Source organism: Salmo trutta, chromosome 38, assembly GCF_901001165.1.
Source record: "Salmo trutta chromosome 38, fSalTru1.1, whole genome shotgun sequence".
Lineage (NCBI taxonomy): Eukaryota > Metazoa > Chordata > Actinopteri > Salmoniformes > Salmonidae > Salmo > Salmo trutta.
This window is the reverse complement of record NC_042994.1, coordinates 24,426,547-24,498,635: the sequence shown is the minus strand read 5'-3', so window position 1 is coordinate 24,498,635 and position 72,089 is coordinate 24,426,547. Positions and strand designations below refer to the sequence as shown.

Sequence of the window (72,089 nt, the reverse complement as noted above, 5' to 3'; positions counted from 1 at the left end):
GTGTTGTGTACCTCTATCCAAGTTGATTGGCAAAGTTTCATCCAAATTGTTGTCAATTTGGCTTAGATGTGATGGTAGAATGATTTGAATTTAACACTGAACACTGATCTGTGCCTAAGAAGCCAGTGGCCGCATACAACATTATTGAGATGATTGCAATTTTAAAGTTGACTGTTATTAGGACTGTTTGATATATTATGACTTGTTGGTACATGGCCCTGTTTGTGGGATAAATTGCAGGACTATAAAACAGAGGCTCCTATCATCAAGTCTTCAGTCATCCCAGATGTAACAGCTGCTATAGACGTCAAGGCTATTACCGAATCAGCAGTTAAAGGTCGACTGCCCTTTAAAACCAACTTCTCCTTTGGGAAACGGCCTATGTGGCATGAAATGAGTCAGAAACATTTACTCTAGTGTCAAAATTGACTACAAAGTGTAACTAGGATCATTTTGTTCATAAAGTCAGTCTCGTCCAAAACAGAGTTTAGTAAATGACTGCGTAACAACGGGTAAATGAAGGTTGGGTTTGATTTATAATTACTGTATGTCAACAATTCATCGCTCCCTTTGCATATTAACTAGCGGTGTGCTGATCTCGTATTAGTAATGGTATCCTTTTATCCCACTTCATACTCCGTAATCGGAATTGATCGGAAAACCTGGAAGTGCGTTTAAAATGCCGGCGTGATGCGGTGGAATACGACGATACGAGCACTTACGCTTCAAACACACCGACAGTGTTATGCGCAAAATAGAACGCAGCATTATCTAGATATGTATGCAACATAAATTCAACATTCACCCATACAGTTTGACGCATACGTTCGATAAATCCAACGTATGCACCACACCGAACGCACTGCAACTGCCTCTGCAGCGCAATGTTCCAAGGCAAACGTAGCGTTTAATTGGAAATTAATGTAATTCTGGTGTACCAAAATGCCAAACAGCGCAGTCAGTGTGTTCAAAGCAGTTCAGAGAACGCTCCGTAAGCCACGCGCCAGTGGGCAGAGCTAGCCATGTTGGACATGGACAGGGGTTTTAATACCATAAAAAGCCTCTAATTTTACAGTGGGTCCGTAATGGTTCTGTGTAGCCTAGTTATGCTAATATATTTGAGACCAGTGTATTGCAGTTAATTCGGTCTTTGACTTAAACAGCACAATATATTTTAAAAGTTAACAGGGAAACAGCAACGATTCCCAGACAGTTCTCAATAAAACATACCAGAGGGGGGCATTGTTTACTAGGCTACCTAAATTATTGGGAACATCTGGTCGCCACAAGTGTTTGGAATACATGGAGCTCATTGACAAAACAGACCATGGAGCGTCTTTTTACGCAAAGGTGGGTCTGTGTTAGTTATGCGATTATACACTGCTCAAAAAAATAAAGGGAACACTTAAACAACACAATGTAACTCCAAGTCAATCACACTTCTGTGAAATCAAACTGGCCATTTAGGAAGCAACACTGATTGACAATAAATTTCACATGCTGTTGTGCAAATGGAATAGACAACAGGTGGAAATTATAGGCAATTAGCAAGACACCCCCAATAAAGGAGTGGTTCTGCAGGTGGGGACCACAGACCACTTCTCAGTTCCTATGCTTCCTGGCTGATGTTTTGGTCACTTTTGAATGCTGGCGGTGCTTTCACTCTAGTGGTAGCATGAGACGGAGTCTACAACCCACACAAGTGGCTCAGGTAGTGCAGCTCATCCAGGATGGCACATCATTGCGAGCTGTGGCAAGAAGGTTTGCTGTGTCTGTCAGCGTAGTGTCCAGAGCATGGAGGCGCTACCAGGAGACAGGCCAGTCATCAGGAGACGTGGAGGAGGCCGTAGGAGGGCAACAACCCAGCAGCAGGACCGCTACCTCCACCTTTGTGCAAGGAGGAGCAGGAGAACCTCTGCCAGAGCCCTGCAAAATGACCTCCAGCAGGCCACACATGTGCATGTCTCTGCTCAAACGGTCAGAAACAGACTCCATGAGGGTGGTATGAGGGCCCGACGTCCACAGGTGGGGGTTGTGCTTACAGCCCAACACCGTGCAGGATGTTTGACATTTGCCAGAGATCACCAAGATTGGCAAATTCGGCACTGGCACCCTGTGCTCTTCACAGATGAAAGCAGGTTCACACTGAGCATGTGACAGACGTGACAGAGTCTGGAGACGCCGTGGAGAACGTTCTGCTGCCTGCAACATCCTCCAGCATGGCCGGTTTGGCGGTGGGTCAGTCATGGTGTGGGGTGGCATTTCTTTGAGGGGCCGCACAGCCCTCCATGTGCTCGCCAGAGGTAGCCTGACTGCCATTAGGTACCGAGATGAGATCCTCAGACCCCTTGTGAGACCATATGCTGGTGCGGTTGGCCCTGGGTTCCTCCTAATGCAAAACAATGCTAGACCTCATGTGGCTGGAGTGTGTCAGCAGTTCTTGCAAGAGGAAGGCATTGATGCTATGGACTGGCCCACCCGTTCCCCAGACCTGAATCCAATTGAGCACATCTGGGACATCATGTCTCGCTCCATCCACCAACGCCACGTTGCATCACAGACTGTCCAGGAGTTGGCGGATGCTTTAGTCCAGGTCTGGGAGGAGATCCGTCAGGAGACCATCCGCCACCTCATCAGGAGCATGCCCAGGCGTTGTAGGGAGGTCATACAGGCACATGGAGGCCACACACACTATTGAGCCTCATTTTGACTTGTTTTAAGGACATTACATAAAAGTTGGAACAGCCTGTAGTGTGGTTTTCCACTTTAATTTTGAGTGTGACTCCAAATCCAGACCTCCATGGGTTGATAAATTGGATTTCCATTGATTATTTTTGTGTGATTTTGTTGTCAGCACATTCAACTATGTAAAGAAAAAAGTATTTAATAAGATTATTTCATTCATTCAGATCTAGGATGTGATGTTTAAGTGTTCCCTTTATTTTTTTGAGCAGTATATTTGAGACAGTTTTATAGCAGTGAATGTCGTCTTTAAATTTATTCATATTATTTCTAAGTAGAAGCCATATAAGCCAGGGAAACTAATTGTTCTGACTTTATGATATAACATTCAGGGGGGCTCTTTACCTGAATTATTCGGATTTTCTTGTGATCCCATCAAAACTACTTATTTTGCTCAAATAGAGATATAATTAATTGTGCCTGGCTGAGAATAGAACATTCCGTTCTCTGCCTGCGTGTGGCGCTGTTTATGCACCGTGACTGAGTACACCCTGGCCTGACACCTGGATATGCCTGGCCCAATCATATCTGGCCCCACTCTACCTGCTACCTGCCTGTTACTGCATGCACTGGTTCTGTCTCCCCCTCAAGTCCTTCCTTTTCTGAATTCACTCTGGTATGGACTTAATAGACCCCTGTGTTCCAGATAATACATCAATCTACCTACAATCAACGTTTCCATTCATTTACAGAGATTTGATCAAAGAGCATTAGGACTATACCGAGCAGGACTGGATGGATCTTTACCAGGCTTCACAAAAGGCAACAACACAGCACGTTTCCATCCTGATAGTAGCACTCCTGTCCTCCATATTGTGTTAAATAAAACTGAAAATCTTTCCCAAAACTTCTGTTTAAACACTGTGTATGTAGTATAATCTCTCCTCACCCGGAGCAGTGCGACCACACCCCTCCAAAGCCCTTGTTATTTCAAACATGGTGAATTCAGCATCAAGTGATTCTCCAGAATCACACTTCTTACGGCATTCATCTTCATGCATTCTTAGCTTTTCTTCCTAATGTCTTTTACATTCATCACTCTTCCTAGAGTGTCTGCTTTTTCTTTGTTTGGAACAGTCATAACATCTTCCTCAGCTAACACAGGTATCTCTACTGTCTTTCCCCGTCATCCTCTTTAACATTTTCCACACATTCCCCAGTTGTGTTTCCCTTCCTGACGAAGAACATAATTCCCGCCATGCACCTTTCTTTGCGTTTTTAATGACTTTCCTAGCCAACACTTTCTTTCTCTGAAAGACTATCATGCTATTAAATGTCAAATTATTCTTCAAAGTTTTAAAAGCATGATGATGATCTATGATGTCCTTATTACATGCTTCAGTCCACCAAGGAACTATCTTTAGTCAACCATCTCACCCTCTTATTGGAATAGTCAATAAGGAAGCATCCATTATGGCTCTTGCTATCTTGCCATAACTGATTTGACAGAGAAATATCAGGTAGATAGGATAGCCAACTGCAGTTACAGTATCACCAAGCTATGCTAGCTAGTTGCTATCAACTTGACTAAACACAAGGTCAGTGCAGGCTTTAGCCTACACATAGAACTGAATTAGCTGACCATCTTGAGATGCCGAGTCAGTCAGGAGGGGACAAGTCCTCAACATCAACACTTTGTTCTCTCCATAGCAAAGCTAACTTAGCTTATCTCACTGTACTCACCACTGCATTTGTTTGTTGTGATTGAATGGCAAAGACACAGCCAAGAACACCCACATCAAACTACACCCCCAAAACAACTCCTTTGCCTTCAGTTATGGCCGCTAGCATTTCTTAATGGGCATTGATGAAAAAGAGACCAAATCAGGAAGTGCAGTCACCCTTTAATAAAACAGTAGAACTGCTCATTAATTAAATAATTTGTATTACTCTGCCATTTATTAAGTCATGCCCCCCTGCGTCCTTGACGTTTCCTAAATAAGTCTATATGACACACTGCCATTGTTAGAATCTTAGTATCACCAACAGAACTGGAGTTATAACCCGTTTTAGAAGAGCAAAAAAAGCAACAACAAAAAAGACAGAATGGGAGGAAGGGCTGGCAACGTTTGAATAGATCAAGCTAAAGGCAATGCTACGGGCCGATTATCAGCACAAACTGTCATCACTGCGAGAGCTTTCACCAACTTCAGGGAATGTACTGTGGCTGAGGTGCACAGAGAACGAGACTGCCTGGGATCTGTCTGTTGATGAGCGCTTCAGAGAGATCATGCGTTACCTCCGTTTTGATGACAAAACAATGAGAACGCGACGCCTGGAAACAGACAAATTCGTCATGGTATCCGACATATAAATAATTGACTCCCGTCATATTGACACTTATATTCATGATAATGCCTATATTGCTTTTGTGCTGTTTTTCACTATTTATCAAGTTCACTTAGCACTTATAACCATGTTTAGGCTACTGATGTTTTCTTAATTTCCCTGTGTGTCTTGGTGGTTGGGGTATTTTGGGGTATTCATGTAATTTTGTCATTAGAAAAGGAAGCTGTTTCCGTGTTCCAACACACATGATGTCTGCTTCATAGTTGGAATAAAGGCTCTCCACCAATAAAATTGATTGAATAGAAGGTGTTGAATAGAAGATGTTGAATATGAATAGAAGGTGTTGAATAGAAGGTGTTGAATAGAAGGTGTAGAATAGAAGGTGTAGAATAGAAGGTGTAGAATAGAAGGTGTAGAATACCTATTCCACACCTATTCATCACCTTCTATTCAACTCATTCACCGGCAGACAGGAACACTTCCCATTTTCCGCATGATTTAAATCAGTCTTCCAATTGTGCGACTGGATGTGAAGGGTTTAACTTTTAAACATTGATCGTTGGTGGGGTCATCTAGTGGATTGGGCTGTCACGTGTCTTTTCTGTTCCAAAAGCCTTGGCTAGGACGAGTCCCTGCTCCCCCAGAGACACTTGTGTTCCAACAGCTGCAGCTGAAAGGAGGTTGTGGGATTCCCAGTTTATTTATGTTCTCTGTTATGGACTTTGCTTTTTTTATATCCTAGACTGTGTCTTCCTGCAATCTCTGTTGTTTTTACATTTGAAAGTCTAAAAATAAAGCTGTCCAAAAAGAAGCAGGTATTTGACTGGTCCGTTTAATGGCTATATCAGTTATAAGTCTGTTTCATATATGGTCCTATCCTCTGGTGCACAGCTCAAATGGCATCAGATCTACCAATAAACCAATGACAATTGACCTGAGATATATTGCTGTGGAAGCTGGATGTATTTCTGACACACTCACTTCTGAACATGGACATATTGGGCATGTAAATGATTTGTTGCTTTGGTACACTTGTGACTCTGTCATCAACTGTATGGGATCAAATTTGAGTTTCACAAACAGCTCAGCGATGCGGTCTGCTACCATCTTTATGACGGGTCATATAGCAATCCTAAACGACTTCAGGCTGCATTTATTTCTGACTGCCAGTTTGGATGGTTGGAGAAGGTTACTAACAGGGGGTAATAATTTGGACTACTTGTTTGTCCAGATATAAAGCTTGCTACAAACACAACAGCTCCCCTGATACAAGATTTTAATCCCTGTACAGTTTTTTAAAATTAATATTACATTTATCCCTCCATTGACCTCATACCTTTACTGTGGAACACAGAGATCTGATACAGGCCAGCACATTATTTTGACCTTATTAGTCAACCATGAGGTCCTCACATTGCTGACACCATAATAGATTTACAGCAAGATATGTGACCTGGAAAATAAGTTCTGAATTCACCTAGCCAAACTTGGTTGTTTTGTGGATCCATACCACAGCATGTGACATTTCAAATCCAGTTATAGATTTTTATTGGCTTTGACATTTTAATGGATTGAACCATGTAAAAAAAATGCTAACGTGAGCCAAGGTACTGGGGTGTCTCAGGCCAACTACTTTTACACAACAAAATATATTGGATCAAGAGTTACTATCCGATCCTCCCAAGGCCCTGCTAAAATAAGTCAAATATGTACAATAACAGTTTTATAATGACAGTTTAAAACGATTAAACAGCATGATCATTACACAGGTGCACCTTGTGCCGGGGACAATAAAAGGCCACACTAAAATGTGCTGTTTCGTCACACAACACAATGCCACAGATGTATCAAGTTTTGATGGAGCGTGCAATTGGCATGCTGACTGCAGGTATGTCCACCAGAGCTGTTGCCAGATAATTGAATGTTCATTTCTCTACCATAAGCCGCCTCCAACATTGTTTTAGAGAATCTGGCAGTTTGTCCAACCAGCCAGACCACGTGTATGGCGTTGTATGTGTGAACGGTTTGCTGCTGTCAATGTTGTGAACAGAGTGCCCTATGGTGGAGGTCGGGTTATGGTATGGGCAGGCATAAGCTACGGACAACAAATACAAATGGATTTTATCAATGGCAATTTTAATGCACAGAGATACTGTGACGAGAACCTGAGACCCATTGTCGTGCCTTTCATACGCCGCCATCACCTCACAAGACATGTCACTCTTTGAGCATGTTTGGGATGCTCTGGATCAACGTGTACGACAGTATGTTCCAGTTCCCACCAATATCCAGCAACTTCGCACAGCCATTGAAGAGGAGTGGGACAACATTCCACAGGCCACAGTCAGCAGCCTGATCAACTCTATGTGAAGGAGATGTGTCGCATACACAAGGCAAATGGTGGTCACACCAGATACTGACTGGTTTCCTGATCCACGCGCCTCCCTTTTTTTAACCGTTGTGATGTCCATAGATTAAGGCCTAAGGAATTTATTTCAATTGACTGATATTCCTTATATATTAACTGTAACTCTGTAAAATCTTTGAAATTGTTGCATGTTGCATTTACATTTTTGTTCAGTATATAAACACATTACAAAGAACAGTGGCTGGCTTATATATATATACAACAAAAACATACGCCGAGAGAGGGAGCTTTTCTGGTTGTATATATATCAACTAACCAGATTACAACCAGGTAAAGGTGATAAAACAAGGAATAGTATACAATGTTCAAGTCGTCTGGTAAACAATCAGAAACATTGTGGAGATGGGATAAAGTCAGCAGGCTGAGAATTCATTAGCAGATCTCTGGGATCAAAAAAGGTACATAGGGATTATTTTTCCATGATGTTGCATAACTTTCAGATATTATATTGACAAGGGCTAACCATACATTTTTGTTTTCCTTTGCAAAATGTTTGAAGATGTTTTTCATTGCGTGCTCTAATGCAGGGTTTCCCAACCGTCTCCTCGGGGACCACCTGACGTTTCATATATTTGTTGTAACCTCAAACTGGTACAGCTGATTCCAATAGCCAACTACAGTGCCTTGCGAAAGTATTCGTCCCCCTTGAACTTTTCGACCTTTTGCCACATTTCAGGCTTCAAACATAAAGATATAAAACTGTAATTTTTTGTGAAGAATCAACAACAAGTGGGACACAATTATAAAGTGGAACGAAATTTATTGGATATTTCAAACTTTTTTAACAAATAAAAAACTGAAAAATTGGCCGTGCAAAATTATTCAGCCCCTTTACTTTCAGTGCAGCAAACTCTCTCCAGAAGTTCAGTGAGGATCTCTGAATGATCCAATGTTGACCTAAATGACTAATGATGATAAATAGAATCCACCTGTGTGTAATCAAGTCTCCGTATAAATGCACCTGCTCTGTGATAGTCTCAGAGGTCTGTTTAAAGCGCAGAGAGCATCATGAAGAACAAGGAACACACCAGGCAGGTCTGAGATACTGTTGTGGAGAAGTTTAAAGCTGGATTTGGATACAAAAAGATTTCCCAAGCTTTAAACATCCCAAGGAGCACTGTGCAAGCGATAATATTGAAATGGAAGGAGTATCAGACCACTGCAAATCTACGAAGACCCGGCCGTCCCTCTAAACTTTCAGCTCATACAAGGAGAAGACTGATCAGAGATGCAGCCAAGAGGCCCATGATCACTCTGGATGAACTGCCGAGATCTACAGCTGAGGTGGGAGACTCTGTCCATAGGACAACAATCAGTCGTATACTGCACAAATCTGGCCTTTATGGAAGAGTGGCAAGAAGAAAGCCATTTCTTAAATATATCCATAAAAAGTGTTGTTTAAAGTTTGCCACTAGCCACCTGGGAGACACACCAAACATGCGGAAGAAGGTGCACTGGTCAGATGAAATCAAAATCGAACTTTTTGGCAACAATGCAAAACGTTATGTTTGGCGTAAAAGCAACACAGCTCATCACCCTGAACACCCTATCCCCACTGTCAAACATGGTGGTGGCAGCATCATGGTTTGGGCCTGCTTTTCTTCAGCAGGGGCAGGGAAGATGGTTAAAATTGATGGGAAGATGGATGGAGCCAAATACAGGACCATTCTGGAAGAAAACCTGATGGAGTCTGCAAAAGACCTGAGACTGGGACGGAGATTTGTCTTCCAACAAGACATTGATCCAAAACATAAAGCAAAATATACAATGGAATGGTTCACAAATAAACATATCCAGGTGTTAGAATGGCCAAGTCAAAGTCCAGACCTGAATCCAATCGAGAATCTGTGGAAAGAACTGAAAACTGCTGTTCACAAACGCTCTCCATCCAACCTCACTGAGCTCGAGCTGTTTTGCAAGGAGGAATGGGCAAAAATTTCAGTCTCTCGATGTGCAAAACTGATAGAGACATACCCCAAGCGACTTACAGCTGTAATCGCAGCAAAAGGTGGCGCTACAAAGTATTAACTTAAGGGGGCTGAATAATTTTGCACGCCCAATTTTTCTGTTTTTTATTTGTTAAAAAAGTTTGAAATATCCAATAAATTTCGTTCCACTTCATGATTGTGTCCCACTTGTTGTTGATTCTTCACAAAAAAATACAGTTTTATATCTTTATGTTTGAAGCCTGAAATGTGGCAAAAGGTCAAAGTTCAAGGGGGCCAAATACTTTTGCAAGGCACTGTATCTCCAAGTCCTTGACTAATGGAATTAAGCCTGCCAGTTCAGGGCTACAACACATTTGTGAAACATCTGGTTGTCCCCGAGGAGAGGGTTGGGAAGTATTAATAAACATGACCCACCTCAAGAGCCTTGCTATTTATTGCAAATCTCCAAACAACACCCTTGGGTGTAAAACAAGGATGATTTGGAAAAAGAAATTAAACAGTTAAATATTGGAGTAAGATATGATGATGAAATGCTAAGTATTCTTTTATATGCTGATGATGTTATTTTGATGGCAGAAACTGAACAAGACCTACAGAACATGTTATTATGTGCAGTCACTTGGTGTAAAAGACGGAGACTCATGATCAACCAGACAAAAACACAGATAATGACTTGGTGTAAAAGATGGAGACTCATGATCAACCAGACAAAAACACAGATCATGACTTGGTGTAAAAGATGGAGACTCATGATCAACCAGACTAAAACACAGATAATGACTTGGTGTAAAAGATGGAGACTCATGATCAACCAGACAAAAACATAGATAATGACTTGGTGTAAAAGATGGAGACTCATGATCAACCAGACAAAAACACAGATCATGACTTGGTGTAAAAGATGGAGACTCATGATCAACCAGACTAAAACACAGATAATGACTTGGTGTAAAAGATGGAGACTCATGATCAACCAGACTAAAACACAGATAATGACTTTCAGAAAACCAGCTACTAAGAAAAGTGCTTTTCAGTTTTGTTTTGGTGAAGACATTCTGGAGTTTACTAGCATTTATAAATATATTATTTTATTTTGTTGACGGAAAAAGTAGAAGGAAAAAAGGAAAACACTCAAAGATCTTGGCTATGCCACGTATTCCAAACTGTATCATGCGTGTGGCCTGTTCTGGACTATTCAGCAGGAGTGTGGGGTGCTACGAGGTATTTTAAAAACCAACATGTTCATAACAGAGCTGTACGTAACTTTTTAGGCGTCCACAAGTTTGCACCTAAACTTGCAATAACTGGGGACATGGGCTGGGAACCCTGTGAGGTGAGATGGAAGGCGTGTATGGTGAGACTTTAGAATAGACTGTTGGATATGGGCTGGGAACCCTGTGAGGTGAAATGGAAGGCGTGTATGGTGAGACTTTAGAATAGACTGTTGGATATGGGCTGGGAACCCTGTGAGGTGAGATGGAAGGCGTGTATGGTGAGACTTTAGAATAGACTGTTGGAAATGGGCTGGGAACCCTGTGAGGTGAGATGGAAGGTGTGTATGGTGAGACTTTAGAATAGACTGCTGGATATGGGCTGGGAACCCTGTGAGGTGAGATGGAAGGTGTGTATGGTGAGACTTTAGAATAGACTGTTGGATATGGGCTGGGAACCCTGTGAGGTGAGATGGAAGGTGTGTATGGTGAGACTTTAGAATAGACTGTTGGATATGCCAACTGACAGAATAGCTAGTAACGTTTTTCAATGGGATCTATCCATAGTGGGAGCCTGGGCAACTGAAATGTCTGACCTTTTTCAACAGTCTGACTGTGAACATCTGTATGAAAACCAAGTTAAGGGAGACATAGATATGATTAAAAACAACTGTTGATGCAATATGAAAAAAATAGGTGAAGGAGATGAATCATAAACCCAAATTGAAAACCTTTTGTTTGATTAATCTCATAAGGGATGGGTTGTCAATTGGCGATTTGACACAAAAACAAAATTTCATTCATTCATTCATTCATTCATTCATGTAGTAACTACTCATCAATAGGGGGCAATAAAGGGTGTTTTTATGCCTGCCACTGCAAATGTTTTTGGAGGTGCCTGAAAGAGATCCTAGAGGGGAGTCAGAGGAGCCTAAAGCATTGGAGAATCGGAGGAGCCTGAAGCATTGGGGAATCGGAGGAGCCTAAAGTATTGCGGAATCGGAGGAGCCTAAAGCATTGGGGAATCGCAGGAGCCTAAAGCATTGCCAAAACAAACAGTTAATAATAACCACAGTTAACCTCTCCACCCTGACTGTTGTTAAGTTGGCATGTAGTGAGGGTTTCCCTGACAGTTGTTTGGCTAGCTTAAATAGACAATGTGTGTGAGAGTTTTAGGAAACTGGGGATCACTGCAGTACTCAAGAAGTGCTTCCCCTGGGCTAGCTGGCAGTATGTATGGAATACCATGGTGTGTGTTATCTTTAGGAAACAGGCAGGGGATCACTACAGTAGAACCAAGAAACTGGTACTGTGTCCAGATGCGTCATTCAAACAAAAACGGAAGCTAGCTAGCTAGCCAAGCAATAAAGAGCTAACCTGCCAGACAATCTGCAAACCTGTAAATCTGTGGGAACAAATCACCAGATATATGCAATAAAAACTCAATGTTATCAAAAAAAAATAAAAATACTTAAAAAATAACCAGCATGCAATTAAAATGCAATTAAAATAAATTATATATATATTTAAAGATATTCATAACTCAGAGTTTAAATGAATTAACCAATTTTAAATGTATTTGCATGATATTGATTCTTGACAAAATCATTCACCCCAGATGAATAGGGGAAAGCATTGTCTTCCCAGATGAATAAAGGAAACCGTCTCAGTATCTTTGCTAACACCCTGCAGTCACCAGTAGACTAGCTAGCTATCTAAACAATGCCGTCTGCAAACATGGTGATGATGGTTACAAGACGGTGCATATTTACATTTGGTAAGATAATATTTTTAATACATTACCATGGTGTACTAAAAGGAGCAGAGAGAGAGAGAGTGTGACGCAGTGGCGGCCACAGGAATATTTCCCTGAGGGGTGGCTATGTTGTGTAGGTGGGGTGATTCCTCACCAAACTACAACGGAAAAAAATACCATTGTTTTGTGGATTATTAGAGGCGGCCATTGGAACATTCAGTAACGGCTGAACGGAACATGACGAGAGGCGGAGAGTGTGTTTTGTATCTACGTCCAAGTTGATTGGCAAAGTCACATCGTAATTGTTATCATATTGGCTTAGATGTGTTTTTATTTTATTTTATATTGAGCATTGATCAATACCTTCTTAAGAATCTGGTGGCCATCAACTTCTTAATGTTTTGCTACACTGTGCCTAATGAACACAACCCTGATTCTGATCCAACAAGTTGAGTACAACATTATTTAGATGACTGCGATATTAAAGTTGACTGTTATTATGACTGTTTGATATATTATGACTTTTTGGTACACGGCCCTGTTTGTGGGATAAATTGCAGGACTATAAAACAGAGGCTCCTATCATCAGGTCTTCAGTCATCCCAGATATAACAGCTGCCATAGAGGTCAAGGATATTACCAAAGCAGCAGTTAAACTGGACAACCTTCTATTCAACACCTTCTGTTCAACTCATTCACAGGCAGACAGAATAATTTCACATATTTTCATGATTTAAGTCAGTCGTCCAAATAATCGACTGGATGCAAAGTGTTTCACTTCTAAACATTGATTATTGGTTGGGTCATCTAGTGGAGTTTATATGGTCATATCCTCTGGTGCAAATGGCAGCAAATCTGCCAGTAAAGCAAAGCCAAATTACCTGAGATATACTGTGCATTCATAAAGTATTCAGACCCATTCCCTTTTTCTTCATTTTTTATGTTAGAGCCTTATTCTAAAATTGAGATGTTTCTACAACTTGGAGTCCACCTGTGGTAAATTAAATTGATTGGACATGATTTGGAAAGGCACACGCCTGTCTATATAAGGTTCCACAGTTGACAGTGCATCTCAGAGCAAAAAAACAAGTCATGAGGTTGAAGGAATTGTCTGTAGTGCTCCGAGACAGGATTGTGTCGAGACTCAGATCTGGGGAAGGGTACCAAAAAATGTCTGCAGCGTTGAAGGTCCCCAAGAACACAGTGGCCTCCATCATTTTTGAACCACTAAAACTCTTCCTAGAGCTGGCTGCCCGGCCAAACTGAGCGATCGGGGGAGAAGGACCTTGGTCAGGGAGGTGACTAAGAACCCAAAGGTCACTCTGAAAGAGCTCCAGAGTTCCTCTGTGGAGATGGGAGAACCTTCCAGAAGGACAACCATCTCTGCAGCACTCCACCAATCAGGCCTTTATTGTAGAGTGGCCAGATGGAAGACACTCCTTAGTAAAAGGAACATGACAGCCTGCCTGGAGTTTGCCAAAAGGCAACTAAAGACTCTTAGACAATGAGAAACAACATTATCTGGTCCGATGAAACCAAAATTGAACTCTTTGGCTTGAATGCCAAGTGTCACGTCTGGAGGAAACCTGGCACCATCCCTACGGTAAAGCATGGTGGTGGCAGCATCATGCTGTGGGGATATTTTTTAGCGGAAGTGACTGGGAGACCAGTCAGGATCCAGGGAAAAATGAACAGAGCAAAGTACAGAGCATTGATGAAAACCTGCTCCAGAGCACTCAGGACCTCAGACTGGGCCGAAGGTTAACCTTCCAACAGGACAACAACCCTAAGCACACAGTTAACACAACACAGGAGTGGCATTGGAACAAGTCTCTGAATGTCCTTGAGTTGCCCAGCCATAGATCAAACATCTCTGGAGAGACCTGAAAATAGCTGTGCAGCGACGCTCCCTATCCAACCTGACAGAGCTTGAGAGGATCTGCAAAGAAGAATGGGAGAAACTCCCCAAATACAGGTGTGCCAAGCTTGTAGCGTTATAACCAAGAAGACTGGAGGCTGTAATCGCTGCCAAAGGTGCCTCAACAAAGTACTTAGTAAAGGGTCTGAATACTTAGGTAAATGTGATATTTCAGTTTTTATTTTTTGTAAACAAATATATAAATCAAAAAACCTGTTTTTGCTTTGTCATTATGGGGTATTGTGTGTAGATTGATGAGGAAAAACAACTATTTAAACATTTTTGAACAAGGCTGTAACTTAACAAAATGTGGAAGAAGTCAAGGGGTCTGAATACTTTCTGAATGTACTTTATTCATGTGGAGGCTGAATGTATTTCTGACACAGCCTTTCTGAACATGGACATATTGGGCTTGTAAATGATCTGCTTTAGTTTTCTTCCTGAATCTCTGCCATGGACTGTATGGGATCAAATTAGAGTTTGAAGAACAGCTCAGCAAATGTGGTTTGATACCATCTTTATGACGCAGTGTCATGAAGAAATCCCAAATGACTTTAGGCTGTCTGTATTTCTGACAGACAGTTCTGGATCATGGCCATGGTTGGAGACGGTCACTTGCAGGGGAAAGTAATTGTGGACATGTTTGTCCAAAGATCTGTACAGCTTGCTGAAAAACAGAACAGCTCCCCATTTGATCCAAGTGTTTCTCCTTGTAAATGTATTAGATTCATATTACATTTAGCCCCCCATTGACTTCACACTGCATGCTGAAGAGTGAAGACCTCATACCTATACTGTGGACCACAGAGAGATCTGATACAGGCCAGCACATTATTTTGACCTTATTAGTCAACCATGAGGTCCTCACATTGCTGACACCATAATAGATTTACAGAGAGATATGTGACCTGGAAAATAAGATCTGAATTATCCGAGCCAAGCTTGTTGGTTTTGTGGATCCATGCCACAGCATGTGACATTTCACTCCCAGATTTAGATTTTTAATGGGTATGACATTTTAATGGATTGAATCATGTAAAAAAAATGCTGACGTGAGCCAAAGCACTGGGGTGTCTCAGGCCAACTACTTTGCGGGTCGTTTTACAGAACAAAATGCATTGGATCAACAGTTGCTATCTGATCCCCCCCCCCCAAAGCCCTGCTAAAATACAAATGTACAATAACAGTTTTATAATGACAGTTTACTCAACTGCTTAATGACATCTGATAGTTAATAACAGTATATCAGGGACCTGAAACTCCTGTTCTGGACAGCGCATCCACATGGGCTGCAGGCTTTTATTCCACCCCAGCACTAACACAATGGGTTCAGCTAAATCAAATGATCATAACCTTCAATTTAGCCCTTAATTACTTGAAATCAGGTTGGGATTCCTATGAGTTGGGAGCCATCAGCCAATGAAGAAGAATATAATTGACTACTCTAAAATGGAGATAGCCTCAATGGCACTGCCCATGCTGTCACAGACACTATAATGGCACAGATACAAATATGAGTCCTCTATCAATCTGTTGTTAACACACGTATCTGCCCTCTCATTGGCTAAAATGTTCCCACCTAATCTCGCCTCCTCCCACCTGCTTTCCATCTTTAAGGACATGTATTTCATTGTTAGAGTGGTGACTCTATTTTCTTGTCAATATAGTATACAATCTTTGGATAAATCAACTTGTTGTGAAGAGTCATGCCACTCCTACAGGACTCCCAATTGCTCCTAATTACCCTAGGCAACGCCCCTTCCCTTCACACCTCTTCCCACTCCCTAATCACCTGTTGCTGCCCTTTTCCACCCCTTTCATTTCCCATATAAGCAGCATGCTTCTACCTGAATACTAGCTCATGCTTGTTGATGCCCGATTCTGTCTGTCCTTTGTGTGGGACATGAGAAAGTAAGGCTGCATTTACACAGGCACCCCAATTCAGATGTTTTTTCACTAATTGGTCTTTTGACCAATCAGATCGAGTTTATTGCCAATAATTCAGCAAAAGATCAGAATTGGGTTTCCTGTGTAAATGCAGCATAAGTTCCTTTATATTAAAATACATTTTAGCAGTACATCCTATATGTAATTCTGCCTTTAACTTTCCCTATGTTAATCCTTATATTCATGCCGTCAGTTTATGCTAAATGCTATTGCTCCTATGTAATGTCTATGACTTGAAAGACAGTAGCCATACTATGCCTCTCCTTGATTTACACAGGAGCAAAGTGGAGCTCCAAAATGCTAAGACATAAGGTTCCCAACACATGCCTTCCAAATGAATGATAGAAGTACACCAAAATACCAGAACATAGCTTTTATTTGTAATATTACTCTTTTGATGAGTAATGGTTAAGTGCTGATCTTTGATAGGGAATATTTCATGTACAAAACCACAAATAGCTTGATTCCAATGAGTTGCTAGACTCAAATATAGAGATAGGCCAAGTCTTACTGATATATAGAAGTGGGTCACTGCACTCAGTTAGGATAAACGTACCACTTGATTTCACTGCACCTCTAATAAAGTCCCAACACCAGTTGTACACACTTGATAAGTTTCCTTGATAAGTCACACTGCAAAAGGGTAGACTATTGGCCTAACCCACTAAATGACAAGCTATTGTCTCATGGGAAGTGGCTTGTCTAACGTTTTAAAATACAACTTCATGTTTCCACAACCTAACCTTCCTATCGCCCTTAACAAGCCCCAACTCCTAAACCTTAATGAACCTTAATCAAACCCTCCCCTCATGTGCTCTCTGTTCCTGTTCCACTGTGTAATAAATACTGAACCTGGATTCTTAATCTCAATCTCCTCATTGCATTCTGACCAATGAAAACATTCTACTACAATAAATCCTTTGTTCTATATTTAATTCCTTTATTTTGGGGGATTTGCCTGTATTGAAATGTTAGGTATTACTGCACTGCTAGGATCATAAGCGTTTCGCTGCACCTGTGATAACGTCTGCAAAATATCTGTTAAGCGACCAATAAAATGTGATTTACAACTAATAATAATTTTAAATTTAGCCCTTAATTACTTGAAATCAGGTCCAGTATGTTGGTGCTGGAGTGGAAGAAATACAATTCCGTTCAATCAGGAAGTAAACTGAAATTAAACATTTTCACAATGCGTTAACATTTTTTTTATTTCAGTCCACTTCCTGAATTGACTTGAAATGACCCCTGATCTGAGGAGACCCATGGCTGTAAAGTCAGTCGAGGTTTTTGTGGCAAAATTCACAGTTGTCTAGTTGGGTATGACAGCTGTACATATTCCTCTGACACTGATCTAAGGTCAGTTATATCCCAGAGGGTAACTTCTGCCAAGAGCAAGTTTGGAGCTGAACATGTCCCTCAAATACAAAAACACAGGTCATAGATCATGCAAGATCTTTGCACATTAAAACCTTTATGTCATAAACGTTTAGTTTGCATGCTGTGAATGTTCTCTCCACCCACAAACACGTCAAGTAAATATCTTGTCTAATAACAGTGGCATCGATGCCAGAATTAGGCTGCGTTGGCAGATATACCAAACAATAAACCTTGGCTGCAGTGAAGAGGAGTGCACAGTCCAAGAAATGAAAAGGCCTTTCCCCTCACGGCTCAGCCACATAATGCCAGGGTATACATGGTGGGCTTCCCCTCACGGCTCAGCCACATAATGCCAGGGTATACATGGTGGGCTTCACCTCACGGCTCAGCCACATAATGCCAGAGTATACATGGTGGGCTTCCCCTCACGGCTCAGCCACATAATGCCAGGGTATACATGGTGGGCTTCCCCTCACGGCTCAGCCACATAATGCCGGGGTATACATGGTGGGCTTCCCCTCACGGCTCAGCCACATAATGCCAGGGTATACATGGTGGGCTTCCCCTCACGGCTCAGCCACATAATGCCAGGGTATACATGGTGGGCTTCCCCTCACGGCTCAGCCACATAATGCCAGGGTAAACATGGTGGGCTTCCCCTCACGGCTCAGCCACATAATGCCAGGGTATACATGGTGGGTTTCCCCTCACGGCTCAGCCACATAATGCCAGGGTATACATGGTGGGCTTCCCCTTACGGCTCAGCCACATAATGCCAGGGTATACATGGTGGGCTTCCCCTCACGGCTCAGCCACATAATGCCAGGGTACACATGGTGGGCTTCCCCTCACGGCTCAGCCACATAATGCCAGGGTACACATGGTGGGTTTCCCCTCACGGCTCAGCCACATAATGCCAGGGTATACATGGTGGGCTTCCCCTTACGGCTCAGCCACATAATGCCAGGGTATACATGGTGGGCTTCCCCTTACGGCTCAGCCACATAATGCCAGGGTATACATGGTGGGTTTCCCCTCACGGCTCAGCCACATAATGCTAGGGTATACATGGTGGGCTTTCTGCAGTAAGGATACATGTATTTCATTCTCTATGAGGTCACAACAGTCTTTCCTCTTCTATCTCACCACAATATCGACCGGTTTCAATACGCAGGGGAAATGTCCCTGATCTTACCTGTTTCAATACGCAGGGGAAATGTCCCTGATCTTACCTGTTTCAATACGCAGGGGAAATGTCCCTGATCTTACCTGTGCACATTGCGTATTTTGCTTTTAGGTAGGTTGTACATAATATGCACTAGATGACCAAAAGTATGTGGACATCTGCTCGTCGAACATCTCATTTCAAAATCATGGGCATTAATATGGAGTTGGTCCCCCTTTTGCTGCTATGACAGCCTCCACTGTTCTGGGAAGGCTTTCCACTAGATGTTGGAACATTGCTGTAGGGACTTGCTTCCAATCAGCCACAAGAGCACTAGGGAGGTCTGGCACTGATGTTGGGCGATTAGGCCTGGCTCGCTGTCGGAGTTCCAATTCATCACAAAGGTATTCGATGGGGTTGAGGTCAGGGCTCTGTGCAGGCCAGTCAAGTTCTTCCACACCGGTCTCCACACCACACGGACCTCGCTTTATGCATGGGGGCATTGTCATGCTGAAATAGGAAAGGGCCATCCCCAAAGTGTTCCCACAAAGTTGTAAGCCCAGCATAGTCTAGAATGTCATTGTATGCTGTAGTGTTAAGATTTCCCTTTACTGGAACTAAGGGGCCTAGCCCGAACCATGAAAAACAGACCCAGACCATTATTCCTCCTCCACCAAACTTTATAATTGGCACTATGCATTCGGGCAGGTAACGTTCTCTTGGCATCCGCCAAACTCAGATTAGTCTGTCGGACTGCCAGATGGTGATATCAGAGTTCAACCCCCCTGCTCTTCATTAAGTACCTGCGTGATAGATTTCAATCCCCCCTACACTTCATTAAGTACCTGTGTGTTATCAGAGTTTAACCCCCCCTGCTCCTCATTAAGTACCTGTGTGTTATCAGAGTTTAACCCCCCTGCTCTTCATTAAGTACCTGTGTGTTATCAGAGTTTAACCCCCCTGCTCTTCATGAAGTACCTGTGTGTGATCAGAGTTTAACCCCCCTGCTCTTCATGAAGTACCTGTGTGTGATCAGAGTTCAACTCCCCTACTCTTCATTAAGTACCTGTGTGTTATCATAGTTTAACCCCCCTGCTCTTCATTAAGTACCTGTGTGTTATCATAGTTTAACCCCCCTGCTCTTCATTAAGTACCTGTGTGTTATCATAGTTCAACCTCTCCCCTGCTCTTCCTGGACTTCCAATGGAATTTTTTGTGTTGTTTTGTTCCAAACTTATTAGGTTCCAGAACTGTAGAGTATTTCATATGTGTATCTACTCAAGGTGTAATAACTGCCCTCTCTGATATCTGTGTTAGAATAGGCAGTCTTTTATCTTAAATTCATTTCTTAGAGGGCCTCTTGTATTCCTATCTTTACACTGTAAAAATAAGTTCTCTGCTCTGCACATTACAGACCACAGGTCCCTTACCTCATCATTCCATTAATGTTTGTTCAGCTTGTAAACTTTCCTGACTTGGGGGTGTATTCTTTATTCACATCATTTCCCCCCATTTCAGAATATATGATATCACAAAATGTTTCATACCACTCGTATCAATCAAATTGTGTCTCTCGAAATCCAAGCAGAGTTTTGATGAGTTCTCTCAGTGTGCCATTTCAGAGCATAGAGAATATTGTGGCACATTTATTTTCATACATTTAGCCCTTTGTAGGGTATGCACATTTTGCCCTGAGGGAAGCTCAGTTATCGCTCAGAAAATGTATGGCCAACAGAAAAGGTCATAAATAAAGGTCATTATTGCAGTCAGCTCAGCTGCTAAGTAGTTCACTTCAGAGTGTAATAAAAGTTTGAGGCAGTTATATCGCTGTCAGCAATAGGAGTGGAAAAGATTGTTGAAATACTGTACTGGTGTTATGTAAGTCATAAGAATCCTACTGGACCGTTTTAGCAAACTGAAATGTGAGACAAATAAAAGCACCTTGAGAATCTTTAATAGATCATGAGTCATTCCACGAAATGAGTCCCTTTTGGGTAGTGAAACTTGGCGAATGAAAACATTTTATTTTGCCTAAGTTTAACATTCCTTCATAGACAGCACATGTGCAACTTAATAAAACACATGTTTAACCATCTCAAGAGGTTAAATAAAGAAATACTATAGTAAGTGCCAAATAAGGTAACAGGGTGGACCTGAACAGGGTTGAGGTTTGAAATCAGCCATAAATCCCCTCGTGACAGGGGGTATGGAAGCTTGTTGTGTGCAACAGGGAAGGGCAATTGAATGTAAGCTTCATAATGATTATTTTTTTAATATAACATTTCTAGACTGTTTATCTATGGTAAGAGGCTTGACATGTAATTCTTGACCCCTTTAGATTTCCACCACAAAACAAAAAGAGTAGAACCAACTCACCTGCTTTTACACCAAGCTTTGACTATAAGATGTTTAATGTTTGCTTTGAAAAAAAAAGAAAAAAAAAGGAATAGATTCATCATATTAAAACGAGAGTTTTAACAGAGATGCAGGGAGTCAGGAAGCAGGTATAGTTGTGAGTTTAATAATAATGAACATGGAGAGATTCAAAACAAGAGCAATACACTAAATGACCAAAAGTATGTGGACTGCCTTCGACCATCTAATTCCAAAAATCATTAGCCCGAACCATGAAAAAGAGCCCCAGACAATTATTCCTCCTGCACCAAACTTTACAGTTGGCACTAAGCATTCGGGTAGCGTTCCGCCAAACTCAGATTAGTCTGTCGGACTGCCAGATGATGAAGCGAGATTCATCATTCCATAGAACGCGCTTCCACTGCTCCAGAGTCCAATGGCGGCAATCTTTACACAACTCCAGCCAACGCTTGGCGTTGGGCATGGTGATCTTAGGCTTGTGTGCAGCTGCTCGGCCATGGAAACCCATTTCATGAAGCTCCCAACGAACAGTTCTTGTGCTGACTTTACTTCCAGACTGTGGCAGCTCTAGCAGGGCACAAATTTGACAAACTGACTTGTTGGAAAGTTGGATTTCTATGAGGGTGCCACGTTGAAAGTCAATGAGCTCTTCAGTAAGGCCATTCTACTGTTAATGTTTGTCTATGGAGATTGCATGGCTGTATGCTCGATTTTATACACCTGTAAGCAATGGGTGTGGGTGAATTGCCGAATCCACTAATTTGAAGGATGTCCAAATACTTTTGTATATACAGTGCATTCAGAAAGTTCAGACCCTTTCCCTTTTTCCACATTATGTTACGTTTAAGCCTTATTCTAAAATTGATTAAAAAAAAGGTCCCTCATCAATCTACACTCAATACCATCCTTCACGGTGGGAACCACACATGCGGAGATCATCCGTTCACCTACTCTGCGTCTCACAAAGACATGGCGGTTGGAACCAAAAATCTCAAATTTGGACTCATCAGACCAAAGGACAGATTTCCACCGGTCTAATGTCCATTGCTCATGTTTCTTGGCCCAAGCAAGTCTCTTCTTCTTATTGGTATCCTTTAATAGTGGTTTCTTTGCAGGAATTCGATCATGAAGGCCTGATTCACACAGTCTCCTCTGAACAGTTGATTTTGAGATGTCTGTTACTGAACTCTGAAGCATTTATTTGGGTTGCAATCTGAGGCTGGTAACTCTAATGAACTTATTCTCTGAAGCAGAGGTAACTCTGGGTCTTCCTTTCCTGTGGCGGTCCTCATGAGAGCTAGTTTCATTACAGCTCTTGATGTTTTTTGTGAATGCACTTGAAGAGACTTGAAAAGTTCTTGACATTTTCTGTATTGACTGACCTGCATGTCTTAAAGTATTGATAGGCTGTCATTTCTCTTTGCATATTTGAGATGCTCTTGCCGTAATATGGACATGGTCTTTTACCAAATAGGGCTATCTTCTGTATATCACCCCTACCTTATCACAACTCAACAAATTGGCTCAAACACTTTAAGAAGGAAAGAAATTCCACAAATTAACTTTTAACAAGGCACACCTGTTAATTGAAATGCATTCCAGGTGACTACCCCATGAAGCTGGTTGAGAGAATGCCAAGAGTATGAAAAGCTGTCATCAAGGCAAAGGGTGGCTACCTTGAAGAATCTCAAATCTAAAATATATTTTGATTTGTTTAACACTTTTTTGGTTACTAGATGATTCCATATGTGTTATTTCATAGTTTTGATGTCTTCACTATTATTCTACAATGTAGACAATAGTAAAAATAAAGAAAAACCCTGTAATGAGTAGGTGTGTCCAATCTTTTGACTGGTACTGTATATATATATGAAGTGGTTGATAAGGATTATTGCTACTAAAGTTGAACTAAATAAGGCTTAGATTTTCATGAAAACTGTATAAGTGGTAGTGGAGCAACATGGACTCACTCCATTACAGTATTTGAGGGTCAGTGGTAGTAACATTGGAATCAGTTTGAGAAATAATACATTTCTGATTGTCATAATTATTAGTAATTTAGTGAAATCTTATTCAGAGACAAATATGACATTAAAAAGTAATGTAATGGGAGTGTGGTGTTCCTGGAAGTGGGAGGAGCTAGTGAGACAGACACACAGAGGTCTCTCAGTCAATACATTTCCTTTCCCGGAGTGGTCCATAATTAACTTTTGCCTGGTTGGCACTTCCAACCAGATATAAGGAGGCTGAGGCCCCAGCATCCTTAATTCAGATACCTTCTTCCACTGTGGTAAGACCTCTACACCTCTTTAGATTTCTACATTTGTCTCATCTTTGTAGAATCTGAGGCAGTAGCTAACTGCACTGTTTGAATTGACTTCTGCATGTCTCTTGTAAGATTTGACAATATGCAATTAAGAGGCATTTATAAAAAAAATATATATATATTTTATTATGTGTTTTACTTTAAATGTGTTTTTTTTCAAATCTGTAACTTTCATTTACAGTAAAAAGTGGTGCTCCTGCACTTGAAAGGGTGTTCTAGAATGTAACTGGGTTTTCAGGGATATTTATTTGAATTCCTGAAAGAATGCTTAGTAAAGTGAGTTAAAATAAAAGTTACCAGTTGCAACTGTAGTTGAATTTGACATGGCTGTAATAATTGAGTTACATGTTTTCTAGCCCTTCTAAGAAGTACACATTCATCTGTAGGAGGGGAAAAGAAGGTGAGACATGGTTTGAGTCTCCACATAAAAAGTGATGAGAAGATTCTGTTAGAGATACCACTCACCTAACTCTGCTGACTGGGGAGGAAGCACCACAGAGTAAATAATGTTTCATCTCTTTCCTAGTTATCCGTCACCATGAGTACGGACGCTGAGATGAAAATCTACGGCAAAGCTGCCATATACCTTCGTAAGTCTGAGAAGGAGAGGATGGAGGCACAAGCCGCACCCTTTGATTCAAAGAACGCCTGCTATGTGGCAGACAAGGTGGAGCTGTACCTTAAGGGTCTGGTCACTGCCAGGGCCGACGGGAAGTGTACTGTAACAGTCACGAAACCTGACGGCACTAAGGAGGTAAGCCTGATATGAAAAGTATTCAATTTCAAGTTTGTGTACTCTAATTCTTGTAAAATCTACTAAATGCATCAACAAAGAAATAGAAATGTTTTTTGTAAGCAGAATATACCCTTCAAGTACATCATTTTTATCACTGCTATTTAAAAATGGCATGGATTTTTTTGTTATTGACTAGTAAAAAACCACCAGTTATGTGTCAGTGGGTGATAACAAAGTAGTTGGATTAATGTGGATATGCATTTTGTTACTGATTAAACTTGTATTTAATGAGCAAAAAAGCATTCAGTCATGTCCACTTTGATCTGCATGTAATCTATATGTCTGACTGTTTCAGGAAGGAAAAGAGTTCAAAGATGCAGACATCTATGAGATGAACCCCCCTAAGTACGACAAGATTGAGGACATGGCCATGATGACCTACCTGAATGAAGCGTCTGTGTTGTATAACCTCAAAGAGCGTTATGCAGCATGGATGATCTATGTAAGAGGCCTGCACATACAAACACACACATACATGAAGATAAATAATATACACATAAATGAATGGTAGAAACCAAAAGATATCAATTCAGTAGACCCACATCAGTATACGAAAGTACACCCACATCCTCACATAAATCCAGGTAAAAGTACATCTGATTATGTTAATACTTTAATTTAATTATGCTTTCATCCAGACCTACTCTGGGCTCTTCTGTGCCACGGTGAACCCCTACAAGTGGCTCCCAGTGTACGACGAAGAGGTTGTCAACGCCTACAGAGGGAAGAAGAGGATGGAGGCTCCACCCCATATCTTCTCCGTCTCTGACAACGCCTTTCAGTTCATGATGATTGGTACGATATCTCATGGATGGATGGATGGATGGATGGATCAATCAATCACATTTATTTATAAAATGATTTTTACATAAGCAGATGTCAGAAAGTGCTTATACAAAAACCCAGCCTAAAACCCCAAAGAGCAAGCAAAGCAAATGTAGAAGCACTGTTGCTAGAAAAACTCCATAGAAAGGCAGGACCTAGAGAGGAATCTGTCTCTGAGGGGTGCCCAGTCCTCTTCTGGCTGTGCCGGGTAGAGATTATAAGAGTATATGGCCATTAAGGCCAGATTGTTCTTGAAGATGTTCAAACGTTCATAGATAGCCAGCATGGTCAAATAAAAATCACAGTGGTTGTAGAGGGTGCAACAGGTCAGTACCTCAAGAGTAAATGTCAGTTGGCTTTTCATAGCCGAGCATTCAGAGGTCGAGATAGCAGGTGCGGTATAGAGAGAGAGAGAGAGAGAGGGCGTGAGAGAGAGAGAGAGTGCGGGAGAGAGAGAGAGTCGAAAAACAGCAGGTCAAGGACAAGGTAGCACATCCGGTGAACAGGTTAGGGTTCCATAGCCGGAGGCAGAACCGTTGAAACTGTCGCAGCAGCACATCTAGGTGGACTAGGGACAGCCAGGAGTCATCAGGCCACATAGTCCCTAGGCATGGTCCTAGGGCTCAGGTCCTCAGAGAGAGAGAGAGAATACTTAAGTTCACACAGGATACCAGATAAGACAGACTGACCCAAGCCCTATTCTTCAGTAAAGACTTAAAGGTTGAGACAGAGTCTGCGTCTCTCACATGGATAGACAGACCAATACATAAAAATGTCCACAAGTGCCGATAGATAGATAGATTAAAATATACTTCAGAGAGGTATCTACTATTTTCTAGTCTAGGTAATAACAGTTTGCTGGGAATATCTGATTTCACTACCCTTGAATGGAAAATGTTCAAAAATGAAATTCATGATGATGCTATGAATTAAATAATGTCCCCATAATGTTGCTTGAGTATGATAAGCAATATGTTTTTTGGTTCCAGATAAGGAGAACCAGTCCGTCCTGATTACGTAAGTTGTTTACTAAAATGTCACTTGAGAAAGTGTTTCTATTGTAATAAGTTGGGTCAGTTGGTGTGATGAAATACATGACAATATGAATAGATTAGAGCATTAGGCTATGTGTAATAACGAGTCGATGAAAGGGAATATTTACTTATGTTAGAAAATAGGTATTTTTCAATGCTATTTCTTGGTGAAAGACAATCTGACACACAAACATGTAACTAAAACCCCTCTTTCTCTGTTATATAAACCAGTGGAGAATCCGGTGCAGGAAAGACTGTCAACACCAAGCGTGTCATCCAGTACTTTGCCACCATTGCAGTGTCTGGTGGCAAGAAGGAAGCAGACCCCAACAAAATGCAGGTAGGTTGTTCTTATGTTTGCCTTTTTAACACATTTCAGTTTGGTTTCCTGTGGAAAAAGACATTTCAGTGGTGAATCATGTTCTGAGTAACTTGTGTTTGTCTCAATCAGGGGTCTCTTGAGGATCAGATCATTGCAGCTAACCCTCTGCTGGAGGCTTATGGTAATGCCAAGACAGTGAGGAACGACAACTCGTCTCGCTTTGTAAGTATGAAGGGCAAACTGTGGAAGTTACCTTATATTGGAAAAATATTATTCAGTAGTTCCCTATAGGGATGTCAATAACTGTCCAACAAACTGTAACATTTAAAGGGGTCTATCAAAGTAAAATGTTAGATTTATTTGTTGGCCTATTTCTAATCCCCATGCTCTACTACAGGGTAAATTCATCAGGATTCACTTCCAAGCTGGTAAACTGGCTAAAGCTGACATTGAGACCTGTGAGTTGGTATTGATTGTTTCTCAATGCTTTCCTAAATTCACACAGATTATTTTTTGGAAATCTTATCATTTCGTCACTCACTCACTCACTCACTCACTCACTCACTCACTCACTCACTCACTCACTCACTCACTCACTCACTCACTCACTCACTCACTCACTCACTGCCTTTCTCTCTCAGATCTGCTGGAGAAGTCCAGAGTGTCCTTCCAACTGCCCGATGAGAGAGGCTACCACATCTTCTTCCAGATGATGACAGGCCACAAACCTGACATAGTTGGTACGGCAAAGTAGAGGTTCAGAGGAATTCTTTCCCACCCCCATCTATGGATTATATACAAAATATTCATAATCCACAATATGAATAACATAACAATGATTACATCCAAGGTAACAAGGCATCTAGACATGGGTCAGGTCTCTGAGAAATATCTATCAACTAATGCACTGTGATGCACTAGTCCACAAGTCTCAGTCTTCTCTTTTGATGCTATTCATTATATACTACATGTATCCTTGAGTCCATCTATTGAGTAAAGGAGGGAGAGATACTGTAAAGTAGGACAGAGATTTACCTGACAAGCCGTTCTCCGTTGTCCACAGAAATGGCGCTCATCACCACCAACCCCTACGACTTCCCCATGTGCAGCCAGGGTCAGATCGCTGTGGCCAGCATCAACGACAAGGAAGAGCTGGATGCCACAGATGTGAGTTAAACAAAGGGTTAACCAAACTCTACATATAGAATAGGTAGGACCACCAAACACACTGAATGCGCTGTGAAAATCCAACTTGGTGGCAGCTGGGAATTTTCATGTATTTTTTGTTTGATTCTAAATGCCTTATGTTAGTTAGACATGTGCCTCAAGGAACTCTTCATGCCTTCACACTTCGCCTTGAGGCACATACATGTAAGACATCCACAAGAGAGCGCCACTAAGTGCCCTGTGGAACTGTGTAAAACTCATTTTGTGCTGTCATTGACTAATGTGTTGGCCAAGAGTCAAATCTATCTATCCCATTCGTTCTGGAGTGAGCAGTACAGAACTGTAGTGTAACTGTTCAAACTATGGTTCAGTTCATCACTTTTATACTTCCTCTTTAATGCCAGGATGCCATTACAATTCTGGGCTTCACTAATGATGAGAAGATTGGCATCTACAAGCTGACAGGAGCTGTAGTGCACCATGGCAACATGAAATTCAAGCAGAAGCAGCGTGAGGAGCAGGCCGAGCCAGACGGTACAGAGGGTGAGTCCCACTCATAGATATACAATATGTAGAACATTAGTCCCATTCCCAGACGCCAACATAGAAATAGAACACCTAAGACAGACAGTGCCACATGAAAATCAATGCAGTGGTCTAAGGCATCAGAGTGCTTGAGGTGTCACTACAGCCCTGGGTTCGATCCCAGGCTGTGTCACAGCTGGCCGTGACCGGGAGACCCATGACGCGGCGCATAATCGTCCGGGTTAGGAGAGGGTTTGGCCGGCCGGGATTTCCTTGTCCTATCGCACTCTAGCGACTCCTAGCGGTGGGCCGGGTACCTGCAAACTGACTTCGAATGCCAGCTGGATGGTGTTCCTTTCGACACATCCGGGTTAAGTGAGCAGTATGTCAAGAAGCAATGCGGCTTGGCAGGGTCTTGTTTCGAAGGACACATAGCTCTCGACCTTCGCCTCTCCCGAGTCCATAGGGGAGTTGCAGCGCTGGGACAAGACTGTAACTACCAACTGAATATCACGAAATTGGGGAAAAAAGGGGTAAAAAAAATTGGAAAGAAAATAATGATATATATATATATATATATAAACAAAAGTAAGCCAGGCAGGAGATCATTTTTGGAGACCAAATTCCCACCTCCAGAAATTATTTGAAATGATGGATGAGGGTGAATCAAAACCTAAACCACAAAGAAGTTAGCCAAACTGTTTTGTCAGTGTGACACCAGAAAGCGATCTTGTGTCCCTGAGTCTGTTGTTTCTCTCTCCAGTGGCTGATAAAATTGGCTACTTGCTGGGCCTGAACTCAGCTGAGATGTTGAAGGCTCTGTGCTACCCCAGAGTGAAGGTCGGCAATGAGTATGTGACCAAGGGACAGACCGTGGCTCAGGTAAGACTGCTAAACACAGCATCTACCATTTTCTGAGCACAGGAATTTTCATGGAGATGAGTGGTATGCTTTTTATGAATAGTATTGTTGTTTTTCCCAAGCTCGTATCACCTTATCACCAGACACGGTCAATAGCTAATGTATTAATTTGAGGTATTATCATTGCAGGTTAATAACTCAGTCAGTGCTCTGGCCAAGTCCATCTATGAGAGGATGTTCTTGTGGATGGTCATCCGTATCAATGAGATGTTGGACACCAAGAATCCAAGGCAGTTCTATATCGGTGTGCTCGACATTGCCGGGTTTGAGATCTTTGATGTGAGTATGAGACCAGAACAAGACAATTAGTTGTGACTGAGATGGATTACAGCCTTGTATGATGAAATGATGCCTTTTAAAACTCCATCAACAGTACAACAGCATGGAGCAGCTGTGCATCAACTTCACCAATGAGAAACTGCAACAGTTTTTCAACCACACCATGTTCGTCCTGGAGCAAGAGGAGTACAAGAAGGAGGGAATCGTCTGGGCCTTCATTGACTTTGGCATGGACTTGGCTGCCTGCATTGAGCTTATTGAGAAGGTAAGATGTCTGTGAGGATTATAATTGCCCTCAACAGCAACGCTCAAATGGAGCACTGTGTGAGATATTATCAGCATCTGACTATTGAGATCTCAATATGTTTCCTATTATGTGCCTCTAAATGAATATAATCCTACAGTAGCATGTTTACTAAAGGAATAAATGTGATCCTAAATGTTAGTATCACTCATTTGATATACTTTTCTTTCATAAAGCCATTGGGCATCTTCTCCATCCTTGAAGAGGAGTGCATGTTCCCCAAGTCTTCAGACACTACCTTCAAGGACAAGCTGTACACCCAGCATCTTGGCAAAACAAAGGCATTTGAGAAGCCCAAGCCTGCCAAAGGCAAGGCAGAGGCCCACTTCTCCCTGGTGCACTACGCCGGTACTGTGGACTACAACATCACTGGCTGGCTGGAGAAGAACAAGGATCCCCTGAACGACTCAGTTTGTCAGCTGTACGGGAAGTCAGGAGTCAAAATTCTGGCTGCCCTGTATCCTGCTGCCCCACCTGAGGGTAAGACCAGCATCACGTCAAAAGATTTAATTAAGCACTAGTTACAACTCAGACCTAAATGTTCTTTAAAGTCTTTGAATGTATCACAATTTCTCAGGGTTAATCACTGGGTTGATTTACTCATACACTCGGTTAATTTAATCATACAATTAGTCTTATTTTACACAATCTAATTGGCAACATTTGCCTCTAGCTAAGTGTGAAGTTTAATTAGTCTGCTTGCTGAAGATAAGACCCCTCTAGATTTCTTACATACTCTTGTTATTATTCTATTTATTCCACCCACTCTAGGAAATGTACTTTTCTAGTTATCTTTAACTTTTCCCCATTTAAACAGATAAAGCCAAGAAAGGAGGCAAGAAGAAGGGTGGTTCCATGCAGACTGTGTCCTCCCAGTTCAGGGTGAGCTTTTGAAATGTGTATATTCAGTCCTTCAAAAGGTGCATTGATTATCATAAATGATGTCTGAGAAAATGGTTTGTAACTCTCTTACAGGAGAACTTACATAAGCTGATGACCAACTTGAGGAGCACTCATCCTCACTTTGTGCGCTGCCTGATCCCCAACGAGTCAAAGACTCCAGGTACAAGAAATATTGAGTTAAATTTTACATCTCATCAGTACAGACTTTAACAATCCCAATCTTTAACCAGTGTATGCATATTAAAAGAGACTTGTTTTGTTTTACCAGGTCTGATGGAGAACTTCCTGGTTATCCACCAGCTCAGGTGTAATGGTGTACTGGAGGGTATCAGGATCTGCAGAAAGGGTTTCCCCAGCAGAATCATCTATGCTGACTTCAAGCAGAGGTACACGCAAACAAACAACTGCACACACGCACAAACACAGAAAGATTTGCTCCAAGGGTTTTCACAGCATCAGAATTGGTTTACCTTTTATGTAATATAACCAACTTATTACAACTTCACATACTTTAAAACTGTCTTCTCATTCAGGTACAAAGTACTGAATGCCAGTGTCATCCCTGAGGGCCAGTTCATGGACAACAAGAAGGCTTCTGAGAAGCTGCTTGGGTCCATTGATGTGAATCACGAGGATTACAAGTTTGGACACACCAAGGTCAGTCAAATACCCCCAGCAAAAGCTGACAACAAAACACAACTTCAATAATAATTTAAACCTGTACCATATAAAATCTCTCCAGGTGATCTATCCATCCTTTTGTTCTTTCTTCTTCATTTAACTCATGGAAAAGGTGGAAAAACATTGTAGTGTTTTTTTCTTCAAAGTCATACATGACAAGTATAGAAGAGAAACTAAACTCATTGTCATTTGCATTTTGTTATAGTCGTATGGCTGCAGTTATCTGTATCTGTGTACATTATTTATCTACAGTGCCTTCAGAAAGTATTACACCCCTTGACTTTTTCCACATTTTGTTGTGTGAAAAGTTGGGATTTAACTGTGATTTAATTGGGATTTGGTGTCAATGAGCGACACAAAATATTCTAATGTCAAAGTGGAAGAATAATTTGAACGTTTGTAACTAACAATTATGAAAAATAAAACATGATTATGTAAGTATTCAACCCTCTGGGCCAACACATGTTAGACTTACTTTTGGCAGCGATTACAGCTGTGAGCCTTTCTGGGTAAGTCTCCAAGAGCTTTCCACACCTGGATTGTACATTATTCTTTAAACAATTCTTCAAGCTCTGTCAAGCTGGTTGTTGATCATTGCTAGACAGCCATTTTCAAGTCTTGCCATATATTTTCATGCCGATTTAAGTCAAAACTGTAGCTTTGCCACTCAGGAACATTCAATGTCGTTTTGGTTACAACTCCAGTGTAGATGTTTCCTTCTGCTTTGGGTTATTGTCCTGCTGAAAGGTGAATTTGTCTCCCAGTGTGTAACAGGTGTTGTATAGAGGGGACCAAAACGCAGCGTGTTGAGTGCTCATTATGATATTTATTAACTCAAAAATACTAAAAGACAAAATAACAAAAAGCAAACGATCAGAAATACAGTTCTGTCAGGTACAAAGACTAAACAGAAAATAACTGCCCACAAACACAGGTGGAAAAAAACCCTACTTAAATATGATATCCAATCAGAGGCAACGAGGACCAGCTGCCTCCAATTGGAGATCAACCCAAAAAACAACAACATAGAAATAGAAAAACTAGAACTTAAACATAGAAATAGAAAACATAGAAAAACAAAACACCCCCTATCACGCCCTGACCTACTCTACCATAGAAAATCACATCTTACTATGGTCAGGATGTGACACAGTGCATTTTGGCAAGCAGACTGATCCAGATTTTCCTCTAGGGTTTTTGCCTGTGCTCCGTTACTTTTTATCGTTAAAAAAACTCCCTAGTTTTTGTCAACAACAAGCATACCCACAACATGATGCAGCCACCACCATGCTTGAAAAAATGAAGAGTGGTACTCAGTGATGTGTTGGATTTGCCCCAAACATAATGCTTTGTATTCAGGACTTAAAGTACATTTCTTTGCCACATTCTTTTGCAGTTTTACTTTAGTGCCTTATTGCAAACAGGATGCATGTTTTGGAATATTTTTAATCTATACAGGCTTTCTTCTTTTCACTCTGTCATTTACGTTAGCGTTGTGGAGTAACTACAATTTTGTTGATCCATCCTCAGTTTTCTCCTATCACAGCCATTAAACTCTGTTTTAAAGTCACCATTCCCCTCATGGTGAAATCCCTGAGCGGTTTCCTTCCTCTCTGGCAACTGAATTAGGAAGGATGCCTATATATTTGTAGTTACTAGGTGTATTGATACACCATCCAAAGTGTAATCGATAACTTTACCCATCTACCAATAGGTGCCTTTCTTTGCGAGGCATTGGTTAAACCTCCCTGGTCTTTGTGGCTGAATCTGTGTTTGAAATTCACTGCTCGACTGAGGGACCTTACAGATAATTGTATGTGTGGGGTATAGAGATGAGGTAGTCATTAAAAAATCATGTTAAACGCTATTATTGCACACAGAGTAAGTCCATGCAACTTATAATGTGACTTGTTAAGCACATTTTTACTCCTGAACTTATTTAGGCTTGCCAAAACAAAGGGGTTGGATACTTATTGACCGAAGACATTTCAGCTTTTCATTTCAAATTACTTAATTCGTAAAAATGTGTCTAAAAACATAATTCCACTTTGACATTATGGGCTATTGTGTGAAGGCCAGTGACACAAAATCTCAATGTAATCCATTTTAAATTCAGGCTGGAAAAAGTTGAGGGCTGTGAATACTTTCTGAAGGCACTGTACAATAACTAACAACTTAGAAACAACCTATCACATGGTTTGTTTGTAAGCATTACAAAGTTAATGTTTAAATCAATGTAGTGGTGTTGTTCCCCTCTTTTGATTCAACCTTTTCTATCTGTCACCATCTGTGGTTCCATTGACCATGTTAACCTGTGTCTCAGGTGTTCTTCAAAGCCGGTCTGCTGGGTGTCCTGGAGGAGATGAGAGACGAGAAGCTGGCCACTCTGGTCGGCATGGTCCAGGCTCTCAGCCGTGGATTCCTCATGAGGAGAGAGTTTAGCAAGATGATGGAGAGGAGGTGAGGAATAGTAGACATCCTGGCAAAGCTTTCTGTCAACGACCTGTATCTAATGCATTATGATTACATACTGTATATGCTGTGAGTTGTTCAGAATGAGAAAGTACATCTTATAATGGTCTACTAAAGCTTTTGGGTTAATTAATTTAGTCCAGAAATGGATGTAGCAACTAAGGATTCTAGCTTTATGGCTGCAGTCTGGGATTTGGCTGTTCAATTGTCATTTACATGTGTGGCATTTAAATATCCATTCTTGAAGTATATAAAATGCATGAGCTTACAGTAGCATGCATGACCCGTAAGTCCTTGCATCTTGAGAGCTGTCTATGAATTTAAGAGGGGTTACATTTCCCTAGCCCCCTTCCTCAGCTGTAAACAAACAGTGGCAGGTGGTTCTGTTTTGTTGTTCATCTCATCACAGAATGTAGCTTCAAGCATGTCACTCACCATGCCATTCTGTCCTTTCTGTCAACCAGAGAATCAATTTACTCCATCCAGTACAACATCCGCTCATTCATGAATGTGAAAACCTGGCCATGGATGAAGTTGTACTTCAAGATCAAGCCCCTGCTGCAGAGTGCTGAGACTGAGAAGGAGCTGGCCAACATGAAGGAGAACTATGATAAGATGACAGCAGACCTGGCCAAGGCTCTGGCCACAAAGAAGCAAATGGAGGAGAAGTTGGTGGCCCTGACGCAGGAGAAGAACGACCTGGCACTCCAAATAGCATCTGTGAGTGAAAAACGACCCTCAAATGGGCACATTTACACACACATGAATACACACACACAAACACTCTGTAAAGTATGTGGCTAACTCACATTTCTATTGCCCATGTTATATGCTGGATATGTTTCATGAATTTCTATTGATTTTCTCTGACATCTTTCACTAAAGTGAGGCCTCTGATTCTTCCTCCTGTTCTGAAACCAGGAAGGAGAGAGTCTGAACGATGCTGAGGAAAGGTGCGAGGGGCTCATCAAGAGCAAGATCCAGCTGGAGGCCAAACTCAAAGAGACGACCGAGAGGCTGGAGGATGAGGAGGAGATCAATGCTGAGTTGACTGCCAAGAAGAGGAAGCTGGAGGATGAGTGCTCTGAGCTGAAGAAGGACATTGATGACCTGGAGCTCACCCTGGCCAAAGTTGAGAAAGAGAAGCACGCCACTGAAAACAAGGTATTGTGTTTTACCATAGACAGTCTAACCAAAAAATAATCAACTCAAAACATAGCTTAACAGAAATTGAATTCAAGTTGTATTATGGGTGCAGGAAAAATGAAGACACAATAGTAGAATTTCAGTTGTGGGGAACTTCCCATCTAGTGTTGAATCTATAGTGCAGTAATTGTTGACACATTTCTAATCTAAATTAAATGAATGCAATATATAACAAACTAAATCTCCCCTTTATGGTGAAGTATAATTATGTTGTGGCCATTTACAGGTTAAAAACCTGACAGAGGAGATGGCGTCTATGGATGAGAGTGTTGCCAAGCTGACCAAGGAGAAGAAAGCCCTCCAAGAGGCCCACCAGCAGACACTGGATGACCTGCAGGCAGAGGAGGACAAAGTCAACACTCTGACCAAGGCCAAGACCAAGCTGGAACAGCAAGTGGATGACGTGAGTGGAGTTGGACATTTTGGCCATGATAGTATGTAAAATGATATTATCTTAAGTTATTTAGATTTTAACAATATATGTGATTTTATCTTCCAGCTTGAGGGTTCCCTGGAGCAAGAGAAGAAGCTCCGCATGGACCTTGAGAGATCCAAGAGAAAGCTGGAGGGAGATCTGAAACTGGCCCAGGAGTCCATAATGGACCTGGAGAATGACAAGCAGCAAGCTGATGAGAAAATCAAGAAGTAAACACAAACAAATGACTACAGTATTAGCTGCTATAATGGTTGTTCTTGACTAATTATTGTAATTATGAATTAGCATTTCCATGGAGATTCTTACAAACAAAGTGAATGGTATGATACTCTGCCTTAATATCAAACCAAAACGAACTCTGCAATCAACGTGTCTGTGTTTCTTAGGAAGGAGTTTGAGACCACCCAGCTCCTCAGCAAGATTGAGGATGAGCAGTCTCTGGGAGCTCAGCTGCAGAAGAAGATCAAGGAACTCCAGGTACAGTACAGGATATAAGCTCCAGTACAGAAAAGCAAACACCTGAATCATTTCATGTGAAACATTACTCTGGTAGCAAAAAAAAATCCTTGGTGGCTCCTGATGGCTGAGTAGGTTGGAAGGTGATGCTGTTTGCTGGTGCTTCCAAATGTTGTAAAGATGGTGCTTCTTAATATTGTGTTTTTGTTCCTGCATGGAACGCTGTCTACTGAATAAATTAGTGTAACTGTCAATGTTGTAACACATTTATGAAAAATATACGTACTATCTTTATTTTGTGAGGTTCAACTGTTTCAACTGTATTGCAGTGTTGATCCCCCCTGCTCCTGCCCCCTGTTCTAGGCCCGTATTGAGGAGCTGGAGGAGGAAATTGAGGCTGAGCGTGCTGCCAGGGCTAAGGTTGAGAAGCAGAGGGCCGATCTCTCCAGGGAACTTGAGGAGATCAGTGAGAGGCTGGAGGAGGCCGGAGGCGCCACTGCTGCTCAGATTGAGATGAACAAGAAGCGTGAGGCTGAGTTCCAGAAGCTGCGTCGTGATCTTGAAGAGTCCACCCTGCAGCATGAGGCCACAGCTGCCGCTCTGCGCAAGAAGCAGGCTGACAGTGTGGCTGAGCTCGGGGAGCAGATCGACAACCTGCAGCGCGTCAAGCAGAAGCTGGAGAAGGAGAAGAGCGAATACAAGATGGAGATTGATGACCTCTCTAGCAACATGGAGGCTGTCGCCAAGGCTAAGGTGAGTAGTGATGATTTGGTCAAGAAGTGTTGAGGAGGGTCAACTACATTAACATTCAATTGACCTGAAGTTGACAGGAGTCACATATATAAAGTAATGATGGAACATGTTTCACTAACAGGGCAATCTGGAGAAGATGTGCCGTACTCTTGAGGACCAGCTGAGTGAGCTCAAGACTAAGAATGATGAGAATGTTCGACAGATCAACGACATCAGCGGACAGAGGGCCAGACTCCTGACAGAAAATGGTACCATCAACAATGAACAGCAACCCAATGCTTTCCTTCAGTAAAACACAAAGTATTGTGGGCTGTATCCACTTCTTCTGAGGAGCCTCCACTGGTCCACATAGTTTCTACTGTACTATTCACCACCGAACAACATTGCCCTATGATACATTAAAATACATTTTCAATCTTAGAAAACAGAGATGTCATTAACAAGATGTCCCTCTGTCCCTGCAGGTGAGTTTGGCCGCCAGCTGGAGGAGAAGGAAGCCCTGGTGTCTCAGTTGACCAGAGGAAAACAGGCCTTCACCCAGCAGGTGGAGGAGCTGAAGAGGGCGATTGAGGAGGAGGTCAAGGTAAGGGACCCAAGATGGAAAGTTTAGAGCCATTTCTATACATAGACGGTGAATAAACCACCCTCAGAGACTCCTACTGTCTCCCCACCCTCAGAGACCCCTACTGTCTCTCCATCCTTGAAGACTCCTACTTTCACTTGTTTGACTCTCTCTCTCATCTCTTTGCATTTTCTCTTTCTTTCTCACAGGCTAAAAATGCACTGGCTCACGGTGTCCAGTCTGCCCGCCATGACTGTGACCTCCTGAGGGAGCAGTTTGAGGAGGAGCAAGAGGCCAAGGCAGAGCTGCAACGCGGCATGTCCAAGGCCAACAGTGAGGTGGCTCAGTGGAGGACTAAGTATGAAACTGATGCTATCCAGCGCACAGAGGAGCTGGAGGAGGCCAAGTGAGTCGCACACAACAGAAAAACTCAGATATGGTGTGATTGTGAGGGTAGTAGGGGGCTCTGAGAAAATGTGATGTCAACAATATGTATTGTAACATTTGTTTTCGCAACATAAAACCATCCTCTGTTGTCCAACAGGAAGAAGCTGGCCCAGCGTCTGCAGGATGCTGAGGAGACCATTGAGGCGACCAACTCCAAGTGCGCCTCCCTGGAGAAGACCAAGCAGAGGCTGCAGGGAGAGGTGGAGGACCTCATGATTGATGTTGAGAGAGCCAACGCATTGGCTGCCAACCTCGACAAGAAGCAGAGGAACTTTGACAAGGTGAAAATGAATAAACCTTACCATAGGCTGATATTTACTGACTGCTATATGATCAATTGTAGTATAATTGTAGAATATTTCTAATTTAAAACTCTTCATCAATGACTTCTGATGAAAATCCCATGTATTTCGCTAGGTTCTGGCAGAGTGGAAGCAGAAGTATGAGGAGGGTCAGGCAGAGCTGGAAGGAGCTCAGAAGGAGGCTCGCTCCATGAGCACTGAACTCTTCAAGATGAAGAACTCCTACGAGGAGGCTCTGGATCATCTGGAGACTCTGAAGAGAGAGAACAAGAACCTGCAACGTGAGCATTTGGCAGCAATTCTATTTGGCTTATGTTTTATTAGCAAGATGATTTACTGTTAATAAACTGTTATCATGATTCAATGTCAACATGGGAGATTTTCAGTGGATATCGCCAAAGTCTAAACTTCTCGTGTGTGTGTGTGCAGAGGAGATCTCTGACCTGACTGAGCAGATTGGAGAGACTGGCAAGAGCATCCATGAGCTGGAGAAGGCCAAGAAGACCGTGGAGACAGAGAAGTCTGAGATCCAGACCGCTCTGGAGGAGGCTGAGGTACAAACTACAGCTGTTTGATGGGGAAAACAGTGTTACACTAGCCAATGCCAGCTACAGTCCAATGATCCCTGTATTGGAGTTTATTGTAGTCACACTGTATATATAATTCCTACATCCAAATGTATGGAACACAATTGGCCTGACTGCTTCTGTTTGTCCAGGGAACACTGGAGCACGAGGAATCCAAGATTCTGCGTGTGCAGCTGGAGCTGAACCAGATCAAGGGTGAGGTGGACAGGAAGATTGCTGAGAAGGATGAGGAGATGGAGCAGATCAAGAGGAACAGCCAGAGGATGGTTGACTCCATGCAGAGCACCCTGGACTCTGAGGTCAGGAGCAGGAATGATGCCCTGAGGGTGAAGAAGAAGATGGAGGGAGACCTTAACGAGATGGAGATCCAGCTGAGCCACTCCAACAGGATGGCCTCTGAGGCCCAGAAACAGCTGAGGAACGTCCAGGGACAGCTCAAGGTAAAGGGACTGGGACATCAGGTTCAAACACCTGAACATGGAGAGGGATTTGTTTGTGAATCTGTAGAAAAGAATAGAACAGAGGAATTGAATAGATTGAACTATATACTGTAGAAAGGTAGGGATATTGAGTAAATTCTTCCCAATGAACATTTTTACCGCCCATTCTATCACCCCTTCATCCACAAGTCCTAATGAACCTATGTCATTGTGAACCCCAGGATGCCCAATTGCACCTTGACGATGCCGTTCGCGTAGCAGAGGACATGAAGGAGCAGGCAGCCATGGTGGAACGTAGAAACGGTCTGATGATGGCTGAAATCGAGGAGCTGAGAGTTGCTCTGGAGCAGACAGAGAGAGGCCGCAAAGTGGCTGAGACTGAGCTGGTAGACGCCAGCGAACGCGTTGGACTGCTGCACTCCCAGGTATCTGTCAAAAGCCATTTCTAATGAAAATCAACCAAGCATATCGTTTAAACACATCTGGAAATCAACAGTTCTTCCTCTTAGACTTTCATAATTTCAGGCTTGTGCTTGTAGGTTCTTAGTACTACAGATCCCGTCACCGGGACTGAGTTCGACAATAGCCAGTGAAAAATCAGAGCGCCAGATTCAAAACCACAAATCTAATAATTTCAATTTCTCAAATATAGGACTATTTTACACCATTTTATAGATACACTTCTCCTGAATAGAACCACGTTGTCGAATTTCAAAAAGGCTGTACAGCGAAAACAAAACATTAGATTATGTTAGGAGAGTACATAGACACAAATAGCCACACAGCCATTTTCCAAGCAAGCATATATGTCACAAACTCAAAACACAGCTAAATGAAGCACTAACCTTTGATGATCTTCATCAGATGACACTCTTAGGACATCATGATACACAATACATGCATTTTTTGTTCGATAAAGTTAATATATATATCTAAAAACAGCATTTTACATTGGCGTGTGATGTTCAGAAAATATTTGTGACGTTCAGAAAATATATACAGCACTACAATTTACAAAAATACTCGTCATAAACATTGATAAAATATTAAACTGTCATTCAAAGAATTATAGATGAACATCTTCTTTATGCTAACGCTGTGAAAGATTTCTAAATAACTTTACTGGGAAAGCACACTTTGCAAAAATCTGAGTACTGCACTCAGAAAAATACACTACGCAATACAGATACCCGCCATTTTGGAGTCATCTAAAATATTAACCTCTCTAGGGTAGGGGGCAGTATTTGCACGGCCGGATAAAAAACGTACCCGATTTAATCTGGTTATTACTACTGCCCAGAAACTAGAATATGCATATAATTGTTTGATTTGGATAGAAAACACCCTAAAGTTTCTAAAACTGTTTGAATGGTGTCTGTGAGTATAACAGAACTCATATGGCAGGCAAAAACCTGAGAAGATTCTATACAGGAAGTGCCCTCTCTGACCATTTCTTGGCCTTCTACACCCTCTTTATTGAAAACTGAGGATCTCTGCTGTAACATGACACTTCCTACGGCTCCCAAACATGTCAAACGTTGTAAAACATCAATCTTTAGGGCCTTTAGAATGTGAAAATTCAGTAATATTCCAACCGGACGAAACCAGTGTCTTGAAAAACGTTTTGGAACAGAGCTACCTCTCGCGTGAATGCGCGCCAATGAACTGATGGGTCATCAACTTCCCAGCCTTCTTGTTCGATCTCTGTTCGTCATAGACGCCTCAAACAACTTTCTAAAGACTGTTGACATCTAGTGGAAGCCTTAGGAAGTGCACAATGATTACTGAGTCACTGTGTGTTCGATAGGCAATGACTTGAAAAGAGTCCACCCATCAGATTTCCACTTCCTGGTAGGATTTTTCGTCAGGTTTTTGCCTGCCATATGAGTTCTGTTATACTCACAGACATCATTCAAACAGTTTTAGAAACTTCAGTGTTTTCTATCCAAATCAACTAATAATATGCATATCCTAGCTTCTGAGTTTGAGTAGGAGGCAGTTTAATATGGGCACGTATTTCATCCGAACGTGAAAATACTGCCCCCTACCAATAAGAGTTATTAAGAGTCAAACAAATCGTCTTGTTTCCTCCTTCAGAACACCAGCCTTCTGAACACCAAGAAGAAGCTGGAGACTGACCTGGTGCAGGTGCAGGGAGAGGTGGACGACATCGTCCAGGAGGCCAGGAATGCAGAGGAGAAGGCCAAGAAGGCCATCACTGACGTGAGTCCTTGAATTACATCAACTTGATTTGTCCCTAAGGCCAATGATAGCTGGGCTGGTTAAGCACAACAAAGATCTCAGACGTTATGATTGGTGCCAATTGTTGCATGAATTAAACAAACTACTTTTCCAGGCGGCTATGATGGCTGAGGAGCTGAAGAAGGAGCAAGACACCAGCTCTCACCTGGAGAGGATGAAGAAGAACCTGGAGGTCACAGTCAAGGACCTGCAGCACCGCCTGGATGAGGCTGAGAATCTGGCCATGAAGGGAGGCAAGAAACAGCTCCAGAAACTGGAGTCCAGGGTGAGTTATCAGCAGGGTGGATTAGGGTGGACTGAAAGACTGATTGCTGGCAAAGTATTTGATCATGTAAAATACACAGAAGCACTGTTTAATTACTTTTTCTCTCAATGAACCACCTAGATCAGGGGATCCCTAACTTCTTTGCATCGGGGGCCCCTTCATAACATCAGAACGCAACTCTTACATTAGTGTGATAAAAAAATAGCATCCAAGCAGTTTTACTATTACTTCTGCAGTGCATGGTTAGACTAATCAAGTCTCGGACCCTGGTAAAGAACATTATAAAGCTTAAATTTGTCTCTCTTTATGTAGCGTTGTGTTGTCTCTTGTCGTGATGTGTTTTGTCCTATATTTATATGTTATTCATTTTTCATGTTTAATCCCAGCCCCTGTCCCCGCAGAGGTCTTTTGCCTTTTGGTAGGGCGTCATTGTAAATAAGTATGTGTTCTTAACTGACTTGCCTAGTTAAATAAAGGTTAAATAAATACAAAATAAAATACAGTGCAATTATGTTCAAATCAAAAACGTTGGGAATGTGTTACACTTATGTAGTGGAGTTGAGAAGAATTGGAGCCAAGACTTTCAAATAAATTCAAGATATAAAAATGTATTTATCTAGTTGCTTCATTTAGGCTTGGACATTTCTAAACTGCTATTCAATTAATATAATCAATATTAATTATAATAATAAAACAAATAATAATAGAATTTCTGATACATAAACACACATTGATCCAATTTATCTCATAGTAATATTTTATTTACATCTAGTCACGTTTAATTTCTCTCTCCAGAGCGCTATCAGCTACATGTCTCATTCACTCTGCTGCAAAAGGGCCGTTACTAGGGAAGCTAGCGTTGTTATGCGGGGCTACCAGCTAGCACTCTAACGGCTAAATTAGCTTGTAGGCTGGAGGACTTTCATAATTTCATAAAAACATGAAAACATAACATCTTAACAAACATATGTACATACTCCGGAAACATTGCACCATATCCCAGAGTGTTTCTCCATTCGCTTACCTTCAAAATAAATACATCAAAATGTATTCATTTAGCTGCTTTTGTCTTGCTGTTGACTCACTTGACAAACTTCTGTCAACAGCGCGAGCCCATAATTGAAATAATGTCACAACCAGGGTTACCAGGTCCAGATAAAATTTATAGACCAATGACAACACAAAACCCGCCCATAAGTCCTGAAAACTAGCCCCCCCCCAAAAAAAAATAAAATCTACAGCAAGAGAGGAGTTGGTACATTTAAATCATCATTCTTGTGAGCTAATGTGACTGATAAAGGAATTTGAATATGTTGCAAGAGAAAATATAATTATACTCGCCAGGTAATTTTCAATCAATAGATGTTAACTTGTTTGACTTCTATGATTGTCAATAAATCCCTTATGTGTATGTGCATAACTATAGATCATACCAACAGTAGAGTTTGAGGGATGAAAATTGAGAGAACTTTATTTTTTACCTGTAGTCTAATCTGTTACCTTCAGTGTAATGCATTCTCACAACAGATAATTGGCAATTACTATAGAACTGTGACCCTGATCACAATTTTCAACATCAAATTTCAGTAACTAAACATGGTAATTAATAATTGAATAGGAACACAACGCTATTTATTAATTATTTTGCCAGCGCCAGGCAGGCTACACAAGATTTGCAATTACTCCAGTGACGTCATCATTTCAACACATTTATTGTATCAAATGGTAGGCTACAGTACCCTACATAGGCATCGAAATTAATAGGCTAATTACTGTCAGTTTCATTGTGGACTTTTCCCCTTTACAGAGGCACATATTTCCATAACTTCAATCTAAAATGTCCACTCGCGCGCCACTCCAGACCCAAGAACTGTACATGCGTAAAATATGTTGCTTGTTATAAACAAAGCCGACATTAGAACGCTGTTTAAATCACCTCCGACCAAATGTATCTAATGCGCTCTAGAGCGCCTAAAGTCGTTTTCCTGTGCTTTGTCGCCTTATTTCTTGATGCACATCAGTTCTAACGCGTTAATATGTTTTATGGGAAAAGGGTTGAAAATAGGTGTCCCCATAATGACAATCTAAATTGCCTACCTACAACTGGTAAGAAGTTATGACGTGCCTTCACACCCATCTGTCCCTCCACCTCCCCACCACTCAATTCACGTGCCTTCACACCCATCTGTCCCTCCACCTCCCCACCACTCAATTCACGTGCCTTCACACCCATCTGTCCCTCCACCTCCCCACCACTCAATTCACGTGCCTTCACACCCATCTGTCCCTCCACCTCCCCACCACTCAATTCACGTGCCTTCACACCCATCTGTCCCTCCACCTCCCCACCACTCAATTCACGTGCCTTCACACCCATCTGTCCCTCCACCTCCCCACCACTCAATTCAATTCAAAGGGCTTTATTGATATGGGAAACATGTTAAGTTAAAAAAGATATATGTAACCTTTATTTAACTTGGCAAGTCAGTTAAGAACATATTCTTATTTACAATGACAGCCTACCAAAAGGCTATGAGACTCCTTATCACGGCCCGTTGTGATACAGCCTAGAATCGAACAAGGGTGTCTGTAGTAACGCCTCAAGCACTGAGATGCAGTGCCTTAGACCGCTGCGCCAATCGGGAGCTCCTGGTTTACATCTATATATTTTAAAGAAAAATGCTATGGCTGCAGCGATGTAATTTAGAAGTAACCCAAAACCCCGCAACATCGTTTTCAAAGTAGACACATTTTGTTGGAAAACCGCAACATGGCAAACCCTGCTCACATTTAAACAGTGGCCTCCAGTGGTCATACTGGTACTGCTTCATATACCACTAAATGCATGCTAAATTTTATAAAAAGTCATATGTATTACAAATAAAATGGGAATTGAGTTGAAACAATTGGTCATTGTTGTAACACTGTGCCTACCAGTATCCCTGTGAGCCTTCCACACCCGTGTTGTACATTTGAGGGTTAAGAACATAAATAGTGGATTAATAATATTACATTGTATTGTATTGGACCTTCTAATCTTGTTCCACAGATCCTTGGTAGTTTCATCTGTTGTTGCTAGCAAACATAACTAAATGTAAAATAAACAAATGTAAAATTGAAATTGCACTTTGGGAACCACTTGAAAATGACATAGAACAGACAACAATTGTGCCTCCTCGACTGGGTAGAAGACTATACCTCTGTTTAACAATGATTTGTTACATCTGATTCTAGACCTCAAACAAATGCCTAAATGTATTTGTTCCACAAAGGTGCGTGAGCTCGAGACTGAGGTGGAGGCAGAGCAGAGAAGAGGTGTAGATGCTGTCAAGGGAGTCCGCAAGTATGAGCGCAGAGTCAAGGAGCTCACTTACCAGGTAAGAGAAAGTGCATTCTTTACACAGACAGGTTTGTGTATATAACTATGGGACATTGATTCTTTGATCTTCTCCCACAGACTGAGGAGGATAAGAAGAACGTTAACAGACTTCAGGACCTGGTAGATAAGCTGCAGATGAAAGTGAAGGCCTACAAGAGGCAGGCTGAGGAAGCGGTGAGTCACAGACTTAGTCAAATACTCTGAATGCAAACATTCAAGACAAAAAATCCATTACAAAACTTAATGTCCATAAAATGTAGTTTGAAGTAAGTGTTGCTACAGCACATCACTCAACAATGACAATTGATAGTGCAAGTAATTCCTGATGAAATTATACACATTTCTGAGTGCCTCCTATGCCTATGTGTTACCAACTTAAAGGAGAGGGGTTGAATATTAATTTGCTGCACCGGGGGCTGGTCTAGTGATTGTGCTGGAGGCAGCGGTTTGATCCCCCGTTCTGCCACTCACTTTCTCTATCTTCCTGTATACATTGTTATCCTAAATCTGTTATTTTATTTTTAAATACCTTTAATAACAGAATATTAATTTGCTACCTGAAGCATCAAACTTTAAATACTGATGTTCTGCTCTCCCTCTCTTTTCCTCACCCAGGAGGAAGCAGCAAACCAGCACATGTCTAAGTTCAGGAAGGTTCAGCATGAGCTGGAGGAGGCTGAGGAGCGTGCTGACATCGCTGAGACTCAGGTCAACAAGCTCAGAGCCAAGACCCGTGACTCTGGAAAGGTACAGAACTGCTGCTAAACCTGTACCTGACTCATGTTCAGATATGAACACATCAACACCACCTATGATTCAGTCTTCACAGAGGTCAATACTGACCTTTTACACTCAACTGTATTGAAGATCTCTAAGAAGAACATTTCAGGAAGGGCTAAACAATCTAATAAGAGTAATTCAGTTAGTACTTCAACATCTAAAATCCAAGCTGAGCACTGAGCATTAAAGACTTGATCCATTATATTCTATCCAAGTCTATCATGTTCATTATTATTACTGATCCATTATATTCTATCCATATATTTATCATGTTCATTATTATTACTGTTCCATTATATTATATCTTTCTTCTTACAGGGAAAAGAAGCTGCTGAATAAACAAGACCAAAGTATTGAAGATCAAAGTCTTACCATTTTCCTGTGTTGCATAAAATATGATTTTCATGGTGAAATGTTGAGCATTGATTAAAAACATGTGGATCTACATACACTTCCTTTGTGACTGTGGACTTATTACTCAGCAAACAGCTTTTTAATACCATAAAATATTGTACTTTAATTAAAGGAGCAATCTGGGATTCAAACAACAACAAAGTGGTACCCCAACAAAGCGTTCACATCAGCTGAGGGATTAGGCTGGAGAAATGTAAACACTCAAATTAATAGACTGAGCTATGGATCTAAGGACTGACCAGCTAAATATCTAAATTGTAGTTTTAACCCTTTACAGTCAGGGGAATTGGCCTATATTGATAGACCCAAATTGAAATGTTTCTTTAAGAAAAATATATGATCTGTGGAAAAAGTTTACAGTGCAATGCAATACAATATTATTAATCCACAATGTTAGTTTTTAACACTTTAGAGGCACAACGGCCCTGGGAGGCTTACAGTGATATTTTAGTCACCATCTTCAATTTGTTCCATCGCACTTGATTTTATTTAGAGTAAGATAGCAGCCCACATGTTGCCTAGTTTCCCAGACTCCTTGCTCCGGCCAAACACGACGCCACGTCCATGGACGCTAGTTTTTTCTCCGCAATGAAGTATGTAGCAAACGACAGATCAGCGGAAGAATTTAGTGTGAGTCGTCAGACTAGCTTACACAATAAATACTTGTAATACTGGTCACCATTTGGATGCCACGGTGATACAGTCTACACTGCTCAATGGGGAGAGTTTGCACCGGCAACACAATGACATGGGGCAGGCACAGTGTCCTTAGCTCCTGCTTTCCTCAGTAAGGAATGGGAAGTAGCTAGACAGTGTAGCCAATATCAGGCCAGTGGGATGGCTAAAGCACATTTATCAGTGATGTAAAGTATTTAAGTAAAAATACTTTAAGTATTACTTAAGTATTTTTTTGGGGGGGGGTTGAGTAAACTGTCATTATAAAACTGTTATTGTACATATTTTACATATTTTAGCAGGGTTGTGGAAGGATCAGATAGTAACTCTTGATCCAATACATTTTAAGGGAGCTTTAAACAACTCAGTCTGTGCTCACAAAGTAGTTGTATCACCACAGACAGGAGTTTGCCTGAGACACCCCAGAGCTTTGGCTCACATCAGAAATGTATTTTATATGATTCAATCCATTCAAATGTCAAAGCCAGTAAAAATCTAAATCTGGATGTGAAACGTCACATGCTGTGGAGAGGCGGAGTCATGTTGTGTCATGGATTCCCATAACAACCCAGCTTGGCTAGGTTCATTCAGATGTTATTTTCCAGGTCACATATCTCGCTGTAAATCTATACATTTTTGTATTTTTTAGACACAAATGCAAACTTCAAGGAGTAGGGCATTCAATGAGTTGGTTTGATTGGAAGTCCTGATGTCATCGGCCTCCCCCCTTCAATAGAGGAGCAATATAGAACAAAAGAGGAAACCCCCCTACACACACACAAACTTGTGCTATCTCATGACTTGCCTGAACCACCTATTGAGATGTGACTTTTGGTAAGTAAATTTGGTGTTAAATGAGGTGAAAAGGAGACGGGAGTGCCGCAAAGTAGCTTTATCACCACAGACAGGAGTTTGCCTGAGACACCCCAGCGCCTTGGCTCACAGCAACATTTTGTTTACATGATTCAACTGTTCAAATGTCACAGCCAGTACAAATTTAAATCTGGATGTGAAATGTCAAATGCTGTGGCATGGATCCACAAAACAACCAATCTTGGCTCGGTTAATTCAGATGTTATTTTCCAGATCACATATCTCGCTGTAAATCTATTACGGTGTCAGCAATGTGAGGACCTCATGGTCGACTAATAAGGTCAATATAATGTGCTGGCCTGTATCGAATCTCTCTGTGGTCCACCTTTCAACACGCAGTGTGACGTCAACGGAGGGTTAAATGTAAAATAATCTAATACATTTACAAGGTTGAACACTTGGATAAAATGGGGAGTTGTGTTTTTTAGCAAGCTTTACAGCTCTTTGGACAAACAAGTAGTCAAAATTAATACCGTCAGTGACCTTCTCCAACCCGAAAATGGGTGTCAGAAATACATGCAGTTGTTTAGGATTGCTTTCTGACCCTCCGTCATAGAGATGGTATCAAATCACATCTGCTGAACTGTTCTCGAAACTCCAATTTGATCCCATACAGTCGATGGCAGAGTTACAAGAAGTGTACCAAAAAGCACCAGCTCATTTACAAGCCCAATATGGCCATGTTCAGAAGTGGGTGTGTCAGAAATACATCCAGCTTCCACAGCAACATATCTAAATTAATTTGGCTTTGCTTTATTGCTTTATGAGCAGATTTGTTTCCATTTGAGCCGTGCACCAGAGGATATGACCATATATGATATAGATAGTAGGAAGACACAGTCATGTCCATAACAGAGAACATAAATAAAACTGGGAATCCCACAACCTCCCTTCAGCTGCAGCTGTTGGAACACAAGCGTCTTGGGGAGCAGGGGACTCTTCCTAGCCAAGCCTTTTGAAGGGTCAGGACAAGTGACAGCCCAATCCACCAATGATCAATGTTTAGAAACTATTAATTGGAAGATGGATTTAAATCATGGGAAAAATGGAGTGTTCATGTCTGCCTGTGAATGAGTTGAATATAAGGTGTTGAATAGAAAGTTGTCCAGTTTAACTGCTGCTTTGGTAATATCCTTGACCTCTATGGCAGCTGTTATATCTGGGATGACTGAAGACCTGATGATAGGAGCCTCTGTTTTATAGTGCTGCAATTTATCCAACAAACAGGGCCGTGTACCAACAAGTCATAATATATCAAACAGTCATAATAACAGTCAACTTTAATATCGTAGTCATCTAAATAATGTTGTACTCAACTTGTTGGATCAGAATCAGGGTTGTGTTCATTAGGCACAGTGTAGCAAAACATTAAGAAGCTGGTGGCCACCAGCTTCTTAAGAAGGCATTGATCAATGTTCAATGTTAAATTGAAGTCTTTCTACCATCACATCTAAGCCAATATGACAACAATTTCGATGAGCCTTGAGCAATCAACATGGAGGAAATTACACAACACACTCCCCGCCTCTCGCTATGTTCTGTTCAGCAGCTTCCGAGAACCACCTGATTTTTAACGGGGACATTAAATGTCACCAGTGTTCCAACTTCAATGAATTATTTCTCAATAATGCGTTAAGATATAAATGTCAACAACCCTTCCAGGGTTAGAATATCATTAGGATCCTCATTAGCTGTTGCTAAAGCAGCAGCTACTCTTCTTGGGGTCCACACAAAACATGACATAATACAGAACTGTAATAGACAAGAACAGCTCAAGGACAGAACTATGTACATTTAAAACAAAACAGACACAACACTGAGAAAAACAGAGACCAATTACTGTAGACCTACATTAAAATATATATGTTACATTTACACTCATTAGCATCTATCAGGTACACACACCTATCATTATACACAGGCCTACAAGTTATTTAAGTCAGATAGGGGAGAGGCGTTGTGCCATGAGGTGTTATTTTAAATTTATTTTTGTAGCTCATTTTGCTGTGATCATGGCTCTATAAAATACTGTTGGTTTCCTTGAATTTGTTTAGAATTTGGGGACTGTGTAGATACTATGGATTAAATGTTGTTTAAATCCATATTCATAATTCACTTTCCTCTTCCTATTTACATGTTGAACAGTAAACAGTAAATTTTGAACAGTAAATCTGTTCAAAATCACAACATTGAAATGACATCAGTGTGGGACCAATGTGTCTGATCAACTTGGCCTCACACTCCATGGCCCTGGGCAGGACCTTTCTCTTTAGGTCATATAGGATCATGATTCTAGATTCTCTTAATGGTTGCATGCTACGTCAGATTGCAATATAATATGATGTGTTTAGCTGCTTTGTTAAAGGGATAGTTCACCCAAATTACACATTTGTTTCCTTTACCCTGTAAGCAGTCTATGGTCAAGGTATGACAGCAATCCATGCTTTGGTTTAGTTTCCTTGGCAGTGGCTGGCACTGCTTCTAAATAACATTTTGTGGTACAAATCCCATTAACGTCATCGGACCGATATTTTTATGCATCATGTTCAAATCATCTATAAGTGACTTTGTTGACCTCCACAACACATTTTTAGATACTTTTTAATGATTTGGGCAAAAAAATGCTAATATCGTTCCCAGGACATAAATGGGATTTGTGCCTGTAATGGCTGTTGAATGGAGTAGAACAAGGCGCAGTGTGGTTAGTGCTCATCTTTGTAATTTAATGGAAAAAGAGAACACTTTACAAATAAACAAAAGACAACAGCCAAACAGTTCTGTCAAGTAACAGAAAATAACCACCCACAAAACCCAAAGGAAAACAGGCTGCCTAAGTATGGCTCCCAATCAGCAACAACGATATACAGCTGTCCCTGAGAGCCATACCCCCCGAAACAAAGAAATACCAAACATAGAAAAAAGGACATAGAATGCCCACCCCAACTCACGCCCTGACCAACCAAAATAGAGACATAAAAGGATCTAAGGTCAGGGCGTGACAGTACCCCCCCCCCAAAGGTGCGGACTCCGGCCGCAAAACCTAAACCTATAGGGGAGGGTCCGGGTGGGCATCTACCCGTGGTGGCAGCTCAGGAGCAGGACGCTCCACCGCTGGCTCACCCCACTTTAATGGCTCCCCTAGAGCGTGGTCTCTTGCCGCCGACCACGGACTGGGGACCCTCGCAGCGGGCCCCGGATTGGAGGGCGACTCTGGCTGCGCCCGGCTGGCGGGCGACTCTGGCGACTCAGGGCTGAGGAGTGTCTCGGCAGGCTCCGGACTGTGGGCCGTCTCGGCAGGCTCCGGACTGTGGGCCGTCTCGGCAGGCTCCGGACTGTGGGCCGTCTCGGCAGGCTCCGGACTGTGGGCCGTCTCGGCAGGCTCCGGACTGTGGGCCGTCTCGGCAGGCTCCGGACTGTGGGCCATCTCGGCAGGCTCCGGACTGTGGGCCATCTCTAGACGGAGCACTGTCGCCGGAAGCTCTGGACGGGGAACTGTCGCCGGAAGCTCTGGACGGGGAACTGTCGTCGGAAGCTCTGGACGGGGAACTGTCGTCGGAAGCTCTGGACGGGGACTTTCCGTAGGCCTGGCTCTGGGGGCAGGCACAGGATGCACCAGGCTGGGGAGACTTGCAGGAGGCCTGGTTCTGGAAGCAGGCACAGGACTCACCAGACTGGGGAGACATGCAGGAGGCCTGGCTCTGGGCGCAGGCACAGGACTCACCAGGCTGGGGAGACATGCAGGAGGCCTGGCTCTGGGAGCAGGCACAGGACACACCAGGCTTGGGAGACTTGCAGGAGGCCTGGCTCTGGGCGCAGGGACAGGACTCACCAGGCTGGGGAGACATGCAGGAGGCCTGGCTCTGGGAGCAGGCACAGGACGCACCAGGCTGGGTAGACTTGCAGGAGGCCTGGCTCTGGGCGCAGGCACAGGACTCACCAGGCTGGGGAGACATGCAGGAGGCCTGGCTCTGGGAGCAGGCACAGGATAGACCGAGTCCTGGAGACGCACTGGAGGTCTGGAGAGCACGACCTCCACAACCCGTCCTGGCTCGATGCCCAATCTAGCATGGCACTTGCGGGGGCTGGCCTATAGCGCACCGGGTTATGAGCGCGCACTGGAGACACCGTGTGCTTCACAGCATAACACGGTGCCTGACCAGTACCACGCTGCTTCCGGTAAGTACGGGGAGCACTCTGCCACACTCCCTGTGTGCCCCACCCAAATTTTTTGGGGGGCTGCCTCTCGGGCTTCCTTGCCAGCCGTGTTCCCTCATACCGTTGCCGTTGGTCCTTTTCTCCTGCTGCCTCCGCTCTTCTGAGTGACTCTACCTGTTCCCATGGGAGGCGATCCCTTCCGACCAGGATCTCTTCCGAAGTGTACGATCCCTTGCCGTCCAGGATGTCCTCCCATGTCCAGTCCTCACTCCACGCTGCTTGGTCCGCTTGTGGTGGGTGGTTCTGTAACGGCTGTCTGAAGAAGTAGACCAAGGCGCAGTGTGCTTAGTGCTCATCATTGTAATTTAACCTCTTGCATCTAGACGTTCCGCTAGCGGAACCCCGTTCCACCAGCGGAACCCCTAGCCAACAGCCAATGGCATCGCACGGCGCGAAATACAAAACCAACTAAAATACCACAATTCAATTTTCTCAAACAATCAACTATTTTACACCATTTTAAAGATAAGACTCTCGTTAATCTAACCAAATTGTCCGATTTCAAAAAGGCTTTACAGCGAAAGCAAAACATTAGATTATTTTAGGAGAGTACATAGACACAAATAATCACACAGCCATTTTCCAAGCAAGCATATATGTCACATAAACCCAAACCACAGCTAAATGCAACACTAACCTTTGATGATCTTCATCAGATGACACTCCTAGGACATTATGTTATACAATACATGCATGTTTTGTTCAATCAAGTTCATATTTATATAAAAAAACAGCTTTTTACATTAGCATGTGATGTTCAGAACTAGCATACCCACCCAAAACTTCTGGTGAATTGACTAAATTACTCATGATAAACGTTGACAAAAAACATAACAATTATTTAAAGAATTATAGATACAGACCTCCTTTATGCAATCGCTATGTCAGATTTTAAAATAGCTTTTCGGCGAAAGCACATTTTGCAATATTCTTAGTACATAGCTCGACCATCACGGCTAGCTATTTAGACATCCGCCAACTTCGGGGTCACCTAAACTCAGAATTACTATTACAAAAATTGGATTACCTTTGCTGTTCTTCATCAGAATGCACTTCCAGGACTTCTACTTCAATAACAAATGTTGTTTTGGTTCCAAATAATCCATAGTTATATTCAAATACCTCCGTTTTGTTCATGCGTTCAGGTCACTATCCGAAGGGTAACGCGAGAGCACATTTCATGACAAAAAATGTAAAAATATTCCATTACCGTACTTAGAAGCATGTCAAACGCTGTTTAAAATAGTGATAATATTCCAACCGGGCAACGTTGTATTCATTCAAAGAGAGAAAGAAAAAAATGGCGAGTTCTCGTGAACGCGCATCTCCAGTCTCACTGTCCACAGGCTGACCACTTACAAACAACTGCTCCTATACTTTGCCCAGATTCAGCAGACACCCCATTCCACTTTCTGGTGGCTTTAGAGAGCCAATGGAAGCCTTAGACAGTGTCACGTAACAGCACAGATGCTGTAATTTCGATAGAGATGCAACAGAAGGACAACAAATTGTCAGACAACTAGTTTAAATCGGGTACGTTTTTTATCCGGCTGTGAAAATACTACCCCCTATCCCAAAGAAGTTAATGGAAAAAGAGAACACTTTACAAATAAACAAAAGACAACAGCCAAACAGTTCTGTCCGGTAACAAATGACTAAACAGAAAATAACCACCCACAAAACCCAAAGGAAAACAGGCTGCCTAAGTATGGCTCCCAATCAGCAACAACGATATACAGCTGTCCCTGATTGAGAGCCTTACCCGGCCGAAACAAAGAAATACCAAAAATAGAAAAAGGACATAGAATGCCCACCCCAACTCACGCCCTGACCAACCAAAATAGAGACATAAAAGGATCTAAGGTCAGGGCGTGACAGTGCAACAAATTCTAAAACGTTAGCATTTGGAAACAGTGCCAAGGAAACTAAACCAAAGTATGCATTGCTGTCATACAGTGTAAGAAAACGAATGTGTAATTTTGTAATTTTGTAAACATCAATCCAAGCGTTATGAGACGTAGCATGCATCTGCAATTGTGTTTAAGAACCACAGATGTCACAAAACCTGCAACTAAAGTAATCTGACAGAGTGGGTAACTGCTCACTGCTCCATGACTGCCTTCTGACACCATGTATTTAGTCTGACTGACTGTTTGGCCTTCATTCCAACCTCCCCCGTCACCGTGGATTATATTTATATCCATCTCATAAAAGTGTGAAGCCTCTGCTATGCTGACAAAGCTATCTAGCCTCTAACTCATTGAAATTTGAACCTCTGGTAAATCTGGATAACTTGTTATGGATAGGGGGCAGTATTTGCACGGCCGGATAAAAAACGTACCCGATTTAATCTGATTATTACTCCTGCCCAGAAACTAGAATATGCAGATAATTATTAGCTTTGGATAGAAAACACTCCAAAGTTTCTAAAATTGTTTGAATGGTGTCTGTGAGTATAACAGAACTCATTTGGCAGGCCAAAGCCTGAGAAGATTCCAAACAGGAAGCGCCCTCTCTGACCATTTCTTGGCCTTCTTGATCATCTCTATCCAAAACAGGGGATCTCTGCTGTAACGTGACATTTTCTAACGCTCCCATAGGCTCTCAGAAGGCGCCAGAACGTTGAATGATGACTTTGCAGGCCATGGCTGAAAAACAGTAGCGCATTTGGTAAATGGTCGATCTGAGAACAATGAGACTGGTGCGAGTGCACGAGACGACTCCATGTTTAAATTTTCAGTCTTTGAACGAAAACAGGGTTTCCCGGTCAGAATATTATCGCTTTTTTACGAGAAAAATCGCATAAAAATAGATTTTAAACAGCGTTTGACATGCTTCGAAGTATGGTAATGGAATATTTAGAAATTCTTTGTCACGAAACACGCCCTTCTTTACCCTTCGGATAGTGTCTTGAACGCACAACAAAACGCCGCTATTTGGATATAACTATGGATTATTTGGAACCAAACCAACATTTGTTATTGAAGTAGAAGTCCTGGGAGTGCATTCTGAGGAAAAACAGCAAAGGTAATCCAATTTTTCTTATAGTAAATCTGAGTTTGGTGAGTACCAAACTTGGTGGGTGTCAAAATAGCTAGCCCATGATGGCGAGCTATCTACTCAGAATATTGCAAAATGTGCTTTCACCGAAAAGCTATTTTAAAATCGGACACCGCGATTGCATAAAGGAGTTCTGTATCTATAATTCTTAAAATAATTGTTATGTTTTTTGTGAACGTTTATCGTGAGTAATTTAGTAAATTCACCGGATGTTTCGGTGGGTATGCTAGTTCTGAACGTCACATGCTAATGTAAAAAGCTGTTTTTTTTATATAAATATGAACTTGATTGAACAAAACATGCATGTATTGTATAACATAATGTCCTAGGAGTGTCATCTGATGAAGATCATCAAAGGTTAGTGCTGCATTTAGCTGTGGTTTTGTTTTTTGTGACATTATATGCTAGCTTGAAAAATGGGTGTCTGATTATTTCTGGCTGGGTACTCTGCTGACATAATCTAATGTTTTGCTTTTGCTGTAAAGCCTTTTTGAAATCGGACAGTGTGGTTAGATAAAGGAGAGTCTTGTCTTTAAAATGGTGTAAAATAGTCATATGTTTGAAAAATGGAAGTTTTCGGATTTTCGAGGACTTTGTATTTCGCGCCACGCCCATCATTGGATATTGGAGCAGGTGTTCCGCTAGCGGAACGTCTAGATGTAAGAGGATAAGAATAACATTACAGAATACATAATAATGTTTTTTCCCCCCTAAACGAGTCTATTTCAGTCCTATTTCTACAATTGTCTTGCAAATTCTAAGGCCTGTTGTGTTGTGTGTGTGTGTGTGTGGGGGGGGGGGGTCTTAAACAATTAGCATTTAGTGTAACTACTTCAGTCTCCCCTGTTTTTTTCAGTGGCAGCTGTAACTTTCGGTCTTGTTAAGCGAAGACGTTAGCCGAAACATAGATGGTTCGAAAGCAACTCGATTTGGGGGGTCGGACACTGGTGCGGAGCGCACTCCATGTCATTACCCAGAGTAATTGTCGGGCCGGCTTGTACTGGTCAGAACTCTCAGTATGTCAATGGTGGCGTGTATCAACAGACTCTGTCTCTCTCCCTACTAAATAATTAGGGACCTGTTGGGAACGGACACTCTGGCGCACCAAGTCTGTAATACTTACATGTTTCAAGCAGACCACCATAGTCCCTGTGCCCAAGGAAGCGAAGGTAACCTGCCTAAATGTTTACTGCCCCATAGCACTCACGTCGGTAACCGTGAAGTGCTTTGAAAGGCTGGTCATGGCTCACATCAACACCATCATCCCGGAAACCTTAGACCCACTCCAATTCGCATATCGCCCCAACAGATCCACAGACGGCGTAATCTCAATCACACTCCACACTGCCCTTTCCCACCTGGACAAAAGGAACACCTATGTGAGAATGCTGTTCGTGGACTACAGCTCAGCGTTCAACACCATAGTGCCCTCAAAGCTCATCACTAAGCTAAGGACCCTGGGACTAAACACCTCCCTCTGCAACTGGATCCTGGATTTCCTGATGGGCTGCCCACAGGTGGTAAGAGTAGGCAACAACACCTCTGCCACGCTGATCCTCCACACTGTGGCCCCTCAGGGGTGCATGGTTAGTCCCCTCCTGTACTCCCTGTTCACCCACGACTGTGTGGTCAAACACAACTCCAACACCATCACTAAGTTTGCTCACGACACAACAGTGGTGGGCCTGATCACCAACAACAATGAGACAGCCTACAGGGAGGAGGTCAGAAACCTGGCAGTGTGGTGCCAGGACAACAACCTCTCCCTTAACGTGAGTAAGACAAAGGAGCTGATTGTGGACTACAGGAAAAAGCGGGCCAAACAGGCTCCCATTAATATCGACGGGGCTGTAGCAGAGCGGGTCGAGAGATTAAAGTTCCTTGGTGTCCACATCACCAACAAACTATCATGGTCCAAACACACCTAGACAGTCGCGAGGAGGGCACAACAACACCTTTCCCCCTCAAGAGACTGAAAAGATTTGGCATGGGTCCCCAGATGCTAAAAAAATTTGAAAGCCTCCTGACCGGTTGCATCACCGCCTGGTATGGCAACTGCTCGGTATCTGACCACAACGCGCTACAGAGGGTAGTGTGTACGGCCCAGTACATCATTGGGGACAAGCTTCCTGACATCCAGGACCTATATACTAGGCGGTGACAGAGGAAGACCCAAAAAATTGTCAAAGACTCCAGTCACCGAAGTCATAGACTGTTCTCTCTACTACAGCAAGCGGTACCGGAGCGCCAAGTCTAGGACCAAAAGGCTCATTAGCAGCTTCAACCCCCAAGCTATAAGACTGCTGTAACAATTAATCAAATGGCCACCGGACTATTTAGATTGACACGCTGTCTATTATCTATGCATATTCACTTTACCCATGCCTACATGTACAAATTACCTCGACTAACCTGTACCCCTGAACATTGACTCGGTACCGGTACCCCCTGAATAGAGCCACGTTATAGTTTTTTTATTGTGTTAATTTTTATTATTTTTTACTTTAGTTAATTTAGTAAATATTTTCTTAACTCTTTCTTGAACTGCATTGTTGGTTAATAAGGGCTTGTAAGTAAGCATTTCACGGTAAGGTATGCACCTGTTGTATTCGGCGCATTTGATTTGATTCCTTTCTGTTAAAAGTGTACATGGCCACTGTCTCAGCGTTACCCATTCACCCTTCTTGTACTCAGTTCGTCCAAATGCGTCCTTTACCCGAACGTCATGGCTATGTCCTACAGGTCTTTATTTCCATTTTCGACTCTTCCTTTGGCTTCTGAAGAGCAGCAGAAGTTACATGCCCTGTGTCCGGTGGGAGATTTACACACGTACATTGAACGGACACGGGATATCCATTTATGTGACCAACTTTTTGTCTGTTTTGCTAATCCAGTTTGCGGCAAGTCGCTCTCTAAGCAGCATCTCTCCCACTGGATTGTGGAGACTATCTCCGTGGCATAGAGCAGCAAGAGGCAATGGTTACCTAGCGGTGTATGCGCCCACTCTACCATGGGTCTGGCAGCACCATCTACACTGATTGAAGTGGATTTAACAAGTGACATCAATAAGGGACATATCTTTCACCTGGACTCACCTGGTCAGTCTATGTCATGGAGAGAGCAGGTGTCCTTAATGTTTTGTACACATAACGGCACAGTCATTTGGACTTTTTGGGGCTTGAGCTAAAAAATGTATTTAATGTATGGCTCATCAGGCTCAGGTAGCATCAGGCTTGAATTTTCATGTAGGTCAAATCTCTAATCAAAACCAGACATATTATATCCATTATAGCTATCCTTTAGAATGACACTTTCGGTTTGGGTTGAAAATACTGGGTTACCCGGGAGAAAAATGATTTATTCTCGGGATGGAACAGGGAAAATATTCAACCCTATTTTGGATGGTCAGTTCTTACCTCCTGAGTCTGAGAACAGGAGAGTGGTTACATTTCTCCAGGGTTGGGGAGTAACGGATTACTAAATATGTCACGCCCTGACCATAGAGAGCCCTCTGGGTTCTCTATGGTGCCTTAGGTCAGGGCGTGACTCGGGGGTGTTCTAGTCGTTATATTTCTATGTTGGTGTTTTGGTATGGTTCCCAATTAGAGGCAGCTGATTATTGTTGTCTCTAATTGGGGATCATATTTAAGTTGCCCATTGTTCCCACCTGTGTTGTGGGATATTGTTTTCAGTTAGTGCTTAAGTGCGCTCTGTACTGGACGTTTGTTTATTCTTCGTTGTTTTTGTTCAGTTTCACTTTGAAATAAAGTATGTGGAACTATACGCACGCTGCGCCTTGGTTCGCTCCTTTCGTCGAACGTGACAAAATAACTGTAATTGTATTCGGTTACATTACCAGCAAAAATATTGTAATCAGATTAGATTCTTTTGAAAAACTAGATGATTACTTTTAAATTCTGAAAAAAATCTTTGACACCACTGCTTTCTAAATGACATTCAAATCAACATTGAAAAAAGGCACAGGTTTAAATGTGTTCAACATGAGCGAGTCTGATCATGACTCAGAGACCACTATGATGACAAAACAAATGTGTTTGACGGATCGGGGAAAAGAGCTTATATAAACGCTTGTAGGTAAGGATGACAGCAGTGGTGTAGTCTACGGCAATACGGATATCACTTATTATTGATATCTTCATAGCATATTGATCTGAATCACACTGCTGCACTCTCATTTAGCTATTTGCGCCTTACGGATTGGGGGTGTTCTGGATGGCTGTTCACAAATCTAAATGTGTATTTGAACCCAATATGGTTGAATTCAAGAAGTTTAAGTTGCCTATCAATAATTGTTTTTGAAACCAGTGGACAGCCAGTGAAAAATGCGTTCTTGCAACAGGTGCATAGTGCGGATCCCAGCCTATCATGCTGATAAAAAAATATATATCCATAGGCCTAATGGACACATGCTCAAACTCCGACACTTTTGATAGACTTAAAGGAGCAATCTGTAGTTCTTACATCTACATACATGTAATATATATACATATATATATATATTGGATCATATATATATATTTATTTATTATTGAAGAATATAACTTAGAAATGCCTCATGAGCTTAGTTCAACTGTCACACTCCATGAGAATCCAAAATATAAGCTTATTTTATTCCAATGTTTGTAAACATTGTTAATGTAAACAAACACTGTGAGAGCCTCATAACATGGATAAAACAATACTTTTGATGTCATGGATGGTCAGTACTTGCATTCATGGCTGTCTATTAATCTGAGAGTGGTTACATTTTACCAAAACAGAGGCATGGTGGCCGTTTTGATATTGTTTCATCTGTCAATTTTCCCTTTGAAAAGCTGCATATTATCAAGATATCAAAATGTCACCAACAAAAAGGTAAGCAATAGGCCTATAGCAAATGCAGCATATGGCATTCATTTTTCACATGTAAATAGCACTTTTCAGTAGAGCTCAAAGCATGGCATTCCATGAGCGGAGCATTTCTTTTTCAACTCGAATCAATGAGCCCAATCAGTCCTCCATGACAACAAAATCATAAACAACAGAGTAGGGCTGGCTAATAAGTCCTTCGTTTTGGGGTTATGCTCAGGATAAACAATTTGGCTAATCTATACTCCCATATTTCCAAGTCCTATTCTTGAAGATCAAGGGGTATAACATTATTGGAAGAACTGGAATTCTGATATGGTTTTTAATGTAAAGATATAATTTAATCGTATTATTATATGTAGTGGAAAGCGATGGGTTAGAAGAAGCCTACATAACCACCACAAATAAAAATTGAACATCCATATATGGCCAGCTATGTAAACATTAACATTGATTTATCCTGCAATAGATGTCGTTCAATTGGTAACATGCATTTCTGTCTTTTTCTAATGCCTCTTAAACCTCTTACATCTAGACGTTCCGCTAGCGGAACACCTGCTCCAATATCCAATGATGGGCGTGGCGCAAAATACAAAGTCCTCGAAAATCCAAAAACTTCCATTTTTCAAACATATGACTATTTTACACCATTTTAAAGACAAGACTCTCCTTTATCTAACCACACTGTCCGATTTCAAAAAGATTTTACAGCGAAAGCAAAACATTAGATTATGTCAGCAGAGTACCCAGCCAGAAATAATCAGACACCCATTTTTCAAGGTAGCATTTAATGTCACAAAAAACAAAACCACAGCTAAATGCAGCACTAACCTTTGATGATCTTCATCAGATGACACTCCTAGGACATTATGTTATACAATACATGCATGTTTTGTTCAATCAAGTTCATATTTATATCAAAAAACAGCTTTTTACATTAGCATGGACGTTCAGAACTAGCATACCCACCGAAACTTCTGGTGAATTTACTAAATTACTCACGATAAACGTTGACAAAAAACATAACAATTATTTTAAGAATTATAGATACAGAACTCCTTTATGCAATCGCTATGTCCGATTTTAAAATAGCTTTTCGGTGAAAGCACATTTTGCAATATTCTGAGTAGATAGCTCGCCATCATGGGCTAGCTATTTAGACACCCACCAAGTTTAGCCCTCACCAAAGTCAGATTTACTATAAGAAAAATGTAATTACCTTTGCTGTTCTTCGTCAGAATGCACTCCCGGGACTTCTACTTCAATAACAAATGTTGGTTTGGTTCCAAATAATCCATAGTTATATCCAAATAGCGGCGTTTTGTTGTGCGTTCAAGACACTATCCGAAGGGTGACGAAGGGTTACGCGCTGACGCGTTTCGTGACAAAAAAAATCTAAATATTCCATTACCGTACTTCGAAGCATGTCAACCGCTGTTTAAAATCAATTTTTATGCGATTTTTCTCGTAAAAAAGCTATAATATTCCGACTGGGAAACCCTGTTTTCGTTCAAAGACGAACAAATAAAACATGGTGTCGCCTCGTGCACGCGCCTCAGTCTCATTGTTCTCAGATTGACCACTATCCAAATGCGCTACTGTTTTTCAGCCTGGGCCTGCAAAGGCATCATTCAGCATTTTGCCGCCTTTTGAGAGCCTATGGGAGCCGTAGGATGTGTCACGTTACAGCAGAGATCCTTAGTTTTCAATAAAGAGAGTGTAGAAGCCCAAGAAATGGTCAGAGAGGGCACTTCCTGTAAGGAATCTTCTCAGATTTTGGCCTGCCAAATGAGTTCTGTTATACTCACAGACACCATTCAAACAGTTTTAGAAACTTTGGAGTCTTTTCTATCCAAAGCTAATAATTATATGCATATTCTAGTTTCTGGGCAGGAGTAATAATCAGATTAAATCGGGTACGCTTTTTATCCGACCATGAAAATACTGCCCCCTATCCATAACAGGTTAACTAAAGTACAATATTTTTTATGGTTTGAAAAATCTGTTTGCTGAGTAATAAGTCCACAGTCACAAAGGAAGTGTATGTAGGCCTACATGTTTTTAATCAATGCTCAACATTTCACCATGAAAATCATATTTTATGGAACACAGGAAAATGGTAAGACTTTGATCTTCACTACTTTGGTCTTGTTTATTCAGCAACTTCTTTTCCCTGTAAGAAGAAAGATAGAATATAATGGAACAGTAATAATAATGAACATGATAAATATATGGATAGAATATAATGGATCAGTAATAATAATGAACATGATAGACTTGGATAGAATATAATCGATCAAGTCTTTAATGCTCAGTGCTCAGCTTGGATTTTAGATGTTGAAGTACAAACTGAATTACTCTTATTAGATTGTTTAGCCCTTCCTGAAATGTGCTTCTTAGAGATCTTAAATACAGTTGAGTGTAAAAGGTCTGTATTGACCTCTGAGAAGACTGAATCATAGGTGGTGTTGATGTGGTCATATCTGAACATGAGTCAGGTATAGGTTTAGCAGCAGTTCTGTACCTTTCCAGTGTCACGGGTCTTGGCTCTGAGCTTGTTGACCTGAGTTTCAGCGATGTCAGCACGCTCCTCAGCCTCCTCCAGCTCATGCTGAACCTTCCTGAACTTAGACATGTGCTGGTTTGCTGCTTCCTCCTGGGTGAGGAAAAGAGAGGGAGAGCAGAACATCAGTATTTAAAGTTTGAAGCTTCAGGCAGCAAATTAAAATATGTTTTTAAAGGTATTTTAAACAACACAAATATTGACAGATTTAGGATAGCAATGTATATAGGGAGATAGATGATACAGCAGATTAAGTGAGTGGCGCTGCCTCCAGCACTATCACTAGACCAGCCCCCAGCACAGCAAATTAATTTTCAACCCCCTCTCCTTTAAGTTGGTAACACATTGGCATAGGAGGCACTCAGAAATGTGCATAATTCATTGTTGACTGATGTGCCATAGTAACACTTACTTCAACAAAACTGTATGGATATTAAGTTTTGTATTGTCTACTAGGGATTTTTTTAATGTACGCTTTCAGAGTATTTGACTAAGTCAGTGACTCACCGCTTCCTCAGCCTGCCTCTTGTAGGCCTTCACTTTCATCTGCAGCTTATCTACCAGGTCCTGAAGTCTGTTAACGTTCTTCTTATCCTCCTCAGTCTGTGGGAGAAGATCAAAGAATCAATGTCAGTATAGTTTTATACACAAACCTGTCATTGTTAGTGTCAAGTATGTAAAGAATGCACTTTCTCTTACCTGGTAAGTGAGCTCCTTGACTCTGCGCTCATACTTGCGGACTCCCTTGACTGCGTCTATACCTCTTCTCTGCTCGGCCTCCACCTCAGTCTCGAGCTCACGCACCTTTGTGGAAGAAATAAATGTAGGTATTTGTTGGAGGTGGGGAAATCAGACATAACAAATATTTGTAACACAGAGATATACAGTAGTCTTCTACCCAGACAAGGAGGCACAACTTATCTGTTCCTATGTACTTTCACCATTTTAATTGAAAGGGTCTGTAATTATTTCTACATTAGTGGTTCCCAAAGTGGAATTTACATTTACATTTTTATGAATATTTCTAGTAATAACAGATTAGACTACGAGTGATCTGTGGAAAATGTTTAGAGGGTACAATACTATGTAATATTATTAAACCACAATTTATGTTCTTAAACCATAGATAAACAACATGGTTCTGAGAGACACCGTATTCCATCAATGATCCATTTTGAAAAAAAAATCGAATTTCTTCTTGTATTTGTAATATGACAATTTATTCATTTTGTTATGCAGTTAGAAGTGCATGGTGCAGTACCAGTATGGCCACTTGCCTTTTTTAATGTTGTGATGTTTCTTTTAGTATGTCGGTCTCGCGCCATGGCAGTTGAGAGAAGTTTGCAAAGTGAGTCAACAGCAAGACAGAAGCACTGACATAAATACATTTGTATGTCTTTATTTTGAAGATAATATTCAAGGCACTAATGTCTCTGGAGTATGTAAATATACTTGGTAAGATGTTATGTTGTGTTTTCACGTTTTATTCAAGTCCGCTAGCCTATACATTAATTAAGCCGATAGCCTGCTAGCTAGTAGCCCAGCATAGCAACGCTAGCTTCCATAGCAACGGCCTTTTTTAGCAGATCAATGAGACATGTAGGGTGTGTTCGTAAATTAAACCTGGAGTGCCACGCTCTAGGAGCGTTCAGAGCGCACACTGGCAGATCTGGCCGGAGAGTAAGGTTGATCCGAGCATTCTGACCTCACAACGGCAGTCAAGCACCCGAGCTAGCTGGCCAACGTTGGCTAGCTTACTTTCTACTTCCAGACACAAATGAGAGAACACTTCACTCTGACCATTTTACTCGCCCTTGCAGACAGAGCTGGTTAGGCTGTTTTCATGTTATCCAGAGCGTTGGCTGCTGGCAACAATTTAATTACGCCTCTTTTTTTTGCCAACGTTAACCGACACCAGTCATATTCAACAGATGTTGAGCGTTCGTAAATTCATCAGTTATTCTGCGCTCTGGCACTCTCAGACGAGGTGCTCTGAAATCTGAGTAGATAGCCAGAGTGCATTTATGAATACTGCCATAGCTAACGTTAGCGATATAGAGAGAGAGAAATTAAACAAATATAACAAATTATTACTATGAGATGAATTGGATGGATAATATATTGTGTGTTGATATTTATTGTGAATCTGTATTATTATTATTATTATTATTATTTGATTATTATTATACTGCTCAAAAAAATAAAGGGAAGACTTTAACAACACATCCTAGATCTGAATGAAAGAAATAATCTTATTAAATACTTTTTTCTTTACATAGTTGAATGTGCTGACAACAAAATCACACAAAAATAATCAATGGAAATCCAATTTATCAACCCATGGAGGTCTGGATTTGGAGTCACACTCAAAATTAAAGTGGAAAACCACACTACAGGCTGATCTAACTTTGATGTAATGTCCTTAAAACAAGTCAAAATGAGGCTCAGTAGTGTGTGTGGCCTCCACGTGCCTGTATGACCTCCCTACAATGCCTGGGCATGCTCCTGATCAGGTGGCGGGTGGTCTCCTGAGGGATCTCCTCCCAGACCTGGACTAAAGCATCCGCCAACTCCTGGACAGTCTGTGGTGCAACGTGGCGTTGGTGGATGGAGCGAGACATGATGTCCCAGATGTGCTCAATTGGATTCAGGTCTGGGGAACGGGCGGGCCAGTCCATAGCATCAATGCCTTCCTCTTGCAGGAACTGTTGACACACTCCAGCCACATGAGGTCTAGCATTGTCTTGCATTAGGAGGAACCCAGGGCCAACCGCACCAGCATATGGTCTCACAAGGGGTCTGAGGATCTCATCTCGGTACCTAATGGCAGTCAGGCTACCTCTGGCGAGCACATGGAGGGTTGTGCGGCCCCCCAAAGTAATGCCACCCCACACCATGACTGACCCACTGCCAAACCGGTCTGTCACGTGCTCAGTGTGAACCTGCTTTCATCTGTGAAGAGCACAGGGCGCCAGTGGCGAATTTGTCAATCTTGGTGTTCTCTGGCAAATGCCAAACGTCCTGCACGGTGTTGGGCTGTAAGCACAACCCCCACCTGTGGACGTGGGGCCCTCATACCACCCTCATGGAGTCTGTTTCTGACCGTTTGAGCAGACACATGCACATTTGTGGCCTGCTGGAGATCATTTTGCAGGGCTCTGGCAGTGCTCCTCCTGCTCCTCCTTGCACAAAGGCGGAGGTAGCGGTCCTGCTGCTGGGTTGTTGCCCTCCTACGGCCTCCTTCATGTCTCCTGATGTACTGGCCTGTCTCCTGGTAGCGCCTGCATGCTCTGGACACTACGCTGACAGACACAGCAAACCTTCTTGCCACAGCTCGCATTGATGTGCCATCCTGGATGAGCTGCACTACCTGAGCCACTTGTGTGGGTTGTAGACTCCGTCTCATGCTACCACTAGAGTGAAAGCACCGCCAGCATTCAAAAGTGACCAAAACATCAGCCAGGAAGCATAGGAACTGAGAAGTGGTCTGTGGTCCCCACCTGCAGAACCACTCCTTTATTGCGGGTGTCTTGCTAATTGCCTATAATTTCCACCTGTTGTCTATTCCATTTGCACAACAGCATGTGAAATGTATTGTCAATCAGTGTTGCTTCCTAAGTGGACAGTTTGATTTCACAGAAGTGTGATTGACTTGGAGTTACAATGTGTTGTTTAAGTGTTCCCTTTATTTTTTGAGCAGTGTATTATGAATGGTCTTGGCTCCAGTTCTTCTCAACTCCACTACAGAAGTGTAACATATTACATGTTTCGGTTTTGAACATAAATGCACTGTAATTTAAGATGTAATACTGCACAATGTTCTCCCTACACCATGGCGAAATGTGTACAACCCCTGATCTAGGGGGTTCATTGAGAGAAAAAGTAATTAAACAATGCTTCTGTGTATTTTATATGATCAAATACATTTCCAGCAAACTGTCTTTCAATCCACCCTAATCCACCCTGCTGATAACTCACCCTGGACTCCAGTTTCTGGAGCTGCTTCTTGCCTCCCTTCATGGCCAGATTCTCAGCCTCATCCAGGCGGTGCTGCAGGTCCTTGACTATGACCTCCAGGTTCTTCTTCATCCTCTCCAGGTGAGAACTGGAGTCCTGCTCCTTCTTCAGCTCCTCAGCCATCATGGCCGCCTGTAATGGTAGTTTGTTTAATTTATGCACCAATCATAATGTCCCTCTCAGATCTTTGTTGTTCATAACCAGCCCAGCTACCATTGACCCTTGGGGACAAATCAAGTTGATGTAATTCAAGGACTCACGTCAGTGATGGCCTTCTTGGCCTTCTCCTCTGCATTCCTGGCCTCCTGGACGATGTCGTCCACCTCTCCCTGCACCTGCACCAGGTCAGTCTCCAGCTTCTTCTTGGTATTCAGAAGGCTGGTATTCTGAAGGAGAAAACAAGATGATTTGTTTGACTCTCAAGAGGAGTTACTAGTCACAAGACTGAAATTATAAAAGTCTAAGAGTAAGCACTGTTGTATTCCAGGTGTGTGTAAACAGTATGCTTGGTTGAGTTTCATTAGAAATGGCTTTGACCCATACCTGGGAGTGCAGCAGTCCAACACGCTCGCTGGCGTCTACTAGCTCAGTCTCAGCCACTTTGCGGCCTCTCTCTGTCTGCTCCAGAGCTACTCTCAGCTCCTCGATTTCAGCCACCATCAGACCGTTTCTGCGCTCCACCATGGCTACCTGCTCCTTCATGTCCTCTGCAGCGCGGACTGCGTCATCAAGGTGTAATTGGGCATCCTGGAGTTCACAATGACATAGGTTCAATTAAGACTTTTTTAGGAAGTAGGCGCAGTTGGATCAGTGATAGAAATATTAATTGGTAAGATTTTCCCCAAATATTCCTACTTTTCTACAGTACATAGTCCATTCTATTAAATTCCTTTGTTCTATTATTTTCTACAGATTCACAAATCCCCCCAAGTTCAGATTTTTGAGAGTGATGTCCCCGTCCCTTTACCTTGAGCTGGCCCTGGACGTTCCTCAGCTGTTTCTGGGCCTCAGCGGCCTGCCTGTTGGAGTGGCTCAACTGGATCTCCATCTCGTTCAGGTCTCCCTCCATCTTCTTCTTCACCCTCAGGGCATCATTCCTGCTCCTGACCTCAGAGTCCAGGGTGCTCTGCATGGAGTCAACCACCCTCTGGCTGTTCCTCTTGATCTGCTCCATCTCCTCGTCCTTCTCAGCGATCTTTCTGTCCACCTCACCCTTGATCTGGTTCAGCTCCAGCTGCACACGCAGAATCTTGGATTCCTCGTGCTCCAGTGTTCCCTGGACAAACAGAAGCAGTCAGGAGAATTGTGTTCGATACATTTGGATGCAAGAATTATATATACAGTATGACTACAATAAACTCCAATACAGGGATTGTTAGACTGTAGCTGGCGTTTGCTAGTTTAACACTGCTTTTCCCATCAAACAGCTGTAGTTTGTACCTCAGCCTCCTCCAGAGCCGTCTGGATCTCAGACTTCTCTGTCTCCACGGTCTTCTTGGCCTTCTCCAGCTCATGGATGCTCTTGCCAGTCTCTCCGATCTGCTCAGTCAGGTCAGAGATCTCCTCTGCACACACACATACAGGAGAAGATTAGACTTGGGAGATTTTCAGTGGATATCGCCAATGCACTGAAGTTGACAATGAATCATGATAACAGTAATTAATTAACAGCACTTCATACGGTCTTGCAAAGCTAATTGCCCTCATCTTCCTTGGGTTGTTAAAAGCAATAGCAATTACATGTTCCATTTTTTTTTTTTAACTGCAGTTGAAAACTCTGAAATGGTGAAATATTAATGTTGATGATTGCAGTTCCCTCCATTTTCAAAAAACTAGTCAAACATGAGCCAAATAGAACTGCTGTCAAATGCTCACGTTGCAGGTTCTTGTTCTCTCTCTTCAGAGTCTCCAGATGATCCAGAGCCTCCTCGTAGGAGTTCTTCATCTTGAAGAGTTCAGTGCTCATAGAGCGAGCCTCCTTCTGAGCTCCTTCCAGCTCTGCCTGACCCTCCTCATACTTCTGCTTCCACTCTGCCAGAACCTAGGAGAATCCATGGGATTTTCATTAGAAGTCATTGATGAAGAGTTTTGAATCAGAAATATGCTACACTTATACTACAATTAATCATATACTGGACAGAAAATATCACTGTTGTGTGAGGTTTTCACCTTGTCAAAGTTCCTCTGCTTCTTGTCGAGGTTGGCGGCCAATGCGTTGGCTCTCTCAACATCAATCATGAGGTCCTCCACCTCTCCCTGCAGCCTCTGCTTGGTCTTCTCCAGGGAGGCGCACTTGGAGTTGGTCGCCTCAATGGTCTCCTCAGCCTCCTGAAGACGCTGGGCCAGCTTCTTCCTGTTGGACGACAGACGGTGGTTTTATGGTGCGAAAACAAACGTTACAATACATATTGATGTGACATTTTCTCAGAGCCCCACTTCCACCCTTTTCATCCTTACCCTATATTAGTTTTTTTTTCTGTTGTGTGTGACTCACTTGGCCTCCTCCAGCTCCTCTGTGCGCTGGATAGCATCAGTTTCATACTTAGTCCTCCACTGAGCCACCTCACTGTTGGCCTTGGACATGCCACGTTGCAGCTCTGCCTTGGCCTCCTGCTCCTCCTCAAACTGCTCCCTCAGGAGGTCACAGTCATGGCGGGCAGACTGGACACCGTGGGCTAGTGCATTTTTAGCCTGTGAGAAAGAAAGAGAGAGAAAACGATAGATTAGAGAGATAGTCAAACAAATGACAGTAGAAGTCTCTGAGGGTGACGTAGTCACCGTCTGTATGAAGATATAGCTCTACACTCTGGTCGGTGGAGTCCATTTTGGGTTCTTTACCTTGACCTCCTCCTCAATAGCCCTCTTCAGCTCCTCCACCTGCTGAGTGAAGGCCTGTTTTCCTCTGGTCAGCTGAGACACCAGGGCTTCCTTCTCCTCCAGCTGGCGGCCAAACTCACCTGCAGGGACAGAAGAACATCTTGTTAATAGGGTCTCTGTTCTCTAAGATTGAACATGTATTCTGAGGTATCGTAGGGCAATGTTAGGTGGTGAAGAGTACAGTAGAAACTATGTGGATTTAGCCCTTAATACATGTTGTTTTCTACTGAAGTAAAGCATTGGCTTGTTGTTCATTGTTGATGGTACCATTTTCTGTCAGGAGTCTGGCCCTCTGTCCGCTGATGTCGTTGACCTGGCGAACATTCTCATCATTCTTAGTCTTGAGCTCACTCAGCTGGTCCTCAAGAGTACGGCACATCTTCTCCAGATTGCCCTGTGAGTGAAACATGTTCCATCATTACTTTATATATGTGACTCCTGTCAACTTCAGTTCACTTGAATGGTAATGTAGTTGACCATCCTCGACACTGCTTTATCAAAACATTACTACTCACCTTAGCCTTGGCGATGGCCTCCATGTTGCTAGAGAGGTCATCAATCTCCATCTTGTACTCGCTCTTCTCCTTCTCCAGCTTCTGCTTGACGCGCTGCAGGTTGTCGATCTGCTCCCCGAGCTCAGCCACACTGTCAGCCTGCTTCTTGCGCAGAGCGGCGGCTGTGGCCTCATGCTGCAGGGTGGACTCTTCAAGATCACGACGCAGCTTCTGGAACTCAGCCTCACGCTTCTTGTTCATCTCAATCTGAGCAGCAGTGGCGCCTCCGGCCTCCTCCAGCCTCTCGCTGATCTCCTCAAGTTCCCTGGAGAGATCAGCCCTCTGCTTCTCAACCTTAGCCCTGGCAGCACGCTCAGCCTCAATTTCCTCCTCCAGTTCCTCAATACGGGCCTAGAACGGGGCAGGAGCAGGGGGGATGAATTCTAAAATACAGTTGAAACAATTGAACCTCACAAAATAATAATAGTATGTATATTTTGCATAAATGTGTTTAATACAAAGACAGTTACACCAATATATTCAGAACACTGTGTCCCATTGTGCTAACCAAAACCACAATGTTAAGAAGCACCGTCTTTAAAACAGTTAGAATCAACAGCAAGGAACACCATCTTCCAACCTACTCAGCCATCAGAAGCCCCCGTGAGAAATGTGTGCTACCAGAACAATGTTTTTCAGGAAATGATTAAAGTCTGTGCTTTTCTGTACTGGAGTTTATGTCTTCTACTGTACCTGGAGTTCCTTGATCTTCTTCTGCAGCTGAGCTCCCAGAGACTGCTCATCTTCAAACTTGCTGAGGAGCTGGGTGGTCTCAAACTCCTTTCTAAGAAACACAAATATCTCGATTGCAGAGTTTGTTTTGGTTCGATAGCGTAAAGAGAGAGGATCATATCATTCACTTTGCTTGTAATAATCTCTATGTAAATACTAATTCATAATTAGAAGCATTAGCCAAGATTCAACCTTATTGCAGCTAATACTGTAGCTATTTGTTTGTGTTTACTTCTTGATTTTCTCATCAGCTTGCTGCTTGTCATTCTCCAAGTCCATTATGGACTCCTGGGCCAGTTTCAGATCCCCCTCCAGCTTTCTCTTGGATCTCTCAAGGTCCATACGGAGCTTCTTCTCTTGCTCCAGAGAACCCTCAAGCTAGAAGATAAAAACACATATATTGTTAAAATCTAAACAACTGAAGATAATATCATCTTACATGCTATCATGGCCAAAATGTCAAACTCCACTCACGTCGTCCACTTGCTGTTCCAGCTTGGTCTTGGCCTTGGTCAGAGTGTTGACTTTGTCCTCCTCTGCCTGCAGGTCATCCAGTGTCTGCTGGTGGGCCTCTTGGAGGGCTTTCTTCTCCTTGGTCAGCTTGGCAACACTCTCATCCATAGATGCCATCTCCTCTGTCAGGTTTTTAACCTGTAAATGGCCACAACATAATTATACTTCACCATAAAGGGGAGATTTAGTTTGTTATATATTGCATTCATTTCATTTAGATTAGAACTGCATCAACAATTACTGTACTATAGATTCAACATTAGATAGCAGTGTTCTCCATGCCCGTGTTTTGAATGGAAGTCATAAATGAGGGGGAGCAGAACATGCAATGAATGTTGGGAGTGCCCCGCAACTGAAATTCTACTATTGTTTCTTAATTCTTCCTTCTCCCACAATATAACTTGAATTCCATTTCTGTTAAGCTATGTTTTGAGTTGATTATTGATTGGATTATTATTTGGTTAGACTGTCTATGGTAAGACACAAGACCTTGTTTTCAGTGGCATGCTTCTCCTTCTCCACTTTGGCCAGGGTGAGCTCCAGGTCATCAATGTCCTTCTTCAGCTCAGAGCACTCATCCTCCAGCTTCCTCTTCTTGGCAGTCAACTCAGCATTGATCTCCTCCTCATCCTCCAGCCTCTCGGTCGTCTCTTTGAGTTTGGCCTCCAGCTGGATCTTGCTCTTGATGAGCCCCTCGCACCTTTCCTCAGCATCGTTCAGACTCTCTCCTTCCTGATTTCAGAGCAGAAGAAAGAAACATCAGTGGCCTCACTTTGTGTATTCAAGGTCAGAGCAAATCAATAGAAATTCATTAAATAAATAACATGGGCAATAACAATTTGTGAGATAGCCATATACTTCATTGTGTGTGTGTGTGTGTGTGTGTGTGTGTGTGTGTGTGTGTGTGTGTGTGTGTGTGTGTGTGTGTGTGTGTGTGTGTGTGTGTGTGTGTGTGTGTGTGTGTGTGTGTGTGTGTAAATTTGCCCCTAAGAAGGTTGTTGCTGACTCACAGATGCTACTTGGAGTGCCAAGTCGTTCTTCTCCTGCGTCAAGGACACCAACTTCTCCTCCATTTGCTTCTTTGTGGCCAGAGCCTTGGCCAGGTCTGCTGTCATCTTCTCATAGTTCTCCTTCAT

At 42.3% G+C, this 72,089-nt stretch overlaps 2 protein-coding genes across 2 annotated transcripts in view; one reads left to right on the top strand and one right to left on the bottom strand.

Annotated features, from left to right (window-relative positions):
• The first annotated feature begins 23,849 nt into the window (after positions 1 to 23,849).
• On the top strand, positions 23,850 to 46,042 carry LOC115177972 (myosin heavy chain, fast skeletal muscle-like). Its single transcript, XM_029738975.1, has 40 exons — positions 23,850 to 23,887; positions 24,014 to 24,241; positions 24,579 to 24,725; positions 24,922 to 25,078; positions 26,098 to 26,125; positions 26,374 to 26,482; positions 26,594 to 26,686; positions 26,862 to 26,922; positions 27,106 to 27,204; positions 27,528 to 27,631; positions 28,036 to 28,174; positions 28,920 to 29,038; positions 29,207 to 29,356; positions 29,451 to 29,621; positions 29,837 to 30,140; positions 30,478 to 30,542; positions 30,636 to 30,723; positions 30,832 to 30,949; positions 31,097 to 31,220; positions 33,568 to 33,704; positions 34,181 to 34,436; positions 34,638 to 34,880; positions 35,149 to 35,325; positions 35,422 to 35,567; positions 35,745 to 35,835; positions 36,178 to 36,567; positions 36,689 to 36,815; positions 37,032 to 37,150; positions 37,339 to 37,535; positions 37,674 to 37,857; positions 37,994 to 38,159; positions 38,308 to 38,432; positions 38,597 to 38,905; positions 39,127 to 39,330; positions 41,003 to 41,128; positions 41,262 to 41,432; positions 44,705 to 44,809; positions 44,890 to 44,985; positions 45,427 to 45,558; positions 45,910 to 46,042. The coding sequence occupies exons 2-40, from the start codon at positions 24,026 to 24,028 to the stop codon at positions 45,928 to 45,930; spliced, it is 5,814 nt and encodes a 1,937-aa protein (XP_029594835.1). The 5' UTR covers positions 23,850 to 23,887; positions 24,014 to 24,025; the 3' UTR covers positions 45,931 to 46,042.
• Positions 46,043 to 61,736: 15,694 nt separating this feature from the next.
• LOC115177985 (myosin heavy chain, fast skeletal muscle-like) overlaps positions 61,737 to 72,089 on the bottom strand; it is an 18,961-nt gene continuing 8,608 nt past the window's right edge. The window contains exons 20-39 of the mRNA XM_029738998.1: positions 71,964 to 72,089; positions 71,443 to 71,685; positions 70,915 to 71,091; positions 70,673 to 70,818; positions 70,402 to 70,492; positions 69,670 to 70,059; positions 69,422 to 69,548; positions 69,116 to 69,234; positions 68,772 to 68,968; positions 68,447 to 68,630; positions 68,153 to 68,318; positions 67,718 to 67,842; positions 67,245 to 67,553; positions 66,821 to 67,024; positions 66,538 to 66,663; positions 66,239 to 66,409; positions 62,960 to 63,064; positions 62,768 to 62,863; positions 62,222 to 62,353; positions 61,737 to 61,870 (exon numbers count right to left, since the gene is read on the bottom strand). The exon at positions 71,964 to 72,089 is cut by the window's right edge and continues 130 nt beyond it. Of these exons, the coding sequence (XP_029594858.1) occupies positions 61,850 to 61,870; positions 62,222 to 62,353; positions 62,768 to 62,863; positions 62,960 to 63,064; positions 66,239 to 66,409; positions 66,538 to 66,663; positions 66,821 to 67,024; positions 67,245 to 67,553; positions 67,718 to 67,842; positions 68,153 to 68,318; positions 68,447 to 68,630; positions 68,772 to 68,968; positions 69,116 to 69,234; positions 69,422 to 69,548; positions 69,670 to 70,059; positions 70,402 to 70,492; positions 70,673 to 70,818; positions 70,915 to 71,091; positions 71,443 to 71,685; positions 71,964 to 72,089 (3,255 nt within the window). The 3' untranslated portion in view covers positions 61,737 to 61,849. The remainder of the gene's footprint in view (positions 61,871 to 62,221; positions 62,354 to 62,767; positions 62,864 to 62,959; positions 63,065 to 66,238; positions 66,410 to 66,537; positions 66,664 to 66,820; positions 67,025 to 67,244; positions 67,554 to 67,717; positions 67,843 to 68,152; positions 68,319 to 68,446; positions 68,631 to 68,771; positions 68,969 to 69,115; positions 69,235 to 69,421; positions 69,549 to 69,669; positions 70,060 to 70,401; positions 70,493 to 70,672; positions 70,819 to 70,914; positions 71,092 to 71,442; positions 71,686 to 71,963) is intronic.

Coding starts and splice junctions, on each gene's coding strand:
- LOC115177972 (XM_029738975.1), top strand. CDS start 24,026: ATGAGTACGGACGCTGAGATGAAAATCTACGGCAAAGCTGCCATATAC. Junction 29,622..29,836: donor GCATTGAGCTTATTGAGAAG/GTAAGATGTCTG, acceptor TCTTTCATAAAG/CCATTGGGCATCTTCTCCAT. Junction 34,881..35,148: donor AGCACGCCACTGAAAACAAG/GTATTGTGTTTT, acceptor GGCCATTTACAG/GTTAAAAACCTGACAGAGGA.